The 72,089-nt window shown below is 37.6% G+C and overlaps 2 protein-coding genes and 1 long non-coding RNA gene across 4 annotated transcripts; 2 read left to right on the forward strand and 1 right to left on the reverse strand.

Annotated features, from left to right (window-relative positions):
- Nucleotides 1-16,227: 16,227 nt before the first annotated feature.
- Nucleotides 16,228-17,874, reverse strand: LOC140810283 (uncharacterized). Its single transcript, XM_073168156.1, has one exon. The coding sequence runs from the start codon at nt 17,872-17,874 to the stop codon at nt 16,228-16,230; it is 1,647 nt and encodes a 548-aa protein (XP_073024257.1).
- A 1,883-nt stretch (nt 17,875-19,757) lies between these two features.
- Nucleotides 19,758-22,725, forward strand: LOC140809679 (PHD finger protein ALFIN-LIKE 4-like). Of its 2 annotated transcripts, XM_073167378.1 has the most exons (6): nt 19,758-20,122; nt 20,205-20,237; nt 21,354-21,582; nt 21,879-22,014; nt 22,206-22,497; nt 22,583-22,725. In XM_073167378.1, exons 1-5 carry the CDS (start codon nt 20,032-20,034, stop codon nt 22,467-22,469), a joined length of 753 nt encoding a protein of 250 aa, XP_073023479.1. In that variant the 5' UTR covers nt 19,758-20,031; the 3' UTR covers nt 22,470-22,497; nt 22,583-22,725. The 2 variants fall into 2 exon arrangements, with proteins under 2 accessions (XP_073023479.1, XP_073023478.1); XM_073167377.1 differs by having other exon boundaries at nt 22,206-22,725.
- Nucleotides 22,726-35,178: 12,453 nt separating this feature from the next.
- LOC140809939 (uncharacterized) lies at nt 35,179-37,570 on the forward strand. Its single transcript, XR_012113202.1, has 2 exons — nt 35,179-35,526; nt 37,300-37,570. It is a non-coding gene; the product is annotated as an uncharacterized lncRNA (long non-coding RNA).
- The last annotated feature ends 34,519 nt before the right edge of the window (nt 37,571-72,089 follow it).

The following is a 72,089-nucleotide window of genomic DNA, read 5'->3' on the forward strand; positions in this document are numbered from 1 at the left end:
TATGCATCATTCCTGAATTCTTCCATCTCATTCAACTGCAACAGTCGTTGCTCGCCCGATGCTACCATATCAAAATTGAGCTTTTTGATAGCCCAAAATGCCTTGTGCTCCAGTTCCAAAGGTAAATGACAAGCTTTCCCAAAAACCAACCTATAAGGTGACATCCCAATAGGTGTCTTGTATGCAGTCCTGTATGCCCATAAAGCGTCATCTAGCTTGATTGCCCAATCCTTCCGGTTTGTTTTCACCGTCTTTTCTAATATTTGCTTTATCTCCCGGTTGGATATCTCTGCTTGCCCATTAGCTTGCGGGTGGTATGCCAGTGTCACCCTGTGCTTCACATCATACTTAGCCAATAGTGAGTTAAAAATTTTATTACAGAAATGTGTACCTTCTTCACTGATAATGGCTCTAGGCGTTCCAAATCTCGTGAAGATGTTCCTGTGGACAAACTTAACAACAACTCGAGCATCATTAGTTTTGGTGGCAATTGCTTCCACCCATTTTGACACATAATCGACAGCAAGTAAAATGTATGATTGACCAAACGAAGATGGAAAAGGACCCATAAAATCAATACCCCAGACATCGAAGAGTTCCACCTCCAAAATATTTGTTAGTGGTAATTCATGTCGTCTAGAAATATTGCCAACTCTTTGGCATTTATCACATGACTTGACTAAAGTATAACTATCTTTAAATAAATTAGGCCAATAGAAACCTGACTGTAATACTTTAGCTGCTGTTCTAGATGCTCCAAAGTGTCCACCGTAAAGTGAGGAATGACATTGCTCTAGAATTATACCCGCTTCTTCCTCAGCTACACATCGTCTGATTATCTGATCAGCGCATCTCTTAAACAAGAATGGATCGTCCCACAGGTAAAACTTAGCATCATGAAGAAATTTCTTCTTTTGATGATACGTTAAATCCGAAGGCAATTCTCCTGCAGCAAGGAAATTAGCTATATCTGCAAACCACGGATATGTAACACTTACCTTGAAAAGTTGCTCATCTGGGAATGACTCGTTGATAGCTCCCCACCTTCTGTTCGTTCTTCCAGTTCTAGTCGTGACAGGTGATCAGCCACCTGATTCTCACAACCTTTCTTATCTTTGACTTCGAAGTCAAATTCTTGAAGTAGGAGTATCCATCGTATCAATCTGGGCTTTGCATCCTTTTTGGCAAAAAAGTAACGAAGAGCTGCATGGTCAGTGAAAACTGTTACCTTTGTGCCAATGAGATATGTTCTGAATTTGTCGAATGCAAACACCACTCCTAGCATTTCTTTCTCAGTAGTGGTGTAATTCTGTTGGGCTGCATTGAGTGTACGACTTGCATAGTAGATGGCTTTAAACATCTTGTCTCGCCTTTGTCCCAATGCTGCTCCTACAGCATAGTCGCTAGCATCGCACATGAGCTCAAAGGGCTCCTTCCAATCAGGTACTATCATAATGGGTGCTGAAATCAGTGCTGCCTTGATCTTGTTAAATGCCTGCAAGCAATCATCATCAAAAATGAATGTAGAATCTTTTTCTAACAAATTACATAAAGGTCTAGTAATTTTAGAAAAATCTTTAATATAACGACGATAAAACCCGGCATGTCCCAAAAAGCTTCTGAGTCCTTTAACATTTTTCGGTGGTGGAAGATTTTCAATTGCTACAACTTTGGCTCTGTCAACTTCTATTCCTTTAGACGAAATTTTGTGGCCAAGCACAATGCCTTCTGGAACCATGAAGTGACATTTTTCCCAATTCAGAACCAGATTCTTAGCCTGACATCTCTGCAAAACAAGCATTAAATTTTGCAAACAATGATCAAAAGATGTACCAAATACAGAAATGTCATCCATAAAAACCTCCATTATTTCCTCAACCATGTCAGAAAATATGGCCATCATACACCTCTGAAAAGTAGCAGGTGCATTGCATAGTCCAAATGGCATTCTCTTGAAAGCAAATGTACCGTAAGGGCAAGTGAAGGTAGTCTTCTCCTGATCCTCCGGTGCAATGACAATCTAATTGTAACCTGAATAACCATCTAGAAAGAAATAATAATGATAACCACCAACTCTATCAAGCATCTGGTCAATAAATGGAAGTGGGAAATGATCTTTCCTAGTCGCATCATTCAGTTTCCTATAGTCTATGCATACTCGTCAACTAGTCACTGGACGAGTTGAAATCAATTCATTGTTCTCATTCCTCAATACAGTTATTCCTCCCTTCTTAGGCACTACTTGTACTGGTGAAACCCACGAGCTGTCAAATATAGCATAAATAACACCAGCATTTAACAATTTTAATACCTCAGCCCTCACTACCTCTTTCATTGCGGGATTAAGCCTTCTCTGATGATCAACATAAGGTGAATATGACTCCTGCATCAAAATTTTATGCATACAAACAGTAGGGCTAATTCCCCTTATATCAGCAATTGTCCATCCCAAAGCAGATTTAAATTCCCTCAACACTCTCAACAATTTCTCTTTTTCAGTAGAAGTAAGAAAAGAAGAGATGATTACCGGATATGTTGAATTTTCACCTAAAAATGCATAACAAAGGTGACTTGGAAGTTCCTTCAATTCAGGGGATACTTTTGGCACCTCTATAGTTGCATCTTCAAGTAATTCTATATTATGCACATCAATATTTTCTTTAGGCAATGTATCGAGAGCAAGTAACTCCTCTTGCACGTCCCAATCATCTTCATCTAGTGTAGACACCGATTCCAACAAGCATCTCTCCAAGGAATCTTTCGTCAACCTACCTGCACCAACATGAGATACACATGAATCAATTACATCAATACTATTACAAGTACTTACCTCATTTGGTTCCTTGATTGTGTTGTAGATGTTGAACATGACTTCTTCTCCACCTACTCTCAATGTAAGCTCACCCTTGTGCACATCGATCAAAGATTTTCCAGTGGCCAAAAATGGCCTTCCAAAGATAAGTGGGGTGTCCTGGTCTTCTTCCATATCTAGAATGACAAAATCAGCAGGAAATATAAATTTGTCTACCTTTACCAGAACATCCTCCACTATACCCCGTGGATATGTAAGTGATCTATCCGCCAGCTGCAAGGTAATAGTGCTAGGCTTCACCTCGCCAAGCTCTAAAGTCCTGTAAATAGAAAAAGGCATTAAATTAATACTGGCACCTAAATCACACAAAGGTTTATTTATTCTAGAACCACCAATAACACAAGGGATAGTAAAACTCCCTGGATCTTTGAGTTTCTATGGTAGTTTCCTTTGAAGTATGGCGCTACACTCTTCTGTCAATTTCACTGTTTCAAACTCATGCAACTTTCTCTTCTTTGACATCACATCTTTTATGAACTTTGCATAGTTTGGCATTTGCTCTAAAGCATCAGCAAATGGGATGTTGATATGAATCTTCTTGAAGATCTCCAAAAATTTGGAAAATTGCTCATCCAATTTCTTCTTTTTAAACCTCTGCGGATATGGAAGTATTGGCTGAAATACCGGAGGTTGTTCAACTTCAGCTTCAGCTTTGGAACCCTCAGTTTCGACTTCTTCAACAGTTACCTCCTTTTCATCCTTATCATTGGAATTTTTACCATCAAGTTCTTTTCCACTCCTCAAATTTACTGCCTTGCACTGCTCTTTTGGGTTCACCTCTGTGTTACTGGGAAATTGCCCCTTGTTCTGATCTTTTAGAGCGTTGGCCAACTGTCCGATTTGCGTTTCCAAAGATTTCATTGTGGCACCCATGTTTCCCATGTGAGTCTCCATATTGTCAAGACGAGATTCAGTTCTCGCCATCCTTTTTCCAGACTCAGCAACAAATGTACCTACCAAATCTTCAAATGAAGGCTTTCCCTCCCCCTTTGATGTATTGAACCCCGGTGGAGGATTCAACACATTCTTATTATTAGCATATGAAAAATTTTCATGATTTCTCAAACCAGGATGATACGTGTTAGAGGGAGGGTTACCTCGATATCCTCCGTATCCACCAAAATTCCTATTGTTGATATAATGAGCATCATCAGGAATATGTGGTTCTTCGGTGACAACAGATGCATTTTCAACCTCTGATGAACTAGCCTTGTTCATTGCTGCAATTTGAGTTGTTAAAGCTGAAACTTGAGCTGTGAGTGATGTAATAGGATCTATGACATAAATTCCAGCTTGCTTCTTCACTCCTGATCTTTCAGTCGGCCACTGATAACTGTTAATGGTCATCTGTTCAAGCAAATCATATGCTTGATCGGGTGATTTGGAAAATATCGTGCCACCAGCTTCTGCATCAACAGTGCCTCTTGTCTGTCCATTCAAACCATTGTAAAATAATTCAATCTGTACCCAATCTTCAAAACCATGGTTTGGACATCTCCTCAACAATTCCTTATATCTTTCCCATGCTTCATATAGTTGCTCAAAATCAGTCTGCCTAAAAGTACTTATCTCGATTTTTAACTGTGCAGACTTTGCAGGTGGAAAATATTTTGCAAGAAACTTGGTTGCTAAATCCTGCCATGTAGTGATACTCCCCAAAGGAAGCGATTGGAGCCATCCTCTTGCTTGGTCCCTAAGAGAAAAAGGAAACAAACGCAATCGAATTATATAATCAGAAACACCATTTATTTTTACCGTGTCAGTAATTTCAAGGAATGTTCTGAGATGTAAATAAAGATCTGCAGTAGCTGCTCCTCAAAACTGATTCTGTTGAACCATGTTTATCAATGCAGGTTTGAGCTCAAAGTTGTTTGCATTAATCGTTCCTCGTGCTATACCAGAATAATGAGCATTCAATACCGGCCTAAAATGATCTCGGATGGGTATTGCAGGAGGTGGATTTTCATTGTCTCTGTTTTCAGCCATTGCTCGAATCTCTTCTCTTCTTGCCTTTCTTAATCTTCTTGCGGTTCTTTCGATTTCAGGATCAAAGATAAGCAAGTCAAGATTTTGCGATCTTCACATGCACTGTCAAACAAAAACAATAAACAAATCAGTGTTTAATGTAGTATAATAAAAACAGCTCTAAATTAAAATTTAGACTAATTGGTAACAATACTAATATAAATTCAAATTTTACACTCCCCGGCAACGGCGCCAAAAACTTGTAGCGTGTTTTCTTTAATGCTCGCAAGCGCACGGCGTCAAGTTATAGTAAAATGTAATTTAAGTACAAGTATCGATCCCACGAGGAATGTAATTTCTAAATTTATACTAATGCTTGAAATTAGAATAGTCTCGATTTTAGTTAGAATAATCAAATAACAGATTTGTTCATACCAATAACTAAATTGAAAATAAATTTAGTTTTAATACCAAACAGATTTGAACAATAGAATAAAAGATCTAGAGGTCCGACTTCACTCAACTATCCACCATGTGCTATTGTGTGTAGCTATGTTATAATTGCCCTTCTTATTCATTAACCAAGAATTCTATAATTATCTACTCCCTCTCTCGAGTGCTAAGTAGATACTAATTATCTAACAAAAGATTGCAACGTCTCCGTCAACAATCGATAATTAAATAACACAACAATAAGCACTAAATTCTTTTTATCGCTTCAATAGCAAAATATGTCCTCTCGAACTATATAAATACCATCGATGTATTTTTTCCCTTTCTTGATTATAAATTTCCTTTTTCAAGTGATAATTTATAACATACAAATCATTCAAGATATGGCCAATAAAATGAAAGCATTAAGATTGGAAAAACACAAATGAACAACAAAGACAACTTATATAGCATAAATCATGAATCTTAACACATGGTTTCTAGTTTTGTTCCATCATCCCTCTAGAATTAAGATTTAGTTCATAATAATAAAAATAAAACAACAACACATAAATATTAAACAAGACATATCAAAATAAAAGTAAAAATAAAGAAAGAAAGAATTTAGAACAAGAGTTTTGGAGTGTATGAAGTTTTTGTCCAAAGATGTGCAAGAACTTGTTGGAGATGATCTTCTTGATCTTCAATCTTTTTCTTTGTAGCCTCCACCTTTTTCCTAGCTTCTCTCCATACCCTAGATGATAATAAAGAGACCCTTTTATACTCTAGACAAGATACATCACGTAGCACACCATTTTCCCCTTCTTTTGTTCAAAGTCCACAAAGTTTCTTAATTTCCGGAATGGTGTTTGTGCATGACCGCGGGTGCAGCAGTATAAGGACCGCGGGTGCGGTGTCCTTTCGCATAAAAATCTCTTGCTGCAGAGTTGACAGCGCGGGTGCGGCGCTTGCATGACCGCGGGTGCGGTCATGCCTCGGCAGTTGGCGCAGGGGCGCTCGTGTAAGCAGTGCGGGTGCAGTGTTGCATCGTATCTCCTTGTCCTTTGCACCTTCTAATTCATCACTATATCACTCCAAACTCTCATTTCTAAGCTTCCAAACTACAATAACAAAAACAACGTCATCCCAGGCAAATGCATCGACGTTGCGCTGCAGAAAATTTTTCAAAGTGTTCTCCACTTCTGTCGGCAGATCTGACCCAATCTTGAGGGTTTTTCTTGGATCACCGGGTACTACCTCGATATGTTTGAGAGCTTCTGTCGCGGTCATCCTTTCTCTGTCATTCGATTCTCCATCCACGAGATGTATTCCCTTTTCACTTGAAACTTGTTCAAGTTTTTGTTTCTTTCCCTTCAAAGAATCTATGTCGGGTCCCTGTCTTCTTCGAGTCTCCATTGAATTTAGCAAAATGGACGAATGACATTCTCTTGCGAGTCTGCTATCTCCGACCGCCTCTCCTGCCCCTTCTAGAGTCGGGAATTTCAGCTTCATATGGTATGTGGATGCAATGGCGCGAAACAGATTGAGGCTTGGGCGGCCAAGGATCACGTTATAAGCCGACGGGGCTTTCACTACTAAGAATTTCACCATTTTCGTGCTCCGCCGCGGGTAAGATCCCAAGGATATGGGTAGAGCGATTTCACCTACTGCTTCAACTACTTCTCCGGCAAAACCGACGAGAGGAGTATTCACTCGCGTTAATTGCGCATTACTCAGACCCAACTTTTGGAATGCCCCATGAAAAATGATATCTGCAGAGTGAAAGCGGACCGGTTACGGTGGCCGGAAGCGCAACGGAAGTCAAAAATATTTAAATTTCATCAAGAATTTTCGGCCACCTTGAAGTTTATGTGCAATATTTACAAAAATAAACATACATTCATAGGATGTTCAAGTGATTTACCTATCAACTTTAAAAAGTTGATGATGGCTCCAACTTAGTTGACTAGCAACTAAGCTCTTCTTTGGCAAGACAAGTCTACAAGCTTCCTTCCCCTTCAAGAATTAGGCCCACCACTTAACAAGGTAAATCCCCTCAAGTTTTGCACTAGAAAAACTTGAGGATTTTTCAATGAAAAGATTTTTGTTTCTCCAACAAATTGAAGAACACAATGAAGAAAAATTTGAGAGAAAAGGGAAGGAAAATTTCGGCCAAGTGAAGTGTGGAATGAGGGAGTGAAGTCTAGACTTGGGTGTGGAAAAAGTGAAAAAGTTGATCCCCATGCCATGCATTATTTTATTAAAAAGTATTCAAAGTCTCTTCACCTCCCAAGCATGCAAACCCTAGCATGTCTCACATATATTATATGGTTTTTAACACATTAAAAACCATGGACTAAATTTTAATTATCTCAAACACATATGAGATTAATTAAATACTACTTGAATTTATTCAAGTCCCACTAGTTAAATAATTATTTTAATTGAGCTCTACAAGACTCAATATTATTAATTCAACACTTGAATTATTTTTAATTATTTGGACTCTACTAGGTCCACTAGTGTTTAATTAATTCAACACTTGAATTAATTTAATTTAGTCCCCAATAATGTTTATGAAAATCACAATTTTCAACTACATTATTTACTTGGCCAAATTTTAATCTTAGGAACACTTCCATAAATTAAAATTTATATTTCTCTCTTAGAAGTCATACTTCTATTTTTTTTTTCTTTACGCTTATAAACACATTTATAAGCCGTTCAACACATTGAACTATTTTACATCTCTTCGGGATTTACAATGCAAGTACTTGTGTGGCCCTCAATGGTTCATTTATACAACTAGCCGTAGGTTCACATCTCTATGTGATTCGGACTAAACATGTCCTTATTCGAGCATACCCCAATTGCTCCATTCTTACTTATCAACTCCTTGATAGTAAGAACGTCAGAACTCAAGTCTGATAGTACCCAACCAATCACGTTAAACGCCTAGCAGCATCGCTTACGTGATTCCCTAGGTATCACATGATAGTGCCTGCAAGAACCATTCAATTATGGTTAGCGTACAGTACGGTCCCTTTAGCTCATATATCCCGACCGATTCGACAACTATTGGTTTATCGAGAGTTGTCAATGAATCGATACTATGTGTCATGTTGTGGTTGCATCGATGGTGTAATCTATGAAACCCCTTTCATAATTACCACCATACTCTGATAAGAGATTTCAACCCACACATACATGAAAAACACATAGGATATCCATACCCGTAGGTAAGCGGTGAATCCCCGGCTACAATGCATCGACTCCTATATGTTTCGCCGTAACACCCAACCTTGTCACCTGATGACCCCATAAGAGTCGGTAAACAAGTCAAAGTGAAACGCTAGCACATAGAGTCTCAATGTTGTCCCGGGTCATAAGGACTAATGGTGTACAACCATAAACTAGGACTTTTCCACTCGATAAGTGAGAACCACTTGGAAAGTCCTTTATAGAGGATTGTTCAGTGCACTCTACAAGGAGCACCTATCTGCATGCTCGGACATCACAATGTCCCCTACCAATGAAACATGGTACTCACATCGCAGATACTAGTCTCTAACTCGAGCGGCCTTTATCCTTCTTTGTGGCGGCTGAATCGACTAGGAACGGTTTAGAATATACAGTATTCCAAATATGAGTTTCATGATACTCATCATATGAGCATCTCATATTCTTTCTACTATTTGTATATTCAAGGGCTTTATCTATGCAACTAGCATGGGTATACAGATAAAGATGTGCCATAATAATAATTTCAAATATTATTAAAATAAAGATTGCTTATACATAGAGTTTCATTGTGAACACTCGGCCAACACTTGGCTCGACGGGCACCTACTCTAACAATCTCCCACTTGCACTAGAGCCAACTACCCATATGATTTAAACCCATTGATTCGCGATGCTTGTCGAATAATGGTCCAGGTAAAGGCTTAGCTAGTGGATCAACAACATTATCGGCGGAGCCGACTTTGTCAAAGACACTTCTCCTCTTTCCACAATCTCTCCGAGGATGTGGTACTTTCTCAATACTAGTTTGGATTTCTGATGAGACCTAGGCTCCTTTGCTTGAGCTATAGCTCCCGTGTTGTCACACAACACCGGGACAGGAGCAACTCCATTAGGAATGACGCCCAACTCTTGGACGAAATTCCTTATTCAAACAGCCTCCCTTGCTGCATCTGATGCAGCAATGTATTCGGCCTCTGTGCTGGAATCCGTAGTATTGTCTCGCTTGGAACTCTTCCAAGAGACAGCAGCACCATAGAGCATGAATACAAAACCAGAGGTTGACTTCGAGTCATCGATATCGCTTTGGAAGCTAGAGTCGGTATAGCCTTCCAATTTTAGTTCTCCACCCCATAGACCAAGAACAATTTATTGGTCCTTCTCAACTACTTGAGGATGTCTTTCACAGCTTTCCAGTGTGGAAGACCAGGGTTCGATTGATATCTATTCACTATACTTAGTGCGAAAGCCACGTCAAGACGTGTAGATATCATCTCATACATGATGCTACCAATTTCCGAAGCATACGGAATGCGTGTCATCGCCACTATCTCTGCATCAGTCTTGGGAGACAGACTTGGATAGGGACACGCCATTACACATTGGTAGGTGTCCTCCCTTGGACTCATCCATCGAGAACGGCTTCACGATGGTATCAATGTATGTGGACTGGGTGAGACCAAGCAATCTTCTCGATCTATCTCTATAGATCTGTATTCCCAATACAAAAGATGTTTCACCCAAGTCCTGCATCGAGAACTTACTCGCTAACCATATCTTAGTTGATTGCAACATTCCTACATCATTTCCAATGAGTAGAATGTCATCAACATACAATACCAGGAATGTCACAACACTCCCACTGACCCTCTTATACACATAGGGTTCCTCAGGATTCTTAGTAAATCAAACTATTTGATTGTACTGTCGAATCTGAGGTTCCAACTCCTAGATGCCTGCTTTAGATCATAAATAGATCTCTGAAGTTTGCATACCATATGCTCACTTCCGATAGATGTAAACCCTTCAGGTTAAGACATGTAAATAACTTTCTTAAAATTCCCATTAAGAAAGTCCGTCTTGACATCTATCTGCCATATCTCATAGTCATACCATGCAGCTATGGCTAGCAAAATCCTTATGGACTTGAACATTGCGACCGGGGAAAAGGTTTCCTCAAAGTCAACTCCTTGTCTTTGAGTATATCCTTTTGCCACCAATCGCGCCTAGAAGGTCAATACCTTCACATCCGTCCCAAGTCCCTATGGGAACAATTCCCTCAGGTGGATCCACAAGATCCTACACTTGGTTCGAATGCATGGAATTCAACTCAGATTCCATTGCTTCAAGTCACTTGGATGAATCGGCATCAGATAACGCTTCCTTGAAGGTCCTTGGATCACATCCATAGTTAGGCTCATCATGGCCCTCTTCAAGAAGCTGACCATTCCTCATAGGTGGTCTCGAGACTTTCTCGCATCTTATAGGAGCTTGTATATCCTCTCTTGGCTCTTCGGGTGTGGGTTCTTCAATTGTGGGTGTCTTTCGAACCTCTTCGAGTTCTATCATCTCCCTTTTTCTATCCAATAGAAATTCCTTTTTCCAAAAAAAAAGGTCGCATTCCTAGAAACAAACACTTTTGTTTCTTGGTGATGATAGAAGTAGTATCCAATCGAATTCATTGGATATCCCACAAAGTAACATAAAATGGATCAACTATCCAATTTATCTCTCACTACTTGCTTCATAAGCAGGGCACCCCATATTCTAAGATAAGAATATTTGGGAGGCTTACCCATCCATATCTCATATGGTGTCTGCCTTTGAATGGACATTTAGTGGAATATCTTTTAATTTTAAGTTATAGAGATCGTTTTCAAGTTTACCAGTACCAATCAAACATTCATTCATGTAAATGTTGCAAACACCTTTGCAAAATAAACAAGAATATCCATTTTTATCAGCATAGAAATGGAAACAATGTTTTTTAAACAAATTCGGTACAAACAAAACATCTCTTAAAATAACTTAAAATCACTGTTCAACAATAAGTAAACATCTCTTAAGGTCTTGGCAGCAACTCTTGCTCCATTGCCATTCCCAAGAAGGTCTCACCTTCTCTAATCCTCTAACTTCTTCCCATCTCCTGCAACACATTACAGAGATGTGATCCACATTAGGTATCCAATACCCAAGAAGTAGAGTTAATTGAAATGTTTACTTAAATTTAGAACATACCATTTCCAGAACTTTTCTGGGCCAGATATTCCTTGCAATTTCGACTCCAATGTCCAGGCTTCTTGCAGTGATGACAAACATCACTAGTCTTGTCAGCCCTAACTGGTGTGGCTGCTACAACGGGATTCGGAGATTGCCTCAACAAGGGCACGTTCTTCTTGGGACGTTGGAAAGAACGCTTCTTTTCATTCCCATGTGGATCAATCTTCGTACCAGATGAAGAACCCACATAAAGAACCAATTTCTCTTTCTTGATGGTGGACTCAAACGTAACAAGCATATTCACCAACTCCTCAAGGGTCGGCTCTAGCTTGTTCATGTTGAAGTTCACCACAAAAGGATCAAATGAGCTAGGCAGCGATAAGAGCAACACGTCGGTGGTCATCTCCGAAGGCAAGATCAGATCCATGCCAACGAGCTTGTCCACGAGCCCAATCACCTTTAGGCCATGCTCATGGACCGAGGCCCCATCTCGCATGCGCAAAGTGATCAGCTCCTTGACGGTAGCATGCCTAAGAGGACGTAATTGCTCACCAAAGAGCTCCTTGAGGTGCAAATGAATGTCAGCAGCACTCTTTGCACCCTCAAAACGCCTCTGCAGCTCATCATTCATAGAAGTCAGCATATAACACCTGGCTATCAAGTCATGGTCACACCATTCCTTGTAAGCCTGCAATTCCTCAGGATTGCAGTCAGTCGGAGCCTCAACAGGGGGCGACTCAGTCAGTGTATATGCTACCCTTTCCGAATTCAAGACGATTTTTAGGTTTCTTAGTCAAGTGAGGTAATTAGGTCCAGTTAATATGTTTTTGTCGAGTATTACGGATATTGGATTGTGAATCGATGACATCGTCGATTTGTACTGAAAAGTAAAAACAGATAAATGTTGATGACTATTTTAAAATATTTAATAAGATATTAAGTTTGGACTTTTACTTTATAAATTATCGCTCCCACTGTTTTGACATTTTCACTACCCTCTAGTGAAAACGGGAAACACTTTCCTCAGTAGGTACGTAAGGTCCAATTAGCGAATTGCGATCCCGAATAATATCAGCCAATCACAATTCCTAAAAGGTAGTTTCCAATTGCATCGCCATGCAATCCTCTACGTATACTTTTGTATCACGTTTGATTAGGACCCAATAATATGACGTCGTTCATCTTTACGTGTCAAGCCTAACCCATCGATATTGAACCTTAATGGACGGTCGCCATGAGTTCCCTCAATAATATGAGCCGAAATCATGGGAGTTCCACGTAGTTCACATCAGTATGTCAATGGATGTCACAGCTTTCCGGTACCCAAGGCTCCCCCAATAATATGAGCCGAGCCCCGAGTACAGATAGCGTTCGTTCATCATGCATCCATTGTCGATGGAAGACAAGGAAATTATAAACAAATTTATAATTCCCCTTTTCGGACTTGATATTAATTTTGAATCTTATTCAAAATGAGGGTTTTTTAATTTTGAAAGGTCTCATCATTAATTTTATTTTAAAAGCTCGCCATGTTTGATCGTATGTTTGCCGGATTCATGCAACTTTGTTATTATCATAATAATAACGCACATACTCATTATTTATAACATATCATTCATATATTATAAATAGAAAACAGTACAAGGATGATCAATTGCCCCAAAACTAATGGCCCGTGTGAGCTAAACACGGGCCTAGGTCCAATCCTAGGGTAAATGCACGGGATGCAAATGCAACTACATTATTACATTAGCATCCAATATTACATGTCTTCGATCTTCATAATCAACAAGGCCACCATCTTCCAATCTTGATCTTCCACTATTCTAATATTTACAATTAAATATCCATGGCACATAGGGATACATCTCATGGGGTGGGAACGGGCCATAAACCAAGCCCACTTTAAATTGATAATTATTACAATCATTCAACACAAATATCCTAGCATACACCTAGAAAATTGGGCTTGGGCTTTTGATCATCCTTCATGCATAATATCACATATCATACACCATCAATTAATTATCACAATAATTAATTGATCCAATATTATATATCTTGATCCAATCACTAACCGCCACAATTATAAATTAAATTAACAAAGTATACAAACTCCTTTGTCTACTTTCAAATTAATTTATTTATAATCGAATTTCTTGTAAATCACAATTTACTATAAATAATTAAAGTCTCACTTCAATTATTTATTTTATGAGAAAATATGTGCAACAATTGTAAATTTAAACTTAAGGGCCCAAAAACCATTTTTCACCAAAAAATATTTTGGCCCATTTAAATTTCACAAATTATGTTGGCCATTCAATGGCCCAACATCTCAAGGCTCATGACACTTGGATTAACCAAAACACCTTTTGGAAACCCTAGCCGTCATCGCCGTCGCCGGATTCCGGCAACAACAAAAAAAAATTTTTTTATTTAAAAACTGGAACTTTCGGGCAGCTCTCGGGCTGCCCCTTGCTGCCCGAAATTTTCGGGCAGCCCCGAAAAATGTTTTTTTTTTGTTTGTTTCAAATTTTCGGCCTTCAAGAATATTATGCAAAAAATATTTCTCAAGCGGTTAGAAATCGATCTCAACATAATATTACGTAAATATCACACAAAAACCGTAACCTTAGCTCGGATACCACTTGAAAGCGGACCGGTTACGGTGGCCGGAAGCGCAACGGAAGTCAAAAATATTTAAATTTCATCAAGAATTTTCGGCCACCTTGAAGTTTATGTGCAATATTTACAAAAATAAACATACATTCATAGAATGTTCAAGTGATTTACCTATCAACTTTAAAAAGTTGATGATGGCTCCAACTTAGTTGACTAGCAACTAAGCTCTTCTTTGGCAAGACAAGTCTACAAGCTTCCTTCCCCTTCAAGAATTAGGCCCACCACTTAACAAGGTAAATCCCCTCAAGTTTTGCACTAGAAAAACTTGAGGATTTTTCAATGAAAAGATTTTTGTTTCTCCAACAAATTGAAGAACACAATGAAGAAAAATTTGAGAGAAAATGGAAGGAAAATTTCGGCCAAGTGAAGTGTGGAATGAGGGAGTGAAGTCTAGACTTGGGTGTGGAAAAAGTGAAAAAGTTGATCCCCATGCCATGCATTATTTTATTAAAAAGTATTCAAAGTCTCTTCACCTCCCAAGCATGCAAACCCTAGCATGTCTCACATATATTATATGGTTTTTAACACATTAAAAACCATGGACTAAATTTTAATTATCTCAAACACATATGAGATTAATTAAATACTACTTGAATTTATTCAAGTCCCACTAGTTAAATAATTATTTTAATTGAGCTCTACAAGACTCAATATTATTAATTCAACACTTGAATTATTTTTAATTATTTGGACTCTACTAGGTCCACTAGTGTTTAATTAATTCAACACTTGAATTAATTTAATTTAGTCCCCAATAATGTTTATGAAAATCACAATTTTCAACTACATTATTTACTTGGCCAAATTTTAATCTTAGGAACACTTCCATAAATTAAAATTTATATTTCTCTCTTAGAAGTCATACTTCTATTTTTTTTTTCTTTACGCTTATAAACACATTTATAAGCCGTTCAACACATTGAACTATTTTACTTCTCATCGGGATTTACAATACAAGTACTTGTGTGGCCCTCAATGGTTCATTTATACAACTAGCCGTGGGTTCACATCTCTATGTGATTCGGACTAAACATGTCCTTATTCGAGCATACCCCAATTGCTCCATTCTTACTTATCAACTCCTTGATAGTAAGAACGTCAGAACTCAAGTCTGATAGTACCCAACCAATCACGTTAAACGCCTAGCAGCATCGCTTACGTGATTCCCTAGGTATCACATGATAGTGCCTGCAAGAACCATTCAATTATGGTTAGCGTACAGTACGGTCCCTTTATCTCATATATCCCGACCGATTCGACAACTATTGGTTTATCGAGAGTTGTCAATGAATCGATACTATGTGTCATGTTGTGGTTGCATCGATGGTGTAATCTATGAAACCCCTTTCATAATTACCACCATACTCTGATAAGAGATTTCAACCCACACATACATGAAAAACACATAGGATATCCATACCCGTAGGTAAGCGGTGAATCCCCGGCTACAATGCATCGACTCCTATATGTTTCGCCGTAACACCCAACCTTGTCACCTGATGACCCCATAAGAGTCGGTAAACAAGTCAAAGTGAAACGCTAGCACATAGAGTCTCAATGTTGTCCCGGGTCATAAGGACTAATGGTGTACAACCATAAACTAGGACTTTTCCACTCGATAAGTGAGAACCACTTGGAAAGTCCTTTATAGAGGGTTGTTCAGTGCACTCTACAAGGAGTACCTATCTGCATGCTCGGACATCACAATGTCCCCTACCAATGAAACATGGTACTCACATCGCAGATACTAGTCTCTAACTCGAGCGGCCTTTATCCTTCTTAGTGGCGGCTGAATCGACTAGGAACGGTTTAGAATATACAGTATTCCAAATATGAGTTTCATGATACTCATCATATGAGCATCTCATATTCTTTCTACTATTTGTATATTCAAGGGCTTTATCTATGCAACTAGCATGGGTATACAGATAAAGATGTGCCATAATAATAATTTCAAATATTATTAAAATAAAGATTGCTTATACATAGAGTTTCATTGTGAACACTCGGCCAACATTTGGCTCGACGGGCACCTACTCTAACATAGAGCTTCCTGAGTGCACCAATATTTTCTTTACCCAAAAGTTAGAAATCGTGGTGGAAATGATTAAGGCGTCATTGTGTTCCCCCCGAGAGGCTTCCAAGTACTCTTCTCCAAAAAATACTTCTTCATCTCTCTTCGATATCTCGTTAATCGACTGAGTTACGGCTACATATGAGGAATTTTGATCACGTCTGGCTGCACGCGCGAGATTTTTCCTTGCATTGTTTGAATCCCCATAGGCGGGCCCCCCGGCTATAACAGAGATTATGCCTCCATTGGGCATGTTCTCCTCTCTCTGCTCGGGTTTTTTGCCCCTTTCAATCCGTTCTCGCTGTTGCTCGATTGGGCAGTTGTCATCAGGACGCTTGTTGCCTTTCTGCTGATTGCGGAATCTATCCACATAGTCACCTAAATATCCTCTTTTGATCAACTTTTCTATCTCGGCCCGAAGGCTGAAGCAATCCTCAGTGGAATGACCTTTATCTTTGTGGAACCGACAGTATTTGTCAGATCTCTGACGCTTAGGATTTTCTTTCATCGGGCGCGGGGGTTGCAGTAATCCTCGCTGCTCTGCTACTACCAGTATGTCTGACAAACGTGCCTTTAAGGGAGTATACTGGAGTCTCGGACTTTGGGCCGTTCGTTTTCCCTCTCTCTTGGTCCCTTCCGGTCTCTCTTCTTCCCTTTTTCTTTTCCCTAAGTACCGTGGTTCGATGGATTCTTCAATGCGTATATGTTTTTCGGCTCTTTCTAACAATTCCTCCAGAGTGTTTGGGGGTTTTCCAGCTATAGATTCCTTGAATTTTCGATGGCGGAGGTTCTGCTGCATTATTCCGGCTAACAAGTCATGGTTAACATGGGGAACTTCATGCACAGCTTGCGTGAACCGTTGTACGTATTCTCTCAGGCATTCCTCTTCCTTCTGAATTATAGTAAATAAATAAGCCGCTGTTTTTGGATATTTTTCGTTGATAGAGAACTGATGGAGAAAACGTTGAGTTAGCTGCTCCAAGCTATCTATGGTTCCTGGAGGGAGCTTATTGAACCAAGTAAGCGCACGACCAGATATGGTAGTTCGGAAGATTTTGCAGTAAGCGGCTTCACTAATATCGTATAAATCTGCCTTCGCATAAAATTTGTCGAGATGATCTTGTGGGTCACCCATTCCCTCGTACTCTAGCATGTTGGGTATTTTCACTCCCACTGCTACCGACTCGGCTAAGATGGCAGTGGTAAAAGGGCTGCGCCGAGCAGGTAAAACGGCCAATCGGCTGTCTTGCTCATTCAAAGTGCGAGATCCTCGTGCGTAAGTGTGGAGCGAGATACTTTCTCTTCGTGGAGGAGGGCGATGTGTACGGCCGTCTGATTCATCTTCATTGTATGCTTCATCATTGCGCCTGGTCGTCTTGCTGGGGTCATGGGAAGTCGAACGGTTGTTGGGAGTTGTTTCACCAGTATTAGCACGTGAATGATGTGCAAGCATCTGGGCCACCGCTTCAGCTGCTGCGCGAGTGGCTGTCTCTTCCATCATGGCTTTCAGCACCTCTTGGGTGATGAGCATTTCTGACTGCGAAGGAATAATAGGCGAAATTCCCTCACCCCTTACATTGCGAGAGGTGTGCGAACGAGTGTGCATCCTCGAGTGACGAAGTGACACTTTCCCACAGACGGCGCCAAGCTGATGCAGCTAAAATAAATGAGTCGAGTAAACTGCGCACTCGAGATCCGACTGGTTAGTATACTGGTCTACTGGGCCTGTAAATGGGCTCTCCTGGCTGATAAACGGATCCACGTAGACAATGTATAGTTAATTTGCGGGGCGTCACCTGCGTCACAAACACTCGTTAAGTGGGCGTCGGGAGGGTTCCCGACGTAGACACTCCAACGCTCAAGTCAGTAAGCAGTCCAAAGAAAATTCAGAGAACTAAAGAACTTTTATGAAAATGAGAGCATACCTTCAATTGGGCGGAGACTCCTCTATTTATAGATTTTTAAGAGAGTCTAATGGGCTTGGGCTTTTTGCAAACATAATCAATATTTTGGGCCTCAATAATGCTAAACCCAATTGATTTTATTAACCCAACAAATAATTGGTCTTATACCCATCATAAGGTTGGTTTTGTACCAATCAGATGCAACAGTGATCTTCCAAGGCACGTTCTAACCTGTATGCTTACTAGGGGAAGCCAAAGGTGTGGGTATTGCAAGGATATGATTCATGGTTTCGTAGAAGCTATGGCTTTTCATTGATTCGAGTGTGACTTTTGGATCCTTTTTTTATGCGCGGGAAAATTATCTGATAAAAAAATGTTATACTATTATTAATCATCTATAATGACAGGTAATGGGTTTTTTATTCCCAATTTGGAATCATTTTTTTTTCCAGTTTTGATTCTTTTCTTTTCTTGATTATTGTCCATGATTAATGTTGCATTTGGAGAAACGGATTTGAAATGCATGAATTTCGATGATAGTTTTATCGTTAACAACAAAACAATTTATCAGTTGAACTTGAAATATATCATATTTAACATAAACACTGTATGAACATGTAAAAATAGATATGGAATTTGTTTCATTGCTTACTTAAAACTACAAATATATATATGAGTAGGTCTCATGTGAGACCGTCTCACGAATCTTAATACGTGAAACGGGTTAACCCTACCCATATTCACAATAAAAAGTAATACTTTTAGCATAAAAAGTTATACTTTTTCATGGATGACCCAAATAAGAGATTCGTCTCACAAATATGACCCGTGAGACCGTCTCACACAAGTTTTTGCCAATATATATTTGGATAATTTTAATTTTATAGTATTTATTATTTCATATTCACATAAATTATTATAAAATATTTTGTTGTTTAATTTTTTTGATATATCTTATCAAATTCTTTTATGTTTTATAAAATTCCAAAAATCTTATATTAATCATTATTCCAATATTTAAATTCTTTCTTTTATTAACTCATAAGATCCAAGCCTCATATGTTATCATATCACAAAAGTTATGTTTAAATTCATTTTGCTTTATTATTTATTATCTTCTGTCGTATAATATGACATGGAATTTAGAATTTGAATTTAAATTATATATTATAATAAGTTTGTTGATTGAAGAGAAATTTGAGAAGTTTAAATTCAAAGTATTTTGATATATAATTGAAAAAAAATAATGTTATTATCAATCGAATATTAAAATGTTATTAAACATAGCATTACTCCAGTTTACTCTTTTATTTTTGACAAAAACTTGTATGAGACAGTCTCACAGATCGTATTTTGTGAGACAGATATCTATTTGATCATTCATGAAAAATGTTACATTTTATGCTACAAGTATTACATTTTATTGTAAATATGGGTAGGGTTGACCCGTCTCACAGATAAAAATCCGTGAGATCGTTTCATAAGAGACCTTTTATATATATATATATATATATATATATATATATATATATATATATATATATATATATATATATATATATATATTATTGGTTTTCGGACTCATCAGCCCACTCTCAAATGCAGTTAAACCCCTCCTCCTTGGCCAGATTCAAATCCGCCTCATCTCTCACACCTCGGAGGCGTCCTTCTCCTTCATTTCTCTCTTTCAAATTTTACATTTTCATCCACTACCCTCAGAAGCCCAGGAGTTCGCACACCACTCTGTTTGTTCCCGACTCCCGAGCTTAAATTTGTCTTCTGGTGGCTTTTTATTGGCACTTTTTCGATTCTTTATTTTGTTGAGCTGTACTTAAACGAAGAAGAACGAAGGAAAAGAAATGGAGGCCGGGTACAATCCACGTACTGTTGAAGAAGTCTTTCGGGATTTTAAGGGTCGTCGAGGTGGCCTCATTAAAGCTCTCACTACTGGTAATTTTTGTGGTATTCTTATTTAGCTCGATTTGTTGTTTTATTTTTTAATATGGGTTGTTTTTGTTTCATTGTTTTGCAGATGTTGAAGAATTCTATCAGCATTGTGATCCTGGTCTGTGGTTATTTTTAACGAGATGTTACTTTCTTTGTGGTTTTAAATTAGTTTGTTATACTTTTTCTTATCGATGCTTTCTAAGTGCCTGTCATGTGTTTAATATATATTTTTCTGAAAAAGATACTCCTGTTTTCATGAATTTAGTTGTGAAAAAATCGTTATTGATATGCATTTTGCTTAGTTATTTTTGGGGTGTTTTTTGCAACTTGTAGTTGCTCTAGCTGATTGATGTGTCCCTGTTCATGTTGAGTGTGAATTATGAATCCATGTTCATTATTAGTTTAATGTTATTTGAGGAAAATGGTGCCTTGCGGCTCCATGTTGATGTTGGATTTTTTTAAAAATTCTTGGATATTGCATTTGAAATGAAAAACTGATTTGGAGTTATGGATTTCAAATCAATTTATTTTTGAAGGTTTTGAAATGTGATTGCTAGGTGTTAAAGAAAAACTTAGAACAAATAAAATTTGAAATTAATAGGCGCTCATATTTATCTGAGCAATTTAAACAATGGATTAAAAGTTGTTCTCTTTGAAAACCTTCAATCTGAAGTCCGAATACATTATGGTAAAACATTAATCAAGTGGTTGATAGAATTTATGGAATCTAAAAGACTGCTGCCTAGTGAGTATTATTGAAGGGGATGTTTGTATTTTTGTTGCAGTTTATGTAGCCTGAGAATTTATTAATTATGTATTAAATATCTCTTGTACTTGTACCAAAGCTTTCATAAAAGATGCGTAGGATTTCTCTGTGCTGCCGTGGTTTTTCTCTCTTCTACTTGATGATGTTTTCTGAAAAAATCTTTGTATCTTCTTTTTCTGTTTTCCCCTTCATTTTACTGTTTGTTGTTCCTAACAGTGGTTTCGGGTTATAAGTTTCTTGGTTTTGGGTAATCTGCTGTAGGACTGGTATAGATGGCTGTTAAACATGGTACATTTGTTAAGTTAGCAAAAACTTTCAAATCTCCATTTTTTTGTTTGGTTGTTATGTTTACTTCCCGACACTTAATGTTGGCGTTGCTCTTTATATTCTCAAATTCATTTGTTTGTTTACCTGGTCTTTGGTGTAAAGTTCAGCCAGTGTCAATCTATTTCATGTTTGGCTTTACAGAGAAGGAGAACTTGTGCTTGTATGGATTTCCTAGTGAACAGTGGGAGGTCAATTTGCCTGCTGAAGAAGTACCTCCTGAACTTCCTGAGCCCGCTCTGGGCATCAACTTTGCTAGAGATGGGATGCAAGAAAAAGACTGGTTATCCCTTGTTGCCGTCCACAGTGATGCTTGGTTGCTTGCCGTTGCCTTTTATTTTGGTGCCAGATTTGGATTTGATAAATCTGACAGGTGCATGCTGAATTCCATGTTTAATATTACATGTTAATTTTGAACTACATTCATTCTGGCTATCATGTCAATTTTTCTGCATTCTTTTTTTTGAAGGTCATTGTGTGGTTAAGACTTCGTTTATGTAAAGATTTGATTGGATAGTTCCTCGCTGCTAAATTTTTAATTTGTTGGAGAATAATTTTTCAATTGCAGTAGATTTACATCCCTTGAGATTTTGTTATATAATTTGATTAAATCATCTGTTTGATTCCTCTGTTAATCTTGTGATAATCTCACCGTATTTCTTCATCCAGGAAGCGACTCTTCAACATGATCAACGAGCTTCCATCTGTATTTGAAGTCGTGACTGGAGCGGCAAAGAAGCAACAGAAAGATAAATCTTCAGTCTCAAATCACAGTGGCAACAAATCCAAATCAAACTATCAAATGGTAAGAACAGGATTGGGCGTACTCTCTGTTGGGTTAGATATGTTTTCCCTTCAATTTTCGCAGTTACATTTCATTTTTAGAATCAAGTCTAGTTTTGAGCATGATTTGAGCTCAGTAGACCGAGCAGTATAATCTGTTTGACAATGGAATGTTCTTCTTGGTGCGTTATAACTTTTCATGTTTGCTTGCAGCGCACATCTGATGCCTCGGAAAAAGTTTCCAAGTCGCAGCCAAGAGATGAAGAAGAGGGATTGGATGAGGAAGAAGCGGACGAGCATGGAGACACCCTCTGCGGAGCTTGCGGGGAGAACTATGCATCGGATGAATTCTGGATATGCTGTGACTTATGCGAGAAGTGGTTCCATGGCAAGTGTGTGAAGATTACACCTGCGCGAGCCGAGCATATCAAGCAATACAAATGCCCCGCATGTAGCAACAAGAGATCTCGAGCTTAGAGACGTGTCGAGCATAAAACTACTCTGGGTTTAGTATCTCTCTCTACTCTTTATAAACTTCAACCATTGCCTCTGCCTACTTTTTCTTGTTTAACTGTTAAAATTTATGTCAGCTTATGAAAGAAAACTTGTCGTAGCCGGGCGTCAACTCTTGGTAGTATAGTATTTGTTTCGATGTTGGCTGAACCAGTCCCTTCCTCTTGTGGAACTATCATGTTTCTATTAAGTTAGGATTTCTGATTTTTCTTGGATCATCCATCGTATATTTTATCTAAACGGTGTTGACCAATGAATGTAAGTGATTTTGCCGGACTTTTCATGATCAAGGATAATATCCATCGAGCCCATTATAAATTTTCAACAATATAAACTTTAATCTCTCATTTTGATGCCAATTCTTTAACATATTGCAATTTTGTATTTTTTTTCCATGCATCACGAAAATTCTTGATTCTCGAGCTGGCCGCCAATATGAAAGTAATATCTGAATATCTTACATTATCGATTCACTTCTTATACCATATATAATAATTATCATTTAAAATAAGGTTTGGGTAACCAAATTTTAATCAATGTCTTGGAAGGTAGAGGCGTAGAGCTCAAGCTGATGGCATTAATATACCAAAACCAATAAACAATCTCTGATTGTCATCAAAATCAATGATCCTTGAGACCTTTTTGAATCCCTTAAAAAACTAAATAAAGAATTCCTTATCAGCTTGACTCCGATTACATTGTGGCACAGAGATCCATATAAATATTGAATTTTGTATATATATTTTTTTTACTATGAATCAGGAAATGGAAAAAAGAACTCCGATTAGGTCCCACGATCAAGACTTGAAAATTTCCACTTGGTTATTAAGTAATTGTAGAAGAAGTGGATGACAGACTTAATTATCAAGATTATAAAATGCAGAATTTATCAAAAGATTTCTCTAGTAATTAACTAACTACACAAGTGATTGGAATCTTTACTAGCAAAACGTACTAGGAACTTTTAACAAGGATCGAACAGTTCTTAAGTTATCTGGTGATAACCCCTAAGAATAACCAAGAAGAGGAAATTAACTTATTCATTTGCTAGCCTAATGTTCTTGGTATACATTATTGATTGTGTTAAGACCTCATGGTTATTAGCCGACCGACGTTTCAAGAACCTGTAGGTAGTGATCATCGTGGTGGCGGCCATGGATATGGAAGCTCATCTTTGACCCAACCCTCTATAACAAGCCATCCAACCACCCTCTCTCCACAAGTTCCTCACCGTTTGATCGACACTCAGGCTCCTTCCGCACATTCTCATCACCATCTAGAACTTGTAGACTTGTCTTGATTGTGTCTATAGTCATAGTTATCAAAGCTGGCACACCAGAAAGTTAGAGTATGTGTCCAGCGAGCCAACTTTTGACTTCTACTTTATTAACTCATATGTAAAAATAATCTTTATATTATAATATACGGTTTTATACAATTGTGATATTTACTTTATTTGTATACGCATGTAAGTTGTATAGATAAAGTCCCTGAATATACAATAATCATCATGAGATTTGTCTCGTAACGTAAGATCATGAAACTCATTAGGAAGCTACCGTATATTCTAAACAGGTTCATAGTCGATTCAGTGGCCTAAATTTAGGATAAATGTCGATTGAATTTGAGACTAGCATTTGTGATATAAACGTCATGCTTAATTGGTAAGGGCATAAATATATCTATTTATACATATAGGTATTCATTTGACGATGCACTAAATAACCCTCCCTCAAACTGTTTAAACTTTATACCATTAGTCATTTGACCAAGGAAAACGTAGAGGCTCTACGTACTAGCATTCACTTTGAACCATTTACCGACTTCATTGAGTGTCATAAGGTAGCGAGGTTGGGTGTAGTTTCGAAAGACGTAGGATCCAATGTATTGTACTCGGTGATTTATTTCTCACCCACGGGTATGAATATTCTATGTTATCTAATGAGTTAACAATTCAAGAATCTCTGGTCAGAGTAAGACCTGCATTTTGGAAATGTGATTCCTCAGTTGTACACATCATGTCACTGCTATTACTAAAAAATATATCACACCGTTATCGAATTCATTTGCAACTCTCAATATACCCATGATTGCATATTCGATCAGGATATTTGAGTTGAAGAGACCGTACAGTACGCTAATTATAACTTAAGGTTCTTACAGGCACTATCAGGGATACTAGGGGATCATGGGGCGATGATATTAAATGCACTTATCGTGATCCAATGAGTGCAATCAAACTTGATTTCTGACATTCTTGATCAAGGGGTTGATGAAAATAATGAGACTAATTAGGGTAAGCCCGAATAAGAATAAATGTTTATCTGAATCAAAATGAAGTTATGAACCCACGACTAGCTGTATCCCTGAACAATTGAAGGTCACGCAAGTTTCGGATTCTGTGTTTCTGTTGACATAGTCAATTTCAAGGCATTTAATTTGATGGCTGTAACTTGATAGAGATCAAACAAATTACTTATAAAGAACATAAGTTGATTCCATGTAATAGAAGATATGAAAGTTAGATTAACAGATAATTAACTGAGGAGAATGGAACTGCCTGTTTTATAAAAGATTTCACAAAACTGGCAGCTGCAAAAAATGAATCAGTGGAATTTTTTATTTTTGAAATTTTCAGTTTTTATTATATGAACAAGATTTGCATCATCGGTACATCACCGTTGTCTGATCTCCCCTCTCCTTGAAGCTATTTTTGGCCACATCTTTTAGAGGGAATAAATTCGGCCACCATCCTTTCACCGCGCCGCCTATCCGACGTTCTCATACAGTCGCCAAATATCTAAAATTCCGACGATCCTATCTCGACGCAAATTTCCTTTAGATCTCTAGTGCAATCTATACGAGGAATCCAGTATCTGGACATTGATTTGATTAGACAATCGAAGAAAGGAGAAGGTCTGTTCATATGGATTTACAGGAAGGGGTATATTCGCTTAAAAACCAGAATAGTTGTTGTCTGGCGTTAAATACACAAAGGTAAATTTAAAATTTTTTGGCGGCTTCCCAGAACTATTCTGGGCAACGCACGTGGGCAAGCAACACCTGCAATTTCGGGCAATGATGTTTGCATAGAACATTTTTAAATATTTTTTTTAAAATTCTGCGCAGTGCAGCACTCCCCTGCGCAGAGGGGCAGCTGTTTGAAATATTCGACAGTATGTGTGCAGATGGGCAAGGTGCCTGAGAATGTCTCGGACAGCCCTCCCCCCTTCACGCTCGAATTATTTTGGCTTGGACCGTCGTCCTTGTTTGATGAGTTTGTGGTGAACTTCAATTTGAACAAGCTGGAGGCTACCACTGAAGAGTTGGTCAATATGCTAACTACATATGAAGCAATAATCATGAAGGAAAAACATGTTTTCCTAGTGGGCTCCAAATAGTGGATGAAGAAAGGCCTACAAGGGAAGAAAAAGAGACGTTCTGCTCCTTGAAGATTAGGTGGTCATCGCTTTTAAACTACTGTTTGTGTTGTTGAATAGTCCAAAACATGGGGGAACCTCTGCCGAGATTTTATTGAACAAAAAGTTATTTGTAATGACATTTTCCCCTGTATTAGTCATCATCGTCTTTTTTAATTGTAAAAAATTGTGAAGTATACTTACTACGTAGGAGCAGGCATTACTGATAAATGGTATCAGAACCCCAAAGGTTCTTTATAGGAAAGAGACGAGGCTATATCCATACATGGGGAACTTGTCAAATAGGTACCTATCTATCTTACCATTTAATTATAAATTATTATCTCCTATGTGTCCCAATTTTAGGATAGCATAAAATGCCACCGAAACTCAAAGTTATTGAGAGCGAGTCATCATGACAGAAGGCACCAAAAGGTGGACCACGACCATTGAACGACTTTGCCAACTACTTCACTAACAAGTTAAAGTCCATGTGGTACAAATACAGCAGTTGTTGGAAATTCAAAGAAGTACACAAGAGCATGTACAAGCACTAGCTACAACACCAATCAGATATGAACATGTCCCCACAGGTGTTTATTACAGATTTCGTAGACTGAATCCATCTGAAATTTATTGGAAACTTTCAAAACCACCTTCTTCAATAAATATTTTAGCAAGGATGTACGAGAACGAAAGGAAAAGGACTTCCTAGATTTTAAACAAGGGAATATTTTTACTGCAGAATACATCCAAAAATTTGAAGAAGGATCTTAGTACGTATCTTATATTTCTCAAAATAAAACTAAGCAAGTGGAACATTTTCTATGAGGACTTCATCCTGACATCAAAAGAGATGTGAGAATGTCGAAGGCTGCTGACTTCAAAGAAATCGTGGACAAGGAATTGATCGCAGAACAAGACAAACAGGAGATTGAAAGAGAAAGGAAAAAAACAAAGGCAACACTTTATTCATAGAGGCTAAATTTCAAGGCAAGGTTCAGGGCATGGTAAAAATGGAAATTTTGGAGGTGGTAAAGGTGAGTATCCACACCCCAAAGTTCCCATTCCAAGCAAAAGACAAGAAAAACCACTTTGTGCCACTTGTGGAAACATCATTTTGGTGCATGTGTTCAAAGAACTGAAAAATGCTATCAAAACAATTGCCAAAAATTGTTGGACAGCTCTAAGGATGATTATTCTCAATGAAAAAAGATGATGCCAACCTTGATACCTCAATGATTACAAGTATGTTTATAATTTCGATTTCTCCATTTCCCTTTGCCTCACTATATTAAACTCCTCATCTGAACTTTGGTTGAATTTAATTTCTCTAGTAGTGTATCTAGTACCATTAAAGCTAAAATCTTGATTCCAGCTCCCTTAGGCACAATCTCAATCTTCAAATTATGAAAGTCCCTCAAAACTTGTTCTTGAACACTAAAATTGGCAAGAATTTTACCTTCGACTCAATGTATATGCTACAACGTTTTCTTTTTCCTGGATGATAGTTGATTATAAAATCATAATCCTTCACATATTCTAGTCATCTTCATTGTATCATATTTAGTTCCTTTCGAGTAAAAAAGTATTTGACACTTGTGGTATATGTAAATATCACATTTTTCACCATACAAATAATTCTTCCAAATCGTTAAGGAAAACACCACAATATCTAATTCAAGATCATGCGTTGAGGAAATTCTCCTCATATTCTTTCAACTGTCGTGTGGATTAGACAATAACATTTCTATTCTGCATCAGCATTGCACCTAACCCATGTTTAGAAGTATCACTATACACTACAAATCCTTTTGTTACTTCTGGAATTCAAAGAATATGAGTTGATGTTAATTTAAATTCATGGAAGCTTCGATCACATGCCTTACTACAATCAAACTTCACATTTCCTTATTAAAGAAGTTAATGGCAACGAAATTTTTTAGATTTGTTATATAAACTGACCCTAATAACCAGCTAAACCAAGAAAACTACGTACTTCCAAAACATTGGTTGGTCTAAGACAGTTATTAATGGCTTTAATTTTGGTTGGGTCTATAGACACACCATCATTTGAAATTATATAACCCAAGAACGCTACTAATCAAGAAAAAAAATTCATATTTCTTCCTGTTTGTGTAGAATTGTTTATCCTTCAAAGTTTGCAAGATCCGTCTCAGTTGTTCTCAGCGTTCTTCTATTGTTCTTGAATAAATAAGGATATCTTTTATGAATATGATTATGAATTTGGCTAGAAATATCTTAAAGATATTATTCTTTAAATCAATAAAAGTGATTGGTGCATTAATAAGTCTGTTAGGATCGATTAAAGATGATCATGTATTTAAAAGTAGTTGAATGAACACTTTGGTTTTTGTTATCTTTTTCGAATATAAATCAGTTTTTTAAGGAACTGATTCAAAAATCTTGTGTGTCGATATCAATCAGCTAACTAATGATTGTAGTGTGTAAATAAACTAAATGATTGATTGAATAAGTTTGGGTAAAGTATTGAAAATAGAACGAATGGAATGATGGACACAAAGAATTTTATGGATGTTCGGAGTTTTTAACTGTAAAAGCCGAGCCCGGTGTACGGTACAGTTTAAGTTTTGTATGTTTATTGGGTTATGTGATTTAGATGTTTAGAGTTGTGATTATGGGCCATAGTATTGTTGGTTATTTTGTCTTGAGGTGTTGTTGTTATTGTTAATTGATGGTAGTTGCATCGTTTCAGTGTTTTGGTTCGATTTTAGTTGCCTTAGATTTTGTCTTGGCCGTAACCAGACCGCACCCGTGCTCAGTGTAAGGACCGCACCCGCGGTCGTAATTCTTGGATTTTGGTGTTTTTCCCGTAGTCACACCGCACCCGCGGTATAGAGGACACCGCACCCGCGGTGATTGCAGGACCGCAGTACAAGGAGTAGCGCACCCGCGGTCGCCCATTTCGGGTTACTGTTCGAGATTTTAAGTGGGTAGTTGGCTTCACTTTACTCATTCCTTTCTCCTTCTTTTCGATATTTCTCTCTAGAGGCTAGGGTTTTCTCATTTTCTTTCACTTCCTATCTTCGATTCAAGCTTCTAGTTGGTGATTTGAGTTAAGATCTAAGTTCTTCTTGGTACTAGGAAGCTAAGGTAAGCTTTTGGTGTTGTTATTTCTTGGTTTTGGAGGAGAGATGATATGGGTTTGTTGTATTTGTTGGATTTATGGATTTATTGGCATGGGTTCTTGATTATTGAGTTGATGATGGTGTTATTTATGGATTATTGTTGTAGGATTTCAACCAAGGAGTTAGATTCAAGGTGTTCTTGTGGTTTGTAAGTGGAATTTCATCCTTTGTGCTCACATGATAGTATATGTATGGTATTCTAAAGGTTTTAATATTCTATTCCCTTCATTTGATCCTTGAGTATGTATTGATTTCATTGTTATGTATAATGGAGACAATTTAATGTCTCAATTGTGAAAAGGGAATACAAGAGAAAAGAAAGAGTATGCAAAGTGTTTGTTTAAATGCCATAGAGAGAGTTTCAAATGTTTTATTGGATTGATAGATACATAGTCAGAGATTGCATGTAATTAGTTGATCAACGACCATAGGCTTATATCCCTCAGAGTTGTCGATTTATATCGATGGGATACGAGCACCACAGACAGAGTTACTATTGATATCAATCCAACCAGAGTAAAGAGAAATATCATCTTATTGCTATGCTATTTCTATGATATTTATTTCAGAGTTGATGGTATTTATGTTTTTAAAGCTATGATTTTCAGAGTATAATATGTTCATTGTTATGTAAGAGTTCCACTTGCTGAGTTTTATACTCATTTCAGTTATTTCATGTGATGCAGCTAAGAGCGACGGACCAGGACAGTGATTGTGGACCGGGGTCATATGCATACGAAGATTGGAAGGAAGAAGTTTGTTTTGCAAGCAATATTTTTGTACATGATCATTAAAATGATGTTTTTTGTATTTTGATGTATCATTTAGTTGATCATGTTGATACTTTTGATGATATTTGGAAATGTATTTTGAAACTCCTTCCAGTTGTAAGAAAATTTTAAATTCCGCTGTATTTTAATTAATTGGGTCGAGGTGTCACATTAACTGCTTTTATGTCACCCCTTCTATCTCAAAGATAGGATTTCACTAAAAGACTTTGATTGATTACAAGGATTTGTAATAACCCATTTCAGTTAGACTTATATAGTGTCAAACTTAAACTCTTAGCTTATATTCTTTACTTATCAGTTTGATAACTAAATAGCTTAGTAAGTAGCCTGAATGCTACAAATACAACAATGAAGTAAGAGCTAAAATATGTGATTTGTAAACTAAGTAAACTTGGCAGTAAATCGTAGATAACTGATAGTTATTATTTTTGTTTGATAACCTTTCTTCAACTAAAATTATCGGCCATAAATAGTCTTCAATTCAAATGGTCACATTAAATGCATTGAATGGTTAATATCCGTTGAGTCATCTTCTAGTCCATGCGGACAAATTTATTCTGACGTAGGTACGATGTATATGAAGGATCGTTTGCAGAGCACCTTGAGGTGCTTCAAACAAAATATTCTCCAAGAGCTGCAATAGCTCGTGTTCTAAGAATGTATACATTGATGATTAGATCAAGTTTGGTATAGAACTAAGCGGAAAACACTCGAAATAATCATTCGTTAAGAAACACTGATATATTTGTGTATCTTGTGTAACTGAATAACCAAAAGAATAGATTAGTTTTTGCGTTTATTAGTTCAGTTATGATGAGAACTGAACCAACGGATGCTCTAACTAGTTAAATCAGTTTGAAAACAATAGTTAAATAATTAAGTACACAAGATATGTTTATAGATGTTCGGAGATTTCAACTGCTCCTACGTCACCCCTTCTACCACCTCGGGCAAGTTTCACTAGAAGACTTTGATATATACAATAACTCTTTGTAAAAACTCACTCAGCTTAGGACTTATCCAATGCCTAATTGAACTCTTAGACTAGACTGAAGGCAGCACCTTCCAGTCAACACTTCTTTAACGTCTATGCGAGAAAGACTACATACACAAGTTTAACGTCTTTGTGCAAGACTGTATTTTAGTGGCGGTGTGTGTGTGTGTGTGAACTGATCTCTGAAAACTACCCGAAAGTGTTCTCACACACTGAGGGAAATATGCTTCTAATCTAAAGCTGATAACACGTTTAAATGTTCCTTCGACTGGGCTGAATGATTCTTTCTTAAGCTGATATGACTTAGAAGCGTGGCCTTCTCTTTTCTCTCTTATGTTCTGTGTTATATATGTGTGTCTTCACTGATCTTCATCCTCTATTTATAGGCGCGAAGTTTGATCGTACAGTGAGATTCAATTATTGTATCTGTTGCATTTTGAATATGTTCCTTGAAATTTGTCTTGTTCTTTCTGGAACACTTTTGTCTTTAAGCTCTGATACAACGTTCATTATTGTCCTTTGACTGGACAAATGTTTTGTATCTTTGCACACAGCTAGATTCCACTTATATCACCTTGTCTTGATCTGCAACTGATTGCTCCTAATTTATGTTCTGAACTGGTCAGTTGAATTGGTCTTCAGTTGGGTTGGTGAAATCAGTTGACTCTTCAGTTGAACTGATTTCACTCTTGTTCAGTTGAACTGATCTTCAGTTGGGCTCTTCATCAGTTGAACACTCCTTCGGCTGGTCGGGTTTCTGAGGTTCTCCAGCTGAACCACCTTTCAACTGAACATTCAGTTGAACTCATTTACGACACAACATTTGAACTAGTTAAGTTTTGTTAATCAGTTGATTCTTTCAGTTGGCATCTTCGACAGCTTCAGTTTTGGCTCGTAACTGATTATTTCAGTTTCAGCTATCTGTGCACTAAGGTAGATTATTTAAAAAAAAACAAGTTTTTTTCACATCAAATTAAGATTGCGAATCATGAAATGTTCCAACAGTATCAAACTGTCTTGTTTCCTCTGTTATATTTTTGTACGGACTGTCAGTTTGTCTTCTGAGTATTTCAAATATAGCTGATGACGTGGCTTAATTGATTATGAGTCAAACTGGCCGACTGATCAATTCAGCTGGACTACATCAGTTAAAACTGATGTCTTCTCAGTTTGAATACTTCACTTGAGAGAGGTCATTTAGTTCTGTTTCGCGAAGTCTTTAGTTCTGATCTTCAATCTGTTACGGATCTTTGAGACATTTATACTTATAAGAACTTCATTTCTAAGTCTTCTTTCAGTTATGATCTCTCAGTTACGTCAGTTCCGTTTGTTTCTTCAGTCCTTTGATGGATTTGTTTGTCAAACTATGAAGCTTATAAATTCTAACAAAGTCCAAATGGCGTCACCAAAAATTCATAAAGCATGTAAAATTGATTTTCAAGAAATTTGGAATAATAAATTGCCTTTAGCAGAATTCGCTTATAACAGCAGTAATCAGTACACCATTGGAATGGCTCCGTATGAAACATTGTATGGCCAGAATTGTAGATCTCTGTTACATTGAGACGAAGTTGGAGAAAGAAAATTTTTGGGCCAGGAATTGGCATATAGACAGCAGAGTTAGTAACAAAGAGACGGGAGAAGATGCAAATTGCACATAGTCGAGCGAAAAGTTATTTTGATTTCCGAAGCTAAAAAATGGAATTTTAGGTTGATGATCATGTATTTGTCAAGATATCAACAATGAAGGGAATTTCTGGTTTTGAAAGAAAGGAAAATTAAGTTCTCGATATATTGTCCCCTTTTAAGTATTCGAAAGGATTGGAGAATGAACGTACCAGGTTGCATTACCATCTAGTCTCTCAAGTGTCCATGATGTTTTTAACCTTTAAATACTAAGAAAGTATTTTTTCAATCTTTCACATGTTCTTCCTCACAAACCACCTGAGCTTGCACCGAATTTATTTTGTAAAGTCTATAAATTCAAACGACGTAACTTGACTACATGCAATTTAGAGTTTTGCTAAAATATGTATTTAATTATTTTTAATGCATTAAATGCCTGATCATGATATAAATAGATGTTTTATTTCATGGTTCGTTAATATTTCATTTATGAGGACTTTTAGCAGTATTTTACACTCGAACGAGGAACGGAGACCAGGGACAGTTAAGGAAAAATATTTTTACTAAATAATTATTTTTAATTATTTAATATATAAACAATATATTTGAGATTTTCGAAAATGAGGTTTTGTAGGATTTTTACTCATCGAGTCATATTTTAAACCGGTATAAAATTTTTAGAAAAACAGAGGACTTTTGAGGGTTCAGACTATATTTTCAAAAACGTACTTAAACAAAATATTTTGCGATGGTGTTTTTGGGCTTCTTGGGCCTATTTTAAGATATATTGGGCATAAAATCCTACATCTCCTAATTATTTTAAATTAAGGGCCCATTATATACCTAATAATATAACAAAAACTACTTTCAAACCCTAAAATCACTACATCCATATTTCGTTCGCCCCTCTCCATTGTTCAGCAACATTTCAAAATTTTCCAGCAACTTTTGGTCCACTTTTTGCAAGAAAAACTTGATATAAACGTCGTCCCAGCCTCCTGTTTTCGTCCCTCGCTCCGTTGGTCATCGTTTTGCATACGTTTTTGTATTAAAGAACGTCCTATACCCTTTTTTTCTCATCAATCACGCTACGGTATGTATGATGAATTTTTTTGCATGAAATTTTGTCAAACTATCAATATGCATCAATCAGGATTTTTAATATTGAAATTGAGTTCTTTTAAAACAGTAGTTTAATGTTGGGATTATATTTAGATTTTTATTTAACTGCAGATTTTTTATTAAGTAGTTGAATGACTTTTTAAAAAGCTAGATCGACAACTTTTATTGCATGCATGTGTTTGAATATATTTTCAAAAAAGAGCTTTTAAAAAAAATTCTAGCAGTATTTTAGTAGTAGATGTCACAGTTGGTATCAGAGCAAGGGTCCTGTAAAGGGTTGTGTCACCGCCAACTTCAGAAGCTCAGTCGTCCATCCTCAAGTCTGTAAGTTTTCATGCTTTAAATAGTTTAATGCTATCATCTGCATGATTACATGATATATGTTTTTCAGTAATTTACAGTATATGTTTAGATGTTTACATGATTAAGGATTAAATGTTTTGGAAACTAGATTAAATTGCATGATGGGTTAAGTTTAGAATTTGGACTGTATTCAGATACTATGCCTCCCAGATGCGCCCCTAGAACGGACAGGCAGGATGATACTTCTGGATGCGATAGAGGCCTTCCAGCACCACAACCGCTAGGAGACGCAGCTACCCGAGTCCTTGAGGGTATTGCAAGATTGATGGAGCAGGAGCATCAAGCTCCCATACACCAGACAAATATCTATGAGCAGTTCAGACGGCTCAACCCGAAGGAGTTCGGGCGTACCACATACACTTTTGTGGCGGAGGGATGGATACGATCACTGGAAACGCACTTCTAGTACTTAGATATGAGAGATGGCGACAGGGTCAGATGCACCACCTATACGCTGAGGGATGATGCATCCCTTTGGTAGGAGAGAGCAGTACATTGGGTGTATTTGGATACACTTACGGGGTCAGTTCAAGGACATATTATAAAACAAATAATTTCAAGCGGATGTCAGGGGACACCTGTAGAGGGAGTTCATGAGTCTTTGACAGGGAGATCTATATGTGACGGAGTTTATCCGGAGGTTTGATAGGGACTGTCACTTTGTGCCCTTATTGCGATGGATGCATCGAATAAGTTGATGCACTTTATGGATGGCCTCTGTAAAGCCCAAAATCAGTATACGTAAAATCCATGCATTTATTTAATTTATGAAATTTCATTATTTTAATTATTTATGTTTATTTATTGTACGTTAAAATGTTTTCTAGAGTTTATGTTTCAGGCGATTATTCGAGGCGAGATTGAGGAAAGGAGACCGGGACGATTTTTAGTAAATTTTAATGCAGTATTTTATTTAAGATAAGGATGGAGTATTTTAAATAATTTAATTAATTTTTAAAAAAAATTTTTTAAGAGCTTAATTAAATTATTTAAATGATTATTTGATTTTAAAATTTTAGAATTTTAGCATTTGTGCATCTTATTTAAAGTTAAAATTTATAGTGGGGTTAATATGAGATTTATTTTAAATTAGTATGATAAATGTTTTTAAGTATATTTTTATCATATTAGATACACATGTTACAATTGTTTGTATATATATATATATATATATATATATATATATATATATATATATACACATATATATATTAAAACACAAACACACACACTCTACACACACAACTACACGTAAACACACAAACACACACAAAACATAAAACACATTCCATTCAACCTTTTTGACTAATAGAAAGAAAGGTTTTTAAAACTTCTTTCTATCAATCAATCTCCTTATTATTATTATTTTCTCCTCTCCAAGTTCTCCTTACATATACACGTACAATCTCTGAATTTTTAGCAACAAATTTTTAGTGAGCTTTCTTCAAAGAAAAATCGAGCAAAGTTCGTCCCGGATTTTCTCCCGTATCATCTCCGCTTCGGTATCGTCGTTACGGTATTTTTAAATATCAAAAGGCACGTATAATCTGTTCTTGCTGCATCGATCATGTCATATTATATGTTGAGTTGTTTTTAAGCATAAAAATGTATATATGATGTAGAAGTTTGAGCAAGAAATGTATTGAATATGTTTTGAACAAATTTTAGATCCGAAAACTCATGTTTTGATGTTCTTTCGAAAACTGAAATTTTTCGGTATATATTTTGAGAAAACTTTTAACTACAAAAACGTAGATCTTTTTGATACGTTCGATTTGATATAAAATTCGATTTATTTGGATTAAAAACGAGTGAGTTATGATGTTTTTCGTATGACTGCTCAAATCGTGTTTCAAGAAAGTTATGAATGTTGATTATGTTCTTGAAGATAATTGTTGCAGGCTTCGTTGGGCATCGCCGGGCTTGTGCTACTGTATTTAGGTATGTTATGGGATGTGTTTAGATGTTATTTGGTGGTTCGTTTGGGTCGGGATTGGCTTGGAATGTAATAGAAGTCGTAGGAAGCGAAACGATGTCGAATTACGGCTTATTGTTGTATTGAAGTTATTTGTCGATGCTTGGGGTGTTCGTATGGATTTCAATCAATGTAATAATATCCTAAGATGAGTCTTGAGGTGTTGGTTCATGTTCCTTAGGCTTGGGTTGAAAGAATGAATTGAATTTTCGTGAATTTCCATGTCCAGTATGTACCCGGACCCCTTCACGGACCCCTTCACGGAGTCCGTGTCCGTTTTCCTTCAAAAATATGAAATTTTCGAGCCTACCCGGACCTGTACACGGACCCCCACACGGGGTCCGTGTACCCCTTTTAAAAAAAAAAAAAAATTTAAAAAAAAAAAAATTTTTTTTTTTTTTTATTTTTTTTTAGGATTTGCTTCGGGGTTCTATATCATGATTTAGCACCATGGTTAAAATTTATTTATGTAAAAATATAGGATTTGTTTTTATGGTTTTATGTCATGGTTTAGTACGATAATTATACGAGGTCAAGTCCGGAGCGAACTAGAAGGTCATAAGCTATTTTTTTAACTTTGGTGGTGAGTTCAAGTACCTACGTCTAAGACATGCAAGTTAAGTATTTTAAATTCATGTTAGTATGTGCAGCAACGGCCCCGATCGAAGTCCAACGAATCCCTCAATGCCAAGTAAGTATGTATGACGTGCAAAGAAAATATTTGAAGTTTTTGAGGTATGCTAAATGTCTTGTGACCAAAAGTGAATGGGTTTGGAAGTCGGTGAACGTGGCCGAGGACCTCTCCACCCCGTTAAATTATGAACGGGTTTGAAGTTAGGATTGGAAAACGTTAAATTATGAACAGGGACCAATCCGCCCGTTAAATTATGAACGGGTTAGATCGTGGTTGTGAAGCGTTAAATTATGAACGTGGATCAACTGGCCTGTTAAATTATGAACAGGGATCTCATGTATGTGGCAGTGGATACGTCCCTGTCAGCCCAGTACTGTGGTTTGTCTGATCAGATATTTATTATGTTAAGGGTCACTTGCTTTGAAACATCCTCTACGCAAAATGATGAAGTTAAGTATGTTGAAGTATGAAAGTATGTTTAAAGAAAAGTTTATGTGATGGCACGTCATATTATGTATGCAAATACGTTCAAAGTTTATGCAAAGAGCAAATTTATGAAAATTTAAGTTTATTATGAAAAGTTCAAGTTTGAAGTATGTACGATCTATTTTGAAGTTGTATGCGATTTTATTATGTAGCACTCGTTATTCCCAGTTTATACGTGTTGAGTCTTTAGACTCACTAGATTTGATCGATGCAGGTGATTATGTTGATGTGGAGACGGGAGATGGTGACCAAGGGGCAGGCTTGGACTGAGCGGGAGGCTAAACCCGAGGACCGTCAAGTTTATGTTTTAAGGATTTTAAAATACTCTGAATTTATATTCCAATGAGAAATAATTTGAACAAGTATGTTGGTGAACCATTTTATTTGATGATGTTTTGAACAACCATATCTTATGGGAGACTTGGTTGTAATATTTTATGATAAATGTTAAAGGATATTTTATGTTAAAGAAAATTTTTAATTTTTCCGCAAATTTTGAAGTAGTAAAAGTACGGTATGTTACAGTTGGTATCAGAGCGGTGTTCTTGAAAAGGGTTATGCCTACTGCCAGTCACAAGAAGCTCACAAAGTCCCATCTTCAGTCTGTAAGTTTTAAAATTTTGAAATTATGTTATGTAGTAAGTATATAGTCATGATTTCAGCATGGACATATTTAAAAATTTAAGTTATGTGTATCTTATGTAATTTATATTATGTTCATGCATGTTGGGTAAATTTTATAACAGTATGCCTCCTAGACGTTTGATTGCCCGTGGAGCAAGGGATGAGGACAGAGAGACTTATGATGGAGAAAGGGCCACTCCTCCTCCACCACCAGATATGCAGGCACAAATGCTTGCAGGCATGACTCAATTCTTCGCACAGTTTGCGGGGAACCACGCTACAGCAATGGGTGCAGAGGAGAGACCCAGGCCAGAAGCAGTGTATGAAAGGTTTAGGAGGATGAGTCCAAAGGAGTTCTCGGGTACCACTGACCCGATGATAGCCGAAGGATGGATCAAGTCCATCGAGGTAATCTTCGATTTTATGGAGCTGACCGATGCTGATAGGGTCAGGTGTGCCACGTTCCTTCTGTCAGGGGACGCTAGGCTATGGTGGGAGAGCGCATCAGTGGCAGTGGATTTGCAGACTTTGAATTGGACGGGATTCAAGGAATTGTTCTTCGCCAAGTACTTCACTGAAGAGGTAAGATCCCGATTGACCAGAGAATTTATGACGTTGCGTCAAGGAGACAGCAGCGTGGCAGATTTCGTCAGGAAGTTTGAGAGGGGGTGTTACTTTGTACCCCTGATTTCTAATGATGTCCAGGCAAAGCTGAGACATTTTATGGATGGTTTGCGGCCTGTCTTGCGCCGTGATGTGAGGGTAGCTGGCCCTACTACATATGCAGTTGCCGTTTCTAGAGCTTTGGCGGCAGAACAAGATCTGAGGGATATCGAGGCAGACAGGCAGGGCAAGAGGCCCTATCCGGCACCACCGCAACACCAGCAGCAGCAGCATCAGCGGCCTCAGCATAAGAGGCCTTACCAAGGTCCGCCGGGGAAGAAGCCGTATCAGGGACCGCCGATGGGCAAAGGTCCAGTTCAACAGCAGGGGGCACCTCAGAAGCCCGTTATTTTCCCAGTGTGTCCTAAGTGCAACCGCCAGCATCCAGGGCCATGTTTGTATGGATCAGGCAAATGCTTTAAGTGTGGAGCCAGTGACCACATGCTGAAAGAGTGCCCGCAGTGGAAGCAGCCAACCCAAGGGAGGGTATTCGCCCTGCACGCACAGGAGGCGAACCCAGACACTACACTACTGACCGGTAATCATTTCTATTTAAGCTCAGTATTATTTGCCTTGCATGTGGAAATTTTATTTGAGATTATTAGTGTGCTAGTAAGATTTTAGATTGACTTGGAATATATTGATTTCAACTATGCTTAAAGTTAATTGCTAGTATTTTGGGATATAAGTTTGGTGTTGTGCTAACATCTCTCAGGAAATATTTTCATAAAGAGATTAGCCACAACTGCACTGATAGATTCAGGAGCCACTCACTCCTTTATATCGGAGACCTTTGCTAATCATTTGGACATCAAGTCCATTGGCCTAGACGTGAACTTTTCAGTGACACTTCCATCAGGGGAAGAGTTGTTAGCCACCAGTGTGGTCAGAGATATTGATCTAGAACTGCAGGGTCACTTGGTGTATGCAGATTTGATCATATTGCCAATGCCAGAGTTTGATATCATTTTGGGAATGGATTGGTTGACAAAGAATCGAGTTCTTATTGATTTTCAGAAGAGATCAGTGTTGGTCAGGCCATTAGGCATGGAGCAGTTTCTATTCGAGCCAGCTAGATGGAGGAATTTTCCTCGCATGATCTCCTGTATACAGGCGAGGAGATTGATTTCCAAAGGGTGTCAGGCTTTCTTGGCCAGTATTGTGTCAGCACCTGAAGTAACCACTCCATCTATATCAGATGTTCCAGTAGTCAGAGATTTTCCAGACGTCTTTCCAGATGATGTTGCAGGACTTCCACCGGATAGAGAAGTGGAGTTTGTCATCGATCTCATGCCAGGTACCGTGCCAATCTCTAAGGCACCATACAGATTAGCTCCAACTGAGATGTTAGAACTCAAGCAACAGATACAGGAGCTTCTGGACAAGGAATTTATTCGCCCAAGTTTCTCACCTTGGGGAGCACCGGTACTATTTGTGAAAAAGAAAGATGGGAGCATGAGGCTTTGCATCGATTACCGCGAGTTAAATAAGGTGACGATCAAGAATAAGTACCCATTGCCTAGAATCGAAGATTTGTTTGATCAATTGCAGGGAGCTACCGTATTTTCTAAGATAGATCTTCGATCAGGGTATCATCAATTGAAAGTGAAGGATGCAGATGTCCACAAGACAGCTTTCAGGACCCGGTATGGGCATTACGAGTTCTTAGTGATGCCGTTTGGAGTAACGAATGCTCCAGCTATTTTCATGGATCTAATGAACCGAGTATTCCATCAGTATCTTGATCAGTTCGTCATAGTATTTATTGACGACATCCTCATATACTCGAAGAGCCATGAAGAACATAACCAGCATTTGAGGATAGTCTTACAGATTCTTCAGAGTCGCAAGTTATTTGCGAAATTCAGTAAGTGCGAATTTTGGTTGGAAAAAGTAGCGTTTTTGGGTCATATAGTATCTAGTAGTGGTATCGAGGTGGATCCAGCGAAAGTAGCAACTGTCAAAGAATGGGTTGAGCCAAAGAATGCATCTGAGATCCGTAGTTTTCTGGGTTTAGCTGGTTACTACCGAAAGTTTATTCAAGGGTTTTCATCCATAGCAGTGCCACTTACTTCATTGACCAAGAAGAATGCCAAATTTGTGTGGAGCGATGAATGTCAGAAGAGCTTCGATACTTTGAAGCAAGCTCTTATTTCAGCACCAGTGTTAGCCATGCCATCAGGGCAAGGAGATTTTGTGTTATACACTGATGCATCTAAGCTCGGTTTGGGAGCAGTATTGATGCAACAAGGTCGGGTCATAGCTTATGCTTCCAGGCAGTTGAAGGTGCATGAGAAGAATTACCCGACACATGATCTTGAGTTAGCAGCTGTTGTCTTTGCATTGAAAATTTGGAGACATTATCTATATGGTGAGAAATGTCAGATTTTCACCGATCACAAGAGTCTCAAATATTTCTTCACTCAGAAAGAATTAAATATGAGACAAAGACGTTGGTTAGAATTGGTGAAGGATTACGACTGTGAAATTAGCTATCATCCGGGAAAAGCTAATGTTGTCGCAGACGCATTGAGCAGAAAAGTTGCAGTCATAGCTCATTTATCAGCTCAGAGATATCTTCAGTATGAGATTCAAAGGTTTGAATTGGAAGTTTACTGCAAGGGCAGAACTCCTAAGCTGTCTAATCTGACAGTCAAATCTTCCTTGTTAGATCGTATTCGAGCAGGACAGTCTTCAGATGAGCAACTACAGAAATGGAGACTAAAAGATGAAGCGAAGGGCAGTGTTCTCTACACAGTGTCAGATGGTATTGTGAGATACAAAGATAGAATGTGGGTGCCTAGTGGTGATTCAATCAGACATGATATTTTGTCAGAGGCACATGCATCTCCGTATTCTATTCATCCAGGAGGTACCAAGATGTACAAAGACCTGCAAATTTTGTATTGGTGGCCAGGAATGAAACGAGACATCCGCAGATATGTATCAGAATGTCTCACTTGTCAACAGGTAAAGGCAGAGCATCAGAGGCCAGCAGGATTGCTTAAGTCACTCCCTATCCCAGAGTGGAAATGGGAGAATATCACTATGGATTTTGTAGTTGGATTGCCAAGATCAGTTAAGGGTTTTAATGCTATTTGGGTTATTGTGGACCGACTCACCAAGTCAGCGCACTTTTTGCCAGTAAAGACGACTTTCTCTATGACGCAGTATGCGGAACTTTACATCAACGAGATAGTTCGTTTGCATGGGTTCCCAGTTTCGATTGTGTCCGATAGGGATCCGAGGTTTACATCGTCCTTCTGGAAGAGCTTACATGCAGCCATGGGGACGAAATTGTTATTCAGTACAGCGTTTCACCCTCAAACAGATGGCCAGTCTGAACGAGTGATTCAGATATTAGAAGATTTGTTGAGAGCCTGTATGATTGATTTTCAGGGGACTTGGGAGTCTAGACTACCTCTAGTGGAATTTACCTACAATAACAGTTTCCAATCATCAATAGGTATGGCTCCTTACGAAGCTTTGTACGGACGGAAGTGTAGATCACCAGTTCATTGGGATGAAGTTGGTGAGAGAGCAGAACTTGGTCCAGAGATAGTTCAGCAGACTGCAGATGTGGTGGTCAAGATTCGTGATAGAATGAAGACTGCTCAGAGTCGCCAGAAGAGTTATGCTGATAAGAGAAGGAGGGATCTTGAGTTTGCAGTAGGTGATCATGTATTCATCAAGATAGCACCTATGAAAGGTGTGATGAGATTTGGGAAAAGAGGTAAGCTGAGTCCGAGATTTATTGGACCTTTTGAAATTCTTGACAGAGTTGGGACACTAGCTTATCGTGTAGCTTTACCGCCGAATCTGTCCGGAGTGCACAATGTTTTCCACGTTTCAATGTTGAGGAAGTATCTAACAAATCCTTCGCATGTTCTGAGCCATGAGCCATTGCAGTTGACTCCAAACTTGTCCTATGAAGAAAGACCGATTCAAATTTTAGACCGGCAAGAGCGTAGACTTCGAAATAAGACGACTAGGTTAGTAAAAGTTCAGTGGTTGAATCAATCATTGGAGGAAGCCACTTGGGAAACTGAAGCAGATATGAGACTTCGCTACCCAGAATTGTTTGGTAAGACTTAATTTCGAGGACGAAATTTTTATAAGTGGGGAAGATATTGTAAAGCCCAAAATCAGTATACGTAAAATCCATGCATTTATTTAATTTATGAAATTTCATTATTTTAATTATTTATGTTTATTTATTGTACGTTAAAATGTTTTCTAGAGTTTATGTTTCAGGCGATTATTCGAGGCGAGATTGAGGAAAGGAGACCGGGACGATTTTTAGTAAATTTTAATGCAGTATTTTATTTAAGATAAGGATGGAGTATTTTAAATAATTTAATTAATTTTTAAAAAAAATTTTTAAGAGCTTAATTAAATTATTTAAATGATTATTTGATTTTAAAATTTTAGAATTTTAGCATTTGTGCATCTTATTTAAAGTTAAAATTTATAGTGGGGTTAATATGAGATTTATTTTAAATTAGTATGATAAATGTTTTTAAGTATATTTTTATCATATTAGATACACATGTTACAATTGTTTGTATATATATATATATATATATATATATATATATATATATATATATATATATATATATATATATATACACATATATATATTAAAACACAAACACACACACTCTACACACACAACTACACGTAAACACACAAACACACACAAAACATAAAACACATTCCATTCAACCTTTTTGACTAATAGAAAGAAAGGTTTTTAAAACTTCTTTCTATCAATCAATCTCCTTATTATTATTATTTTCTCCTCTCCAAGTTCTCCTTACATATACACGTACAATCTCTGAATTTTTAGCAACAAATTTTTAGTGAGCTTTCTTCAAAGAAAAATCGAGCAAAGTTCGTCCCGGATTTTCTCCCGTATCATCTCCGCTTCGGTATCGTCGTTACGGTATTTTTAAATATCAAAAGGCACGTATAATCTGTTCTTGCTGCATCGATCATGTCATATTATATGTTGAGTTGTTTTTAAGCATAAAAATGTATATATGATGTAGAAGTTTGAGCAAGAAATGTATTGAATATGTTTTGAACAAATTTTAGATCCGAAAACTCATGTTTTGATGTTCTTTCGAAAACTGAAATTTTTCGGTATATATTTTGAGAAAACTTTTAACTACAAAAACGTAGATCTTTTTGATACGTTCGATTTGATATAAAATTCGATTTATTTGGATTAAAAACGAGTGAGTTATGATGTTTTTCGTATGACTGCTCAAATCGTGTTTCAAGAAAGTTATGAATGTTGATTATGTTCTTGAAGATAATTGTTGCAGGCTTCGTTGGGCATCGCCGGGCTTGTGCTACTGTATTTAGGTATGTTATGGGATGTGTTTAGATGTTATTTGGTGGTTCGTTTGGGTCGGGATTGGCTTGGAATGTAATAGAAGTCGTAGGAAGCGAAACGATGTCGAATTACGGCTTATTGTTGTATTGAAGTTATTTGTCGATGCTTGGGGTGTTCGTATGGATTTCAATCAATGTAATAATATCCTAAGATGAGTCTTGAGGTGTTGGTTCATGTTCCTTAGGCTTGGGTTGAAAGAATGAATTGAATTTTCGTGAATTTCCATGTCCAGTATGTACCCGGACCCCTTCACGGACCCCTTCACGGAGTCCGTGTCCGTTTTCCTTCAAAAATATGAAATTTTCGAGCCTACCCGGACCTGTACACGGACCCCCACACGGGGTCCGTGTACCCCTTTTAAAAAAAAAAAATTTAAAAAAAAAAAAAATTTTTTTTTTTTTATTTTTTTTTAGGATTTGCTTCGGGGTTCTATATCATGATTTAGCACCATGGTTAAAATTTATTTATGTAAAAATATAGGATTTGTTTTTATGGTTTTATGTCATGGTTTAGTACGATAATTATACGAGGTCAAGTCCGGAGCGAACTAGAAGGTCATAAGCTATTTTTTTAACTTTGGTGGTGAGTTCAAGTACCTACGTCTAAGACATGCAAGTTAAGTATTTTAAATTCATGTTAGTATGTGCAGCAACGGCCCCGATCGAAGTCCAACGAATCCCTCAATGCCAAGTAAGTATGTATGACGTGCAAAGAAAATATTTGAAGTTTTTGAGGTATGCTAAATGTCTTGTGACCAAAAGTGAATGGGTTTGGAAGTCGGTGAACGTGGCCGAGGACCTCTCCACCCCGTTAAATTATGAACGGGTTTGAAGTTAGGATTGGAAAGCGTTAAATTATGAACGGGGACCAATCCGCCCGTTAAATTATGAACGGGTTAGATCGTGGTTGTGAAGCATTAAATTATGAACGTGGATCAACTGGCCTGTTAAATTATGAACAGGGATCTCATGTATGTGGCAGTGGATACGTCCCTGTCAGCCCAGTACTGTGGTTTGTCTGATCAGATATTTATTATGTTAAGGGTCACTTGCTTTGAAACATCCTCTACGCAAAATGATGAAGTTAAGTATGTTGAAGTATGAAAGTATGTTTAAAGAAAAGTTTATGTGATGGCACGTCATATTATGTATGCAAATACGTTCAAAGTTTATGCAAAGAGCAAGTTTATGAAAATTTAAGTTTATTATGAAAAGTTCAAGTTTGAAGTATGTACGATCTATTTTGAAGTTGTATGCGATTTTATTATGTAGCACTCGTTATTCCCAGTTTATACGTGTTGAGTCTTTAGACTCACTAGATTTGATCGATGCAGGTGATTATGTTGATGTGGAGACGGGAGATGGTGACCAAGGGGCAGGCTTGGACTGAGCGGGAGGCTAAACCCGAGGACCGTCAAGTTTATGTTTTAAGGATTTTAAAATACTCTGAATTTATATTCCAATGAGAAATAATTTGAACAAGTATGTTGGTGAACCATTTTATTTGATGATGTTTTGAACAACCATATCTTATGGGAGACTTGGTTGTAATATTTTATGATAAATGTTAAAGGATATTTTATGTTAAAGAAAATTTTTAATTTTTCCGCAAATTTTGAAGTAGTAAAAGTACGGTATGTTACAGCCTCAAACCCACTATTCGTCAGGACATCGGAGCAGGCCTTGAGAGATATTGAAGCTGAGATGCAGCGGAAGAGGCATTAGGCCCAGCAGAGCTCGCATGCAGCCACAAAAGTAGTTCACAGGGCCACCGAGACATCAGGGGCAGCAGAAGCCCTAAGGACAATTTAAGAAGCCCGGACAACAGAAGCCACCACAGGCTCCAGGGGATCCTAAGCCAGAGGAGAGACATCCTTGCAAGCAATGCAATCGGTTCCACTACGACAAGTGTCTGTGGGGGACCTTCAAGTGCTTTATATGCAAGGAAGATGGCCATAATGCAGTTGATTGCCCGAGGAACAAGGGCCCCACTACTGCAGGGCCTATGTGATGCATGCCGAGGAGGCGGAGGCTGAGCCAGACTCGAAACTGATCACCGGTAACCCTTATGTTTAAAATTTTTATTTATCGCCCCGATTGCAAGGAATATTATGTTGTTTGTTGGAATTATTTGGGATTGAGAACTTGGACTAAAATAGGTTGCATGTTATAATAGGTGGACTTAAGGGTTGAATTGATTTAATAAAGAGCTTTAAGGACCAAAATTCAATAATCGAAATTATAGGGACCTAATTGCAAAATTCGAAAGTTGAGGGGATATTTCGTATTTTTGAAATATTGAGATCAAATTAATAATTTATGAAATTTTAAATTGAGTAGATTCAAATATTTATTGGCTTTAGAATGCAATTATCGAAAAAAGAGTGATTAAATTGAATAAATATCAAAACTTTAAGGGTGAAATTGCAATTTTTGAAAATTTCTAAGGGTAAATTTGGTAATTTTCATGGGACTTCTAGGAATAAATGGGAGATTTTCGAACATTTTGGGTTGATCAATGATAGAAAATTTCTTAGGTTTCAATACGATCAGATTTGATGGTATGTTTTGTCGCAGGAAAAATATATATTTCAGGTGTAGCCACGTATGCACTGCTGGGTTCTGGAGCTACACATTCATTTATATCCAAGTCATTTGTCAAGCGACTAGAAATCATACCAGAGGCTTTGGTTTGGGATTCAGAGTTTCGACTTCGTCTGGAGATTAGATGTTTACCTCGCAAGTAATATAGAGATTGGAGCTTCGGTTACAGAAAAATACGGTGCATGCAGGTTTGATTGTGCTACTCTTGCCGGAGTTCGATATTAATATGGGTGTGGACTGGCGTTCTTTGAACGGAGCTGCTATAGATTTTATACGGAGTTCAGTATCTGTCCGACCGCCCAACAGTAAACCATTTATTTTTGAGGTTTCTAGACACCAGCAGATGTTGCACATCATTTCTTGAATCTGTGTGAGGAAGCTCATGAAGAGAGGCTACTAGGAATTTTTGGCGAGTATTGTGACAGTGACTGAGCCAGTCAATTAGAGGCTAGAGGATGTCGAGGTGGTCAGGGATTTTCCCAGTGTTTTCCTATATGATGTTTCAGGCATTCCATCAGACAGAGAGATGGAAATTTGTATCGAGCTGATGCCGCGTACAATGCCAATTTCTAAGGTACCATATTGTCTAGCACCTGCAGAAATGAAGGAGCTGAAGGATCAGATACAAAACTTTATTGACAAGGGTTTCATTCGCCCAAGATTTTCTCCATGGGGCGCACCGGTACAGTTTGTTAAGAAGAAGGGCGTCAGCATGCGACTTTGCATTGATTATAGGGAGGGGAACCGGGTCACAGTTAAGAATAAGTATCCTCTGCCCAGGATCGAGGATCTATTTGATCAGCTTTAGGGAGCATCAGTATTCTCAAAGATAGATCTCCGATCAGGATACCACCAGCTGAAGGTGAGAGAGGCTGATGTGCATAAGACGGCTTTCACGACATGTTTTGGGCACTATGAGTTTATGGTGATGCCCTTCAGATTGATAGATGCGCCAGCGATCTTCATTGATCTCATGAATCGCGTGTTTCAGCCGTATTTAGATCAATTCGTCATATTTTTTATAGACGACATCCTGATATATTCAAAGAGCAGAGAGGAGCATAGTCAACATTTGATGACCGTGCTACATGTTTAGCAAGACAGACGATTGTATGCTAAGTTCAGCAAGTGTGAGTTTTGGTTAGACAGAGTGGCATTCTTGAGCCACATCATATCCTGAGATGGAGTAGAGGTTGATCCCAGTAAAGTTGAGGCAGTCCGAGATTGGCCAGCGCCTAAGAGTGTGACATAGATCCGCAGTTTCTTGGGGTTGGCTGGGTACTTCAAGAAGTTTATTCAGGGTTTTTCTTTTATTGCGGTGCCCATGACCACCTTGACAAAGAATAATGCCAAATTCATTAGGGATCAGAGTGGCAGGAGAGTTTTGACAGGCTGAATCAGGCATTGACTTCAGCGCCAGTTCTAGCTAAGCCAATAAGGCAAGGGGAGTTTTTGCTTTATACAGATACTTCGAAGCTCGGTTTGGGCACAGTTTTGATGCAGAATGACATGGTTATAGCCTACGCGTCCAGACAGTTGAAGGTCCATGAGACGAATTATCCGACTCACGACCTCGAGTTTGAAGCAGTGGCATTCGCCCTAAAGATATGGAGGCATTATCTGTATGGGAAGAAGTGCATGATTTTCACTGATCACAAAATTTTGAAGTATTTCTTCATGGAGAAATAGCTTAATATAAGATAGCGGAGATGGTTGGAGTTAGTGAAGGGCTTTGATTGCGATGTTGGATATCATCCGGGTAAGGATAATGTGGTTACGTATTCCTTGAGTAGGAAGAATGCAGTGATTGCTCAGTTGTTGGTACAAAGACCGTTGCAGGCGGAGATTCAGAGGTTTGAGCTTGCAATGTATGCCAGGAGCGATACCCCTAGTCTTTTTACCCTGGCAGTACAGTTGATAATGAGCGACATGTTTCGAGCGGGTCAGGCTTTGGATGAGCAGTTACCAAAGTTGAGGCAAAAGGAGGAGTCCAAAGGCCTGAGGTTGTATTCAGTTGAGGATGATATAGTCAGATATCGAGACCGACTGTGGGTTCCTAGTGGTTATTCCCTGAGAGCAGATGTCATGAGGGAGGCCCACAGCACTTCGTACTCCATTCATCCAAGGAGTACGAAGATGTATAAGGATCTGCAGTCTCTCTATTGGTGGCCGGGCATGAAGGTAGACATTCCGAGCTTCGTCTCTGATCATTTGACGTGTCAGCAGGTTAAAACCGAGCATCAGAGACTTGAATGGAAGCTGAGACCACTCCCTATTCCTGAGTGGAAATTGGATAACATTACTATGGACTCTGGGACATGGCAACTAAGGCCAGCTGGAGAGTATAATGATATTTGGGTGATAGTTGATCGGCTCACTAAGTCAGCACAGTTCTACCGTTCACGATGACTTTCACCATGACTCGGTACGCAGAGCTGTATATCAGAGAGATAGTCAGACTGCATCGGATTCTAGTGTCATTGTGTCAGACAGGGATCCGAGATTTATGTTTGTATTCTGGAAGAGTTTGCATCTTGCATTGTGTACTAGGATGCTATTCAGTACTGCCTTCCATCCTCAGACCGATTGACAGCCAGAAAGGGTGATTCAGATTTTGGAAGACCTATTCAGAGCTTGCATGATCGAATTCCAGGGCAGCTGGGAGCCAAAGTTAGCTCTAATGGAGTTCACGTACAACATCAACTATCAGGCATTCATCAGTATGGCTCCATATGAGGCATTATACGGGAGGAAGTGTAGGTCACCGGTTTATTGGGATGAGGTAAGGGAGAGAGATGAGTTGAGGCCAGAAATTGTCAGTCAGACTGTGGAGTTAGTGGTGAAGATCCAGGACAGGATGAAGAACGCTCAAAGACGACAAAAGAGTTAAGTAGATCAACGGCGCATGGATCTAGAGTTTGCAGTGGGCTATCATGTGTTCGTGAAGGTCGCACCGATGAAGGGTGTGATGAGATTTGGAAAAAAGGACAAACTCAGTCCTAGATTCATAGGCCCATTCGAGATCTTCGAGAGATTTGGGACACTAGCTTACAGAGTTGTATTACCGTCGAATCTGGTGGGAGTTCATAACATGTTCCACATCTCGATATTGCGGAAGTACATCTCAAACCCTTCGCATGTGCTGAATTATGAGCCACTGCAGCTTATGCCGAACCTGTCTTTCGAGGAAAGACCCACTCAGATGTTGGACAGGCAGGAGAGGAGGCTCTAGAACAAGGTGATCCAGATGGTCAAGGTCAAGTGGCTGAATCATTCCGAGGAGGAGGCTACTTGGGAGACCGAGACCGGGACCGAGATGAGGAGTCGCTACTCGGAGTTATTTGGTATGTTTTAAATTTCGAGGATGGAATTCAATATACGGGGGGATGAATTGTAAAGTCTAGAAATTCAAACGATGTAACCTGACTTCATGCAATCTAGGGTTTTGCTAAAATATATGTTTAAATATTTTTAATGCATTAAATGCATGATCCTGACATGAATAGGTGTTTTTTTTCATGGTTCGTTAAGATTTATTTTATTAGGGCTTTTAGCAGTATCTCACGCTCAAACGAAGAACGAAAATAGTGGACAGTTAAGGAAAAATGTTTTTACTAAATAATTATTTTTACTTATTTAATATATGATGAATATATGTGAGATTTTCGAAAATGGGGTTTTGTAGGATATTTTTACTCATCGAGTCATATTTTAAATCGGTATGCAATTTTAGCAAAACAGTGATTTTTTGAGGGTTTGGGCAGTATTTTCAAAAACGTACTAAAAAAAATATTTTGAAAGGGTGGTGGGCTTATTGGGCCTACTTTAAGATATATTGGGCCTAAAATCGTACACCTCTTAATTATTTTTATTTAAGGGTCCATTATATACCTAATAATATAACAAACCCTACTTTCAAACCCTAAATCACTACCTCCATATTTCGGCCACCCCTCTTCATTGTTCAGCAGCTTTTGGTCCACCTTCTGCAAGAAAAACTCGATAGAAACGTCGTCCCGTCCTCCGGTGTTTCTCCCTCGCTCCGTTGCTCATCGTTTTGCATACATTTTTGCATTAAGGCACGTCCTATACCCTCTTTTTCTCATCAATCGTGCTACGGTATGTATGATGAATGTTTCTTCATGATATTTTGTCGAACTATCACTATGCATCGAGATTAAATGATTTTTACTTGAAATGTTGAGATTTCTTCATTCCTCTGAAAGGGCTGCCAGCGTGATTGGTAGGGGACGATTTGGAGAGGGTTTAGAAGAGTTTTAAGTGTTGATACAACAGCTGGGTTGAAGTGTGAGGGGCCGAGCACGTTCTTGTGTTGGGGACGCATTTGGTGTTTCGATCGGACGATGGGTGTAGTGCATCCACGATAGGGCTGCTCTGGGCCATGAAACGGACCCTGGTGGGTTCAAGATGTGGTCTAGAGGGGCCTATGAATGGATGGTTGCGGGATAGGAGTAAGCCGAAGGGTAGGGCCTCGGTAGAGCTCGGTTTGTGGTGTTAGGGAGAATCCGCACGTTCGCGCGTGCATGGGGCTGTGGCTTATGGTTAGTACGTCCTAGGAGAGTCTTGTCACATCCTAGTGTGGTCTTGTTTGGGGCTGGTCCGGTCTAGTTTGGGATATGATCAAAAATTCGAGGGTTAGGTGCGCTAGGGTTTGAAGGTTGCAAAGTGCAAAATTTTTCCAGCAGCTCTTTGGCCATTTTCAAGGGTCTTAGGTGGTCTGAAACAAGTGGTTTAAGGGCTGGTCATGTAGGTTCAATTAATGGTTTAAGTTGGGAAAATTTTGGTTGAGTTTCGGGTTAATTCGGATTAAATCCGAGACCCCGGTCCAAGTTTAAAAAATAATTATAGAATTTAGTGCATGATCTCGAGTTTAAGTTTAGAAAATAAATATAAATATGTTTTGAGGTGTTTCAATAAGTTCGGTTGGCTTCGGGTCAAAATTGTGAGGCCCATGGGTAAAATGATCAATTAGGGTTTCCATGTAAAAATGGTCATTTTGCACACGAGTCGAGTTTGCAGTCCTGGCAGTGCCCTGATAACTAAAATTGCATGTTTAAAATGTTTATTCTTATCATGAATACGAATTTTAATGAAAATACGAAAAATATGTTGCATGTTTGGTTTTAAGAAAATGTACGTATATGCATGATTTTTATAAGTAATGAATATGTTGACATGTTTTGAAGGAAGGGAGTTTCTTGTGACTAACACGAACATTTAAGGCCAAGCCTCAGTGGATGGGTAACAATGCCACTGATGTCCCCGCCGTCGGGTACCGCGGTTATACGTAGATGGATCCATCGATTAGAGCTGATACGAAAGTCACAACTAATGATCTGAATTCAGTAAAGGAAAACAAACACGTATATGATTACATGATGAGATATGCTTTGAATATGTTTATGTTACGATAAGTTTAAGTTCATGGTTTTAAGATCAGGAAGATAATTTAATACAGTAATTTTCATTGTTGCATGATATGTATATGTATTTGTTATAACGATTCAGGTTTGTTCAGTCTTTAGACTCACTATGTGTATTTGATGCAGGTGAGCATGATGAGGTAGAGACTGGTGGTGCCAAAGACTGAGTAGGCAGAGCTGGGAGTGCGCATGTTAACCCGAGAACCTTGCATTTTTCAGCACTTTATGTTTATGAGTCAGTAGTGATACATTATGTTTTATGTGTTTTGCATATTTCCATATGTTGATGATCTGGCAGGCTTTTGAATATTGCGATTTATTTCTTTTGAAACAGTAGTTTAGAGTTGGGATGATATTTAGATTTTTATTTAACTTCAGTATGTTTATTCAGTAGTTGAATGACTTTTTAAAAAGAAAGATCAACAGCTTTTATTGCATGTGTGTTTGAATATATTTTCGAAAAGAGCTTTAAAAAAAATTCCAGTAGTATTTTAGTAGTAGATGTCACATATCTTATGAAGAAAAACCACTTCAAATACATGACAGAAAATAAAAAATGTTGAGGAACAAGAAAATTTGTTCAATGAAAATACTGTTGCATAATCATGAAATCGAAGAGGAAATTTTTGGGAACGAGAGGATGAAATCAAACAGAAATATCCAAAGCTATGAGGTATGTCAAATTTTGAGGACGAAATTTCTTGAAAGAGGGAAGAATTGTAATGCCCAGTTATCTGTATATATGAATTAACTGTTAATTTTGCTCACTTTTATCACATATTATTGAAATTGAAAGGTGTACATCTATTGTGATATTGATGGATATCCCATTGAAAATTTGCTTGATAGATATTGGTGATTGTGGTAATGAAGGCTATGAACATGTTTGAAGGGACATAAATGGAGATTGATGCATATAATTGGAAAGAAAGAAAATAAATGACATAGGAATGATTTGAAAAGCATAAAAAGGGATAATGGAAAATAAATTTCGAAGCCTAGGTGCCCCTACGCCTAAAATTGGTCTCCCCAGCACCAACATTACACGAAAATGTGTAAAAATTAGAGGGAGGAGAGCCCCACCGGACAAAACAGGGCGTCACCCAGTGCCCTTTCAGAAACAGGGAACACGCCCCAATAGACAAAATAGCATGCCCAGTGCCTGGTCTGCGAAAAGAATAAAGATTCAAATTTTAAAACAAGGTTCATATATGACAAAAACTTGTGTGAGACAGTCTCACGGGTCGTATTTGTGAGACGGATCTCTTATTTGGGTCACCCATGAAAAAGTATTATTTTTTATGCTAAGAGTATTACTTTTTATTGTAAATATGAGTAGGGTTGACCCGTCTCACAGATTATGATCCGTGAGACGGTCTCACATGAGACCCACTCTTCATATTTGTAGACATTTTATTCCTTTCCAAGCACAAAGTGAGCGAGAGAAAATGAGGCTTCTTAAAATTTCTTCCTAAAATCAACCACAAACATCCATCTACACCTTGTATTGAAGGCGCAATCGAATTCTATGTAGAAATTGCACTAGGTATGTAAGTTTCATTCAATTCATGAACTCTTAATGGTTAAACCATAAACTCAGGATATTTTCGAATTATAGTTTTAAAAAGATGATATTGATTGAGGTTATTATGTATTTAACAAATTAGGCTCAAGAAAAATCACATCAACCATTGTTCTTATGCTTTGATAGTAAGTTGGTCTTATTTTGAAGCAATACATGTGTATCACATGTTTTATCATTGTTTTGAAAAGAATATTCTTAGATTGTAATATACGTAGCTATAGTATGCATTTATTTTATGACTTCACATTACAAGTATTGTTATTATTGTCAAATATAGAAGACAAATGCATTATGTCAAAATACTATGTTATGGAAATGGAAGGATATGATATGAACTATGCAAGTTATAAGGTAGAAATGAGCAAAATGGCCATGATAGTAGTTGTTCCACGTTGACTACAATGACAGTTGTGGCACAATTTCTACGAATATGTGGTTAATACCTGAAAGATGGAAACGCCGCCAAAACTATATTATTGGCCAATAATGATTATAGAATTAGATCGTGTGATAACTCATAGTTTTCTTATGAATACCATATAACTTGATTATCGTTTTCATGATATAAATGTAGTACATTTCAAAGGATTTATTACTTTGATCACGTATTGATTATTATGCCCTTTTCTTTGCATATCGTTATGCATCAAGCCCAACTTGCCGAGCTTATAAACTCATATAACTCTTGTATTGTAGGATCATGTAGTAAGGATAACTAGTATGTCAGTTCACTAATAGACGCCTGGCACGCGTCTTGCCTCGACGAGTGTGGGGACCCGGACGCTAATCATCTTCTTAATCGTCATTGGGACTAATTTAATCAATTAAAGTAAACAGGGTCTAAATTTTTTTTTATGCGGAAGGTAATGGAATTATTCTATTATACAAATCAGTATAATAATAAAAATCCTGTATAACATGCATCTAGCTCAAAACTAGGTTCAACTACTACAATCAAGTAATAAAACCTATCTATATCCAAGTCCGAAATCACCACTCTAATCTCGATCTTTCTTCACCTCTGTGACCCTGAACCTGTCCCACATGTTGCCATGCACACATACAAACAAGACAACAGCCAGATAACTCCGGTGAGATATAAATATCCCAGTATAAACAATGTATACATGCGATCATATAAAACATATATAAAAGCATAAACAAACATCAAAACATGTATCTGATCTAACTACATGAATCATTGACTCGAGATCTAATCTTATCTTATCTCTAATATAGGGATCCCGATCTAATTTAGACTTTGGTATGCTGTATCGAATGTATACAATAGACGTCGATCTACATCTAAGCTCATCGATACACCGTAAGTCTAGAGTCTTCGCGGTTCTGACAAAGACTCGGCGGTTCTGCCCTAGCTAGACTGATCTGCCCTAGACTCAAACTCTTACTCTGCTATAATTCAATAGACTAAACATATCAATCTGATAATTTGCAAATATCAATGTAATAAAATAAAGTATATGATTTTGAGAAACTCAAGTCAAACCTAACTCGAGTTGTGCAATCCCGAATCAACATTTATTTATACCTTTCTTGCTGTCGTTCTGATACAATCGAAGTCTTGATTCAAAGTCTGTCACTGTTCAATCTGGCAATGACAATATCAATATACTGTATCAATATTCTAATCAAATCACGATATCTCTGTTTTATCAAATTCTGACAGTACAACAGTACAATCTTGCGAGACTGGTAATACCATATCAGTCTATAACAATTCCATTAACTTATAATCAACCACAGTACAAATCTGACATCACATCTCAGTCAATTCAACTCTAAAATTCATAACAATTCTATATTCAGTCTGTTTCTTAATCTGACTTCGATTCTACGCTGTCTAACATGTCAAGAACAACATATATGACGTGTATTCAATTCCAACAACATCATAATTTCAAAACATGTCAAAACGTAATAAAACTTACGTCCTGTAGTAGCCTGCGTTGATATGAACAGTACCGAAGTCGGATTTAAAATCTAACGGACGGATTGATCGTAAATCAAATTCTGAAGTCAAAAGCAATTCCTCCCTCACGTTTTCGTTTTCTTTTCTTCTGATTCATTTAAGAATTAAGGTATATATATATATATATATATATATAGTCGTGCATGTGCGCCGATGCCACTGTCCTCGCACATCAATTTTCACACGCGATCTCATTTCGTGTCTCGGTTATCCCTTTCGTAATCGTTTCGATTAAAAATTAACAATCGTAATTTAACACGATATGAAATCTTGGGCATTACATTTCTCCCTCCCTAAGATACGATTTCGTCCTCGAAATCACAAGCATTCAATCGTATCAATAAGGAGTATATATACAAAACTGTATAGAAATTTACATTATCGAAATAACTTTGGAAAATCTTGTCTCATGTCTGATTCAGTTTCCCATGTGGCTTTTTCAGTGCCGTGAAGAGTCCATTGAACTTTTACAAGTGGAATAGTCTTCGTTCTGAGCTGTTTTTCTTTACGATCAATAATCTGGATCGGTTTTTCAACATAGCTCAACGTCTCATCCAGTTCGGCCTCGTCTGGTTCAATAACATGTGAAGCATCAGGAAGGTATTTCCTTAATAACGATACATGAAAGACATCATGTATCCCGGATAATGAAGGCGGTAAAGCAAGTCGATAGGCACGATCTCCTATCTTCTCGAGAATCTCATAAGGCCCAATGTATCGTGGAGACAAATTCCATTTCTTGCCAAATCTGACAACTCCTCTGAAAGGTGAAATCTTCAAAAATACTCGGTCCCTGCCTCAAATACCAACGGTCTGCGTCGAACATTGGCATATTTGGCTTGTCTATCTTGTGCTGCCTTCATTTTCTTTCGAATTAGCTTCACTTTTTCTGTCATATCTCTGATCATATCAGGTCCAATCTCAGGTACTTCAGAGATATCATCCCAATATAGAGGGGATCTGCACTTCTTTCCGTACAACGCTTCAAATGGTGCCATCTCAATACTCGTCTGATAGCTGTTGTTGTACGAAAATTCACAAAGGGGCAATGCATCTTGCCAATTAGTGCTGAAATCAAGCACTACTGCTCTCAACATATCTTCTAGTGTCTGGATAGTCCGCTCTGACTGTCCGTCGGTCTGTGGATGATATGCGGTACTCAGGTGTAACTTCGTACCGAGAGCCTGGTGCAAACTCTGCCAGAAGTGCGAAGTAAATCGAGGATCACGGTCTGATACAATTGACTTCGGCACTCCGTGTAATCTGACCACTTCTCCGACATAAATCTCTGCCATCTGGTCAAATCTTTACGTCATCTTGTACGGAATAAAACATGCGGATTTGGTTAATCTGTCAATCACGACCCAAATCGCATCACAACCTCGGGAGGAACGCGGTAATTGCGTCACAAAATCCATGGAAATGTGATACCATTTCCATTCAGGAATGGACAAACTCTGTAATAATCCTCCTGGTTTCTTTCTTTCTGCTTTCACTTGCTGGCAATTCAGACATTTGGAAACAAATTCGGCAATGTCAGTCTTCATTTGTTTCCACCAGAACTGTCTTTTCAAATCATTATACATCTTTCTGCCACCAGGATGAATACTGAATCGACTTTTGTGCACTTCTGACAATATCTGTCGTCTCAAATTTGAAACATTCGGCACAACCAGACGATTATTCACATACAAGACGTTATCCCGTACCTGATACTCCGATCGATGCCCTGTTCTGACCATCGCTACTGATTTCTGTACATTCTGATCAACCTTCTGAGCTGCCTTAATCTTCATAATCAATTCAGGTTCTACTTGCACCGTATAGAGTCTAAACGGTCTATAATCGGTTTCAAATGCTAATCCAGACAAACAGCAGTCTTCTATCAAATTTGAAACACCAATCGTCGACAAGGATAAAGAACATACCTTTCGACTTAGTGCATTAGCTGCTGCATTAGACTTTCCTGGATAGTATTTGATTTCACAATCAAAATCTTTAAGCAAATCAAGCCATCTTCGATGTCTCATATTCAATTCGGATTGTGAAAACAGATATTTTAAACTCTTATGATCATAATATATCTCAAACTTCTCCCCGTAAAGGTAATATATCTTTAATGCAAAGACAATGGCTGCCAATTCGAGGTCATGAATTGGATAACGGGTCTCATGTGGTTTAAGCTGCCTTGAGGAATAAGCAATAACATGCCCTCGTTGCATCAGAACACATCCTAACCCTCTATGAGAAGCGTCGCAATAAACCACAAAATCACCAGTACCGGATGGAATAGTCAATACTGGGGCACTGGTCAACCTCTTCTTTAACTCCAGAAAACTGGTCTCACATTCTTCAGACCAAACAAATGGAGCATTCTTCTGAGTCAGTTGACTAATTGGTTTAGCAATACTCGAAAAATCTTCAATGAAACGACGGTAGTATCCCGCTAAACCCATGAAAATGCGAATTTCGGGCACTGACGTCGCTCTTGGCCAAGAAATCACGGCTTCCACTTTACTGGGATCCACTGATATCCCATCTCCGGATATAATATGACCCAGAAATACTACCTGTCTTAACCAAAACTCACATTTCGACAGTTTAGCATATAATTTCTCAGTCCTTAAAATTCGCAACACAGTTCTTAAATGCTCAGCATGCTCACTCATATTTTTTGAATAAATCAAAATATCGTCGATGAAAATAATCACAAAATCATCGAGATATTTCTGGAATATACGGTTCATCAATCCCATAATACAGCTGGAGCATTCGTCAAACCAAATGGCATGACAATAAATTCATAGTGTCCAAACATAGTTCTGAATGCTGTCTTTGAGATATCAGAATCTCTGACTCTCAGCTGATGATATCTCGATCTTAAATCAATTTTGGAATATACTGAAGAACCCTGCAACTGATCAAATAAATCATCAATATGAGGCAAAGGATATTTATTCTTTATCGTTGCCTTGTTCAGTTGCCGATAGTCGATGCAGAGTCTCATCGAACCATCTTTCTTCCTTACAAACAGTACTGGAGCACCCCAAGGAGAAACACTCGGTCTGATGTACCCCTTGGCCAGTAAGTCTTCCAGCTGATCCTTTAATTCTTTCAACTCAATTGGTGCCATTCTGTACGGAGCTCTAGAGATCGGCACTGTACCTGGCATCAATTCAATGCTGAAGTCTATCTCTCGAACTGAAGGTAATCCCGGGATCTCATCTGGGAAAACGTCAGCAAACTCACGTACCACTGGCATGTCTGCCAATGCTGGACTAGACTTCAGTAAATCTACTGAATATACAAGGAACCCCTCTGCTCCTTTCTGTAACAATCGAGTCATAGATAATACGGATATTAAAGGAATTCTCGATCTAGAACCCTTACCGTAAAATTTCCACTCTTCAGCCATATCTGGTCTGAATCTCACTCTTGTGGAAACAATCCACTGTCGCTCTGTACTTGGTCAGCATATCTATACCGATAATACAATCGAAATCGGATAACCCAAGTACGATGCAATCTAATTCAATCTCATGCCCGTCATACTGTAGTACACAATGCTTAACAGAATTTACTGATATCAAACATGTCCATAAAGGCGAAGAGACAGACACTATAGTAGCTAAAGACTCTACAGGTAATGCATGACTTAACGCAAATCGTTCAGAAATAAATGTATGTCAAGCACCAGTATCAAACAATACATAAGCAGGATAACCACATAAAGAACAGTTACCTGCCACAACATCATCTGGTGCTTCCTGGGCCTGCTCCTCCGTCAAAGCGAACACTCTGGCCTGCTGTCTAGGAGTCTGGCTACCTCCTGGCCTCTGCTGTGACTGAGATGGCACTGGCTGGAATGTGTGAACAGCAGCTGATCGTCTCTCAGTCTGTGCTGCTAATCCCGATGACTCGGCTCCCTGAGATCTTTGAGAACCTCTCTGTGGACACACTTTAGAAAAGTGTCCCGGCTGTTTACAAATGTTGCAACTACCAGTCACCCCCTGGCATTGCTCAGTTGCATGTCTTCCTCCGCAAGTCTTGCAATAAACTCCAGTGTAACTCTGGCTCTGTCTGGAACCACCGGAGCTGGAAGAACTACTGCCAGATTTCTTGAATTGCTTTCCTCTGGCTTTCAAAAATTCTTTCTTTCCTCCACTGCTGCTGCCACCCTCAAATCTGGGAGGTGGTTGCTGTGGTCTCGGTGCTGAAGACACAAATGAAGCCCCTTTCTGTCTCATCAGACCGGCTTCCGCTCCCTTAGCTCTGTTCAGGGCATCAGTAAAATTATTCGGTCGCCCTGTGTTCACCAATGTAAAAATATCGGGATTCAAACCATTGATGAACTGGTCAGCAGTAGCTTCCTAGTTGTCAGCCACGTGTGGAGCAAATTTCAACAAGGTGGAGCACTTTGACACGTACTCTTCTATGTTCATCTGTCCATGCTTTAAATTGGCAAACTCCGCCCCCTTGTCCTTTTGATACGACACTGGAAAGAATCGTTGGTAAAATTCAATTCTAAATATATTCTAGGTAATAGTCGTACCTCTATGCTCCATGGCTCTCTTTCTCGTAATCCACCAGTCCTTTGCAACATCGTGTAACTGGTGTCCAATCAATTTCACTCTCCTCTCATCTGTATACTCCAAGGATTCGAACAGCATCTCTATATCATCAAGCCAACTCTCGCATTCCACAACGTTCTTTGTTCCTTTCAAAGTCGGTGGATGAAATGATTGAAATCGTTTCAGTAACGTTTCCATTGGAGTCGGGGTGACATCCATTGGAGGATTTGATGTACTTCCCTGTTCTGGTACTCGTCTCGGAGGCATATCTGATAACCAAATAGATTAGTAACAAATACCACAATTCTGTTTCAATCCTCATCTGATCATCTTACTGCTGATCTAGAATCAGTACTGATCCAATCTCAATAAAACATATAACTATATCAAATCAGATAAAGAAGTAACATGTATTAAAGCAGTAAGACATGCTAGCATTCAAAAGCAGGAAAGAAAACCTCAATCTACCCCGCTCACTAGCCTCTTCTATCTCAATCTAAAGGATCTATCGCTCTGATACCACCTGTTGTGGGGACCCGGACGCTAATCATCTTCTTAATCGTCATTGGGACTAATTTAATCAATTAAAGTAAACAGGGTCTAAATTTTTTTTTTTATGCGGAAGGTAATGGAATTATTCTATTATACAAACCAGTATAATAATACAAATCCTGTATAGCATGCATCTAGCTCAAAACTAGGTTCAACTACTACAATCAAGTAATAAAACCTATCTATATCCAAGTCCGGAATCACCACTTTAATCTCGATCTTTCTTCACCTTTGTAACCATGAACCTGTCTCATCTGTTGCCATGCACACATACAAACAAGACAACATCCGAATAACTCCGGTGAGATATAAATATCCCAGTATAAACAATGTATACATGCGATTATATAAAACATATATAAAAGCATAAACAAACATCAAAACATGTATCTGATCTGACTACATGAATCATTGACTCGAGATATAATCTTATCTTATCTCTAATCTAGGGATCCCGATCTAATTTAGACTTTGGTATGCTGTATCGAATGTCTACAATAGACGTCGATCTACATCTAAGCTCATCGATACACCGTAAGTCTAGAGTCTTCGCGGTTCTGACAAAGACTCGGCGGTTCTGCCCTAGCTAGACTGATCTGCCCTAGACTCAAACTCTTACTTTACTATAATTCAATAGACTAAACATATCAATCTGATAATTTGCAAATATCAATGTAATAAAATAAAGTATATGATTTTGAGAAACTCGAGTCAAACCTAACTCGAGTTGCGCAATCCCGAATCAACATTTATTTATACCTTTCTTGCTGTCGTTCTGATACAATCGAAGTCTTGATTGAAAGTCTGTCACTGTTCAATCTGGCAATGACAATATCAATATACTGTATCAATATTCTAATCAAATCACTATATCTCTGTTTTATCAAATTCTGACAGTACAACAGTACAATCTTGCGAGACTGGTAACACCATATCAGTCTATAACAATTCCATTAACTTATAATCAACCACCGTACAAATTTGACATCACATCTAAGTCAATTCAACTCTAAAATTCATAACAATTCCATATTCAGTCCGTTTCTTAATCTGACTTCGATTCTATGCTGTCTAACATGTCAAGAACAACATATATGACGTGTATTCAATTCCAACAACATCATAATTTCAAAACATGTCAAAACATAATAAAACTTACGTCCTGTAGTAGCCTGCGTTGATATGAATACAGTACCGAAGTCGGATTTAAAATCCAATGGACGGATTGATCGTAAATCAAATTCTGAAGTCAAAAGCAATTCCTCCCTCACGTTTTCGTTTTCTTTTCCTCTGATTCATTTAAGAATTAAGGTATATATATATATATATATATATATATATATATATATATATATATACACACGTTGCATGTCAAGCTAGGTGGCACATTTCTTTGAGCAGCACGTCTCGCGCATATGCGCAACATCAACCGGCGCATATGCGCGAGACCTTAAGTCTCGGCGCGTGTCTACACGGTGGCTCGCGCATATGCGCGACACATATTGGCGCATATGCGCGAGGCTTTTGCTCACAAATGCCAACTCTCTGCCACCCTCGCACATGTGCGCGAATCCAAGTCGCGCATGTGCGCAAACCTCTCTGGACCTCTCGCGCATGTGCGCGAATCCAAGTCGCGCATGTGCGCAAACCTCTATGGACCTCTCGCGCATGTGCGCGCATATAGTCGCGCATGTGCACCGATGCCACTGTCCTCGCACATCAATTTTCACACGCGATCTCATTTCGTGTCTCGGTTAGCCCTTTCGTAATCGTTTCGATTAAAAATTAATAATCGTAATTTAACACGATATGAAATCTTGGGCATTACAACGAGGACTTGTTCTTGATATAGATATAACATCCACTGATATGTTGATATGGTTATATATGTCAAATGATATATTGTGGTTTTCAGATGATGTGAGGTTTAAAAGTTGTGGTAATAATCAGATTACAATATTAATATTATGGCGAGTAATACATATTGATATTATAGGTATTTTGATGTAAACACATTTTTCTTGGGTTGAATATTAAGAGGTCATCACTTTTAAACTGTTGTTTGTGTTGTTGGATAGTCCAAAATACGTGAGAAACTCTGACAAGATTTTATAGAACGAAAAGTAAATTTTAATGAAATTTTCACCTATATAAGTCATCATTGTTTATTTTAATTGTAAAACAATGTAAATTGTAGTTACAACATAGGATCAAGCGTTACATACATGGACTTGAAGGAAAACTTTTGGTGGAGCAGAATAAAGAGAGATGTCATCAGGTTAGTCTTTAGGTGTCATGTATGCCAATATATTAAATTCGAGCACCAACGGCCTGGAGGATTACCACTACAATTAGAAATCACATAATGAAAAAGAGAACATATTTCCATGAATTTAATAGTGGGTTTGATAAAGTCATGACGAAATATGAGTAATCGTAGATAGACTCACAAAATCTGCGCAATTCCTACATGTCCTCGTAAATTGAAATCTTGACTAGTTGGCTACTCTATACATGGATAACATTGTGCTATTACATGAAGTGCCATGAAGTATCTTTTTGGATAGAGATCCAAAATTTGTCATATTTTTTAAAGAGCTTTCAAGAAGCCATGGGAAATAATGTTACTTAAGTACGACTTATCACCTTCAAACTGATTGCTAAATAGTGAGAACAATCCAAACTCAAGAAGATATGTTGAGAGTCTGTACCCTAGACTTCAGTGGTAATTAGAGTGAACATCCACCTCTGATAGAGTTCTCTTACAATAACATTTATCACGGTAGCATTGGAATGGCTCCATTTGAAACCTTGTACGGATGGAAGTGTCAATCACCACTATACTGGGATAAATTAGGGGAGAAAGCTATAATTGGATCATATCTGATCCAAGCGCTAGTGGAAAAAGTAGCTATCATTAAAGACAAACTCAAAATTGCACAAGACCGACAAAAGAGTTGTGCCGATCTTAAAAGTAGACCATTGGAGTTGGTGAAATAATGGTGTCACCCATGAAAGGAGTCTTTTGATTCTGAAAAGCTGGAAAAGTGAATCCTCGGTACGTATGGCCATTCAAAATTACTGAGAAAGTGGGCATATTGACATACAGACTAGCACTGTCACCCGATATATCAAGGATTCATAATGTCTTCAAGGTATCCCAGCTAAGGAAGTACTCCCAGACCCAAACCATGGTTTGGAATTTTGATTGCTCATGATCGAAGGTAACTTACGGGAAGAGCTGAAATATGAATAAGCCTCTATTCGGATTGTGAACACCAATGACCAAGTATTGAGATGACACAACATTCCCTACGCCGAGGTGTAATGGTCTAACCACACCTAACCACACCGAATGAGAGGCTACATGGGATATGGAAGAGAAAATACGCAAACAATATCCCTACTTTCTCGAAGATCAAGCCAACTCAAGTTTCGAGTATAAAACTTCAAATAAGGAGAGGGATATGAGAACCACAAATTTTATAAATGTAGTTTTTTTAATTAATTATAGACATGTATAGGCGTGTATTTTTAATTATGATATTATTGTAAAAAATAAAAACTTCAAATATATTAAATACTAAATGCATGAAAATTCAAAAGTCCAGTACAAGCAGGCAATCATTCTAAATTAAAGGCTAAGAAATCAATCAAATTTGGGAGAAAATAATACATATAAGAAAACTTTTGTTCATCAAGAAAGCTAGTAAATTCAAAATTCAGCTTATGTACATTATGAATTTGCACAAAAACGATATACATTAAACAACCCAGACCAATACAATTTTCGAAAGTTATCAAACTTGGTGCACAAGTTTTCGAGTTATGTAGATGCAAAGATTATGAAAGAAACATCAACTAAATTATGGTAATATTTTCACATCACCACCTATTAATACCCAAGACCTTCACTCGAAAATTTACATTTAATTTACATCAAATTTCGAAAGTCCTTTCCTAGGTTCTGTCGAATTTTTGAAGTTTTTGCAAGGTAAATTTCTGTTCTGCTTCTTTATGTTTTTTGATCCAAGATTGTTGTATGTGAACTTGTTTTCAAATTATTATTTTGACTATGGTTACGATAAAAAAAAAATTCTACGTTTTAAAACTTCTATTATTCAACTAGATACGAATGGGAATCTCAAATTACGATAGGTCTATGACCCTTATACGATGAGACTATAACCGTTGTCATAGTCTTCCCCTCTTCAATGATTAAAAATTAGAGACTGATTTTAATAAACCATAGAAAGTAGATTAATTTAACTATTTATGTTGATGTTACACGAAATATTGTTATGTATATATCAGAATAACCCCATTTGATGGGTGTTCAATATCAGTTTTGGGGTTGGTGATAGAGACGAGCCACGTAATTTATTTAATTATTCCGTTCTTAAGTCGTTAATTCAAAATTGTAAAACCCTTCAGCGAGTTTTATTTCATTTTGGGAAATCTATATATATATAAAAGCAGAGTTGTCTGCTATTTTTAGTAATTTCCCGCCAAAATATACTTTCTAAAAAAGGAAAAAAACAAAATATGTGCCTAGCTTTATGTTCAATAAATGTATTGAGAATATTTAATTTAATATTAAAACTGTATATTAATGTATATGTGTAGAATGCTTGAAACTTGAATCTAATCTAGAAATTAGAAATCAAATAAAATTAAATTTCAAATTTCAAATCCAAAAAATTAATTTCATTATGGGAATTATAAACTAAATTTAAATTAATATTCAAAATTTAAATATAAACTACTAAAAAAGAAAAAAAAACGAAATATGTGACTAAATATATTTTAATAAATGTCTTAAGGATATTTAATTTAATATTAAAACGGTAGATTAATGTATGTGTGTTTCTAGCTTGAAACTTGAATTTAATCTGGAAATTAGAAACCAAATTAAAGTACAATTCAAATTTCAAATCCAAAAAATTTATTTCATTATGAGAATTATAAATCAAATTAAAATTAATATTCAAAATCTAAATAAGAACTATGACACTTGACACAGATTTCAAATATTTTACTTCGAAAAAAACATTTTAGAAATTAAAATTAATATTTTTAAATATATAAATACTTTTATAAACTTGCATTAAATATCTCTCGGAATTAGAAACCAATTTAAATTACATTTCCAATTTCAATTCCAAAAATTTATTATATTCTTGAAATTATAAACTAAATTCGGTATTAAAAGTTTATAAAATTTGACACAAATTTCAAAACTTTTCCTTCGATTAAATAATTTTATAAATTAACGGATCAAATTAACATCATCATCACAATACTAACAACTTGCTAAAACTCTGCAAAAGTACCCAACGGATCAAATTGCTTTTGTAGCTGAACTTTCATAGATACCCCAATGGCACCTTTATTCAGTTCTATCCTTGAAATTGGACCTTCAACCTTGGCATTGGGCATTGAAACTACGTGACGTGAATCTTGACACGAATAAATAGCAAACACGATTAAACAATCGCACCCTCTATTCAATTACGATAACAAGACTCGTGTGTTTTCCCGATCTTTGAAACAAGTAATGGATAGGTGTGATATTCACCTCTAAACTAGCAAGAGTTTAGCAACAAATAAACACGAGAGAAACAATCGCGTTTCAAGAGAACCTCCAAAGAACCCGCCCTTGGCAACCCTCGTGAAAATCGATCGACAAACGCCACAAAAGATTAATCTTTTGATAAGTTTGATTTGATACAACGCAAAAGTTATAACGAAACTTAAGCTTGTGTTGAGAGAATTCTCAATATCATAAAAGATGAATAATAATCAATTGTTGTTTACAATGAATAAAATTTGACTATATATTGATGCCCAATCAAAGAGATATGAAAATCTAGTTACCTAAACAATTAAAACTCTAAAATAGGAAAATATTCTCGCAGCAAACTAAAGGACACGGACCCCGTGTAGAGGTCCGGAAGGGGGTCCGTGTAGGCACTGTAATTTTCATGTCTCGGAAGTAGTGGACACGGACCCCGTGTACAGGTCCGTGCTCGGGTCCGTGTAGGCTCGGGATTTCTCTTCCTCAAGTGTAATGGACACGGACCCCGTGTACTGGTCCGTGCTTGGGTCCGTGCAGCCTCGGTTCTTCAAAATAATGCTTGAATAATGTTCCTTCGGCTTTCCAACGTGCTCCCATGCATCACGAGCCCTTCCCCCTTGCTTATCAATAATTTGAACACCATGCCCGGCCACGTTCACATCATACTCCCCTTCTTCAAAAAGATTTGTCCTCAAATCTTGCCCCCTTGCACAAAAACGAAGCAAGTTAGTAATAACAAGGACGATATTATCAACATGCTTACCTCTAAGCTCAAGTTTGTAGACGCTATCGTTTGCCCGCTCCCTTAGCACTGGAATTCCCAACACCACCATTGTCTTTCCTACAAACTCATCAACTTTACCAAACATCAAATAACAAGTGGCACCAAATGATAAAATACCATTAAGCATCACGAAAATTAAATTTCTCCCCTTCTTAGACCTAGTTAACACAAAAATAAAATCCATACACGTGTACGACCATAGCTCACTAGGAATAAGACATAGTTCATGCATGATATAAGAATCTAGGCAAGATGTCAATCTCTTATATGCAATGCATGCCTCACAATCCCACTCAACATACCTCTTCATATGCAACCAACACATATAATCATGCATTTTATCAAAGATAAAAACACCACTATATGCATCACTAGTACATAACTCATGCAATGAATATAGAATGAAGAATTTATTCTCCTTAAAATTGTACTCATTATGCACATAAAAATTCTTACATTCATTCATGCTATTTCCAAAGCCATCATCAAACAAGTAAGAATCATGCAAATAGAACACATTAAATGTACTATCCATGTAATCATTCAACTCATCACATGAATTGAATTTAATTGCACACAAGTCATTGCCATGACAAAGCCTTATCAACTTGACAATCTTTGAACACTCAAAATCAATCACATTTGAAACTAGTCCATTCAATATATCACCACTCTCAATTTTGTGACGCCTCGACAAAATCGTTAACTCATAGTTAGGCCATTTGGACATCACACTTTCAACACTCACCCCAAATTCTTGAGCACAACACAACAATGAATTAAGATAAGGACTAAAATCATACCTCATGCTTGTTGCGTTGGCAACTATGCTTACCTCACGGTGATTGCTCTCAACACCAAATGGATCACCCCATTGCATTTTTACACCTTCCACACTTGCTTGTCTCCTCATCACAACTTCATCATAACCCTGCAAATGAGAAATAACAATGCTCGGGATTGAACCGGCTATATCGTCACTAGGTATATAAATCTCATCTTTGTACAAAGGTACTTGAAGAGATTTATACAAAGTCAAATCACACTCATACTCACTCTTTTGGGCCTTAAATTCATTTTTCTTTTCTTTTTTATTGGCCTCTTTTGCATTTTCTTTTTCTTTTCTTTCTATGGCCACCTCACTCTTTTGATCACTCATTCTTTCGGCCATTTTAAATTCTTTTTCTCTCAACTCATAACAAATTGATTCATCAATACAAATGACATTCGTAGACAGCGGAGCAAAAGTAACAACTTGCACATCATCTAATAACTCACCCTCCACGGCACAACACTCAATACTCGCATGAGACACAATATCAACATTCAAATCATCCACAAGTTTGGCTTCAAGGTTGGAAGTGGAATCCACTACCTTCATATCCTCATTCGGACAATGATAAATATCATGTCCTACCTCTAGACACCAACAACATATAATATCACAAGTACGAGAATTCGAGATTTTAGATGTACCTTGATATTCATATTTGCTAGCTTCACGTCTCGACTCCTTCTTTGGCCTGGCAATGATTTTCTTTTCCAAGCTCGTCCTCCAATTGGATGCCCATGAATCCTCATACAAGCCATGCTCATCTTTACGAACACCTCTCCTATTAATGTGTTTTGGAGCAAATTGCTTCCTCATCACCCTTTTCATCTCATCCCACGTAACTATAGGGTCATCCCAACATTGTCTCCTACGCAATACTAACTTATCCCACCAAGTCGTAGCATAGTCGGTAAACTCACTGCAAGCTCGTCTTACCTTCATTGCTTCAGTATAATCCTTCCGTCTCTCAAATACACACTCCATTCTCTCTTCCCACTCAAGGTACACCTTTGGATCGGCTTCCCCACTGAAAAATGGAATTGTCATCTTCGTACCACTCAGTCTATACCCTTCCCGGCTTCTATACCCCTTATCCTCATCAAATCTCCTATAACGATCCATGTTCAACAACGTATCTCCTCCAACTCTACTACCTCGCCTATTCTCATCAATATGCACATCATACATCTCCTCTTCTTCACACCTCCGATATTTTTTTCGTTGAGGCTTAAACTCCTTCTCCCACCTTCTATCCAACCATCCTAACATTGATTGCAATCGACGTTCGTCGATTTTTATACCTGTAAGAAAAGGTTAGTATAAAACAATAAAAGAATAAAGTTTCCTCACCACAAATTCTCACTAGTCACTCCAATGAAAATTCACTCGCACTCTTCTTTTTCCCTCACCACAAAAACTCACAAATCACTCCAATGAAAATTCACTCCACTCAAATATTTTCACTCAAGTGAGAATTCTCACGGGGGCGCTTAAGTCTCGTGGCTTCCACGTATCAAACTTATGAGATCAATCCAGTGACGTCTGAAATTCGACTCACTTAGACCACACAAGAACAAGAAACTTTGAAAAATTGACTAGAATGCGACTAAACGAAAAGGACAAACTTAACGCCGAAATATAAGCGCTAAAATTCCAACAAACACCCGATTCAGAATTATTTTTTTTTTCTCTCTTTTTTTTTTCGGGTAAATAGTACCGTGAACAGTAATCCCGGCGTGAATAGTAACTCCGATGATGAATAGTAACCCGGTAATGAATAGTACCCTGTCGGATGAATAGTTCCGTCGATGAACAGTAAAAACGGCTGATGAACAGTACCCGACGTGAACAGTACCCGACCGTGAACAGTAAATTTTGACGTGAACAGTACCCGATCGTGAACAGTAAATTCCGACGTGAACAGTACCGAAGTGAACAGTACCTCCGATCGTGAACAGTATTTCCGGCGATGAATAGTAACTTGTCGGCGATGAATAGTGTCGACGATGAACAGTATTTTCCGGCGATAAACAGTAAATCGCGATTTTTTTTTTTTTTTTTTTTTTGTAGATTCAACAAATCGGTAGAAATCGCTACACGAAAATCCAACGAAGAATTGAATGGATACGCTTACTTGAATCAAAAACCTTGAGCTCTGATACCAAATGACGTGAATCTTGACACGAATAAATAGCAAACACGATTAAACAATCGCACCCTCTATTCAATTACGATAACAAGACTCGTGTGTTTTCCCGATCTTTGAAACAAGTAATGGATATGTGTGATATTCACCTCTAAACTAGCAAGAGTTTAGCAACAAATAAACACGAGAGAAACAATCGCGTTTCAAGAGAACCTCCAAAGAACCCGCCCTTGGCAACCCTCGTGAAAATCGATCGACAAACGCCACAAAAGATTAATCTTTTGATAAGTTTGATTTGATACAACGCAAAAGTTATAACGAAACTTAAGCTTGTGTTGAGAGAATTCTCAATATCATAAAAGATGAATAATAATCAATTGTTGTTTACAATGAATAAAATTTGACTATATATTGATGCCCAATCAAAGAGATATGAAAATCTAGTTACCTAAACAATTAAAACTCTAAAATAGGAAAATATTCTCGCAGCAAACTAAAGGACACGGACCCCGTGTAGAGGTCCGGAAGGGGGTCCGTGTAGGCACTGTAATTTTCATGTCTCGGAAGTAGTGGACACGGACCCCGTGTACAGGTCCGTGCTCGGGTCCGTGTAGGCTCGGGATTTCTCTTCCTCAAGTGTAATGGACACGGACCCCGTGTACTGGTCCGTGCTTGGGTCCGTGCAGCCTCGGTTCTTCAAAATAATGCTTGAATAATGTTCCTTCGGCTTTCCAACGTGCTCCCATGCATCACGAGCCCTTCCCCCTTGCTTATCAATAATTTGAACACCATGCCCGGCCACGTTCACATCACTACGGCTGGTGCGTTGTTACGATCTTCTTCCATATGAAAACCATGAACCGACATTCGAATGCATCTTTCACGATCAGGAGGTAACATTTTTTCTTATATTTGATTTTGAAATTCTCTCAACGCAAAGAAATATAATATATAGAGTCTCCCTATTTTTTTAGGGTTCGCGCATACATGCAACAATCAAAGAAGGTCTCATTCAGAAAATGAAACCAATTCTCAAAGAAGGTCATCTTTTTGCAATTACAAACATAGTTGTTGCAGATAATCGTCTGAAATACAAGACAACAACACATAAATACAAACTCGTGTTTATGAACAAAACTAATGTCTGCGAGATTTTCGATTATACTTTTTCATCAACTATGTTTGAATTCAAGAACTTTAAAGATTTGAAGAAAGCAAAATTCATTTATGAGAATGGACTTTTTAGTAACTGAAAATTAAATTGATTTCAGACCCTACTGTTGTTGAAAATTATTCTAGAGAATTTCTTGAAAGTCAGGTATGATACTGACTATTATTGTATGTCATTATTTAAATTTTAATATATGGTTGGTAAAAAAATTTCATTTACCAGAATCTGATTTGTTTTCTACGCTCAACAAAACTGAAACAAGAAATGTTGAGGTAAATATCACAAAATTAAATATATATTCTTATGAATTTAGTACAAAATCAAATTAAATTCTTCTTTTTAGGTTTTTTCAGTGTTTCATTGTTATGATCTTAATGTATATGAAAATAATAAACATTTCAATTTGATAAAAAGTCATGTAGAGAAAATGAAATATATTATCATATTTTTTTAATTTTAATAATCAATTAAATAAACTAATTGTCCGTGCATCGCACGGGTGAAAAACTAGTTATTTTGTAAAAACAATGTTGTTTATGATTTGTAAATTAATTGTCTAAATTTTGAACATGAAACTTGTTGTTTTAATTGTTTAATTGTTAAACAACACTAATGTTTATAGAAAAAAATTTGTGTGAGACGGTCTCATGGGTCGTATTTTGTGAGACGAATCTCTTATTTGGGTCATCTATGAAAAATTATTACTTTTATGCTAAGAGTATTATTTTTTAGAGTGAGTCTCATGTGAGACCGTCTCACGGATCATAATCCGTGAGACGGGTCAACCCTACCCATATTCACAATAAAAAGTAATACTTTTTCCTGGATGATCCAAATAAAAGATCCGTCTCACAAATACGACCCGTGAGACCGTCTCACACAAGTTTTTGCCTATTTTTTATTGTGAATATCGGGAGAGTTGATCAATCTCACAGATAAATATTCGTGAGACCATCTTACAAGAGATCTATTCATATTTATATGGCCTCGTTCTCGGACTTTACAGGGATAGAATTGCCAGGAGAATGAAGAGTGCGGTCTTGCGTGTTAGTAAATG

Source organism: Primulina eburnea, chromosome 13 (genome assembly GCF_022965805.1).
Source record: "Primulina eburnea isolate SZY01 chromosome 13, ASM2296580v1, whole genome shotgun sequence".
NCBI classification, from domain to species: domain Eukaryota; kingdom Viridiplantae; phylum Streptophyta; class Magnoliopsida; order Lamiales; family Gesneriaceae; genus Primulina; species Primulina eburnea.

What these genes read in the sequence shown, in the direction of transcription:
- LOC140810283 (XM_073168156.1), bottom strand. Translation starts at nt 17,874, where the DNA reads ATGCACACTCGTTCGCACACCTCTCGCAATGTAAGGGGTGAGGGAATT.
- LOC140809679 (XM_073167377.1), top strand. Translation starts at nt 20,032, where the DNA reads ATGGAGGCCGGGTACAATCCACGTACTGTTGAAGAAGTCTTTCGGGAT. An exon ending in CTATCAGCATTGTGATCCTG is followed by an intron (nt 20,238 to 21,353) that starts GTCTGTGGTTAT and finishes TTGGCTTTACAG; the next exon opens with AGAAGGAGAACTTGTGCTTG. An exon ending in GGATTTGATAAATCTGACAG is followed by an intron (nt 21,583 to 21,878) that starts GTGCATGCTGAA and finishes TTCTTCATCCAG; the next exon opens with GAAGCGACTCTTCAACATGA.